The sequence below is a fragment of the Heterodontus francisci genome, chromosome 5 (genome assembly GCF_036365525.1).
Source record: "Heterodontus francisci isolate sHetFra1 chromosome 5, sHetFra1.hap1, whole genome shotgun sequence".
NCBI lineage: Eukaryota > Metazoa > Chordata > Chondrichthyes > Heterodontiformes > Heterodontidae > Heterodontus > Heterodontus francisci.
In genome coordinates, this window is record NC_090375.1 from 49,757,516 (window position 1) to 49,829,604 (window position 72,089).

Genomic DNA, 72,089 nt, shown 5'->3' on the forward strand with positions numbered 1-72,089 from the left:
TCACCATTTAATACGATCATGGCTGATCTTAGGCTTCAATTCCACTTTCCTGCCCGCTCCCCAATCCCTTGATTCCGAAAATTCAGACACAATGGGCTATTTCTGTGCTGTATAACTCTTTGACTCTATGACTGTATTCCCTGCGAGACCAAAAATCTATCTATCCCAGCCTTAAATGTATTCAATGATGGAGCATCCACAACCCTCTGGGGTAGAGAATTCCAAAGATTCACAACCATTTGAGTGAAGTAATTTCTCCTCATCTCAGTCCTGAATGATTGGCCCCTTATCCAGAGACTGTATCCCCGTGTTCTAGATTCCCTGACCAGTGGGAACAATCTCTCAGCTTCTACCCTATCAAGCCCTTTCAGAATCTTGTATGTCTCAATTAGATCGCCTCTCATTCTTCCAAACTCCAGAGAATATAGGCCCAATTTACTCAGCCTAAATGTGGAGACCAAAACTGCACACAGTATTCCAGGTGCGGTCTCACCAAAGCCCTGTACAATTTTAGTAAGACTTTGTTATTCCTATACTCCAATTCCCTTGCAATAAAGGCCAAAATGCCACGTGCCTTTCTAATAGCCTGCTGCACCTGCATGTTAACTTTATGTGTTCCTTGTACGAATATCACCAAGTCTCTCTGAACGTCAACACTTATCAGTTTCACACTTTTTAATAAATATTCTGCTTTTCAATTTTTATGACCAACATGATACACCATTTGCTATCTTATTGCCCACACATTTAACCTGTCTATATCTCTTTATAGCCTCTCTACATCCTGATGTTAGGCTAACTGGTCTGTAGTTTCTTGTTTTCTCTCTACATCCTTTCTTGTAAAGCAACATAACATTTGCCAACTTCCAATTTGATGGGACCATTTCTGAATCTAAGAAAATCTGCTGTTTTAAACCTACAAGGAAACCTATCACTAGCTGTTTATTTGGCAAGTAAAAAACCCAGGGTCTAACTCATCATTTTAAACAAAACACAATTGCAGTCAGTTGGGAGGTGAAAAGTGGAAACCACCCACACCCCTTACCACCTGTTTGTAACAAAGGTCTCATTGATTGCACGCATTTGGCCATCAAGGCTCCCATGGACCAACCAGCTACCTTCATCAACAGGAAGGGCTTCCATTCAATCAATGTTCAACTGGTCTGTGACCACCGAAAGCATTTCCTACAAATGAGTGCCTGCTTCCCTACATACTTCAACAATCACAGGTGCCACAGCTTTGCACTCCTGCCACTCAACTTTGGGGTGGATTCTTGGGGACAAGGGCTACCTATTGGAGGCATGAGGCTTGATTTTAAAGCCCCTCCGCCGTCAGGAACGTTGGCTGTGGGGGCAGTGGGGGGGTGCAATGAAGATCAGTGTGGTCGAGGTCTGCCATCGACCCTGAAGGCAACAGACCCATGCCGATCTCAATGGCGGTGGCGAGGCCTCGTGGCAGCTGCCTCGCTGCTCGGCGACAGGACCCCCATTTAAATATGTAAACTAATTTACATAGCTGATTTAGTGAGGGTCTCGTCGCCTTCTTAATCGCTGCACCAATCTTCATTCAGGTGACTGACAATGCCATACCTTCGAGTCCCCGTTCGGGGAAACATAGTGCGACACCTGTGGGGAGGGAGTGGAGGATTTTTTTATCTGTGAGGGAGGGGGGGATGGGGGTGACATTGCTGCGGATTGGTGGGGGGGGGGGGGTGGTGATGGGAAGGGGTAAACGGAAAAGGTGTGGAACTTGGTGGGGGGAATGGGTAGCGGGAAAGGTCAAAATCTTAATAAATAAATTCCAGGGGGGAAAAGGGCAGGAAAGTTTTGAAATGCCATTTGGGGAGAGGGGGGTGGGGGTGGTGGGAAAATGAATTTAATGGTAATTTAATTCTGTTTTTTGGTAACTGAGCTGACCTGGCCCTTTAATTTTTAAATCTCCATTGAAGGCTAACATATGAACATTGGAACTTATGAACAATGAATTTGGAGCAGGAGTAGGTCAGTCGGCCCCTCAAGCCTGCTCCACCATTCTATAAATTCATGGCTGAACTTATTAATCCACATTTCCACCTACCCCAATAACCTTTCACTCCTTTGCTTATCAAGAATCTATCTACCTCTGCCTTAAAAATATTCAAAGTCTTTGTTTCCACCGCCATTTGAGGAAGAGAATTCCAAAGGCTCACGACCCTCCGAGAGAAACAATTTCTCCTGATCTCTGTCTTAAATGGGCGACCCCTTATTTTTAAACAGTGACCCCTAGTTCTAGATTCTCCCACAAGGGGAAACATCCTTTCCACATCCACATTGTCAAGACCCCTCAGGATTTTATATGTTTCAATCAAGTCGCCTCTTATTCTTCTAAATTCCAACGGATAAAAGCCTACCCTGTCCAATCATTGCTCATAAGACAGCCCACCCATTCCAGGTATTAGTCTGGTAAACTTTCTCTGTACTGCATCCAATGCATTTACATCCTTCATATTGAAGAACCTCTCCTTCAACTCCACTCACTTCCTTCAAGTAAACGGTGTTGCTATGGGTACCCGCATGGGTCCTAGTTATGCCTGTTTTTTTATGGGATATGTCGAACATTCCTTGTTCCAGTCCTACTCAGGCCCCCTCCCCCAACTTTTTTTACGGTACATTGATGACTGTAATGGTGCCGTTTCCTGCTCCCGCAACGAACTGGAAAACTTTATCAACTTTGCTTCAAATTTCCACCCTTCTCTCACCATTACATGGCCCATCTCCGACACTTCCCTTCCCTTCCTCGACTTCTCTATCTCTGGGGATAGGCTGTCTACTAATATCCATTATAAGCCCACCAACTCCCACAGCTACCTCGACTACACTTCTTCACACCCTGCCTCCTGTAAGGACTCCATTCCATTCTCCCAGTTTCTCCGTCTCTGACACATCTGCTCTGATGATGCTACCTTCCATGACGGTGCTTCTGATATGTCTTCCTTTTTCCTCAACTGAGGATTCCCCCCCACTGTGGTTGACAGGGCCCTCAACCGTATCCGGCCCATTTCCCGCACCTCTACCCTCACCCCTTCCCCTCCCTCCCAGAACGGTGACAGGGTTCCCTTTGTCCTCACTTTCCACCCCATCAGCCTCCATATCCAAAGGATCATACTCCACCATTTCCACCACCTCCAGCGTGATGCCACTACCAAATGCATCTTCCCCTCCCTTCCCTTGTCAGCATTACGAAGGGATCGTTCCCTCCGTGACACCCTGGTCCACAACTCCATTACCCCACCACCTCGTCCCCTTCCCGAGGCGCCTTCCCCTGCAATCGCAGGAGGTGTAATACCTGGCCATTTACCTCCTCTCTCCTCACTATCCCAGGCCCCAAACACTCCTTTCAGGTGAAGCAGCGATTTACTTGTACTTCTTTCAATGTAGTATACTGTATTTGCTGCTCACAATATGGTCTCCTCTACATTGGGGAGACCAGACGCAGACTGGGTTATCACTTTGTGGAACACCTCCGCTCAGTCCGCAAGCATGACCCCGAACTTCCATTTGCTGGCCATTTCAGCACTCCCCCCTGCTCTCACGCTCACATCTCTGTCCTGGGATTTCTGCAGTGTTCCAGTGAACATCAACGCAAGCTCGAGGAACAGCATCTCATTTACCGATTAGGCACACTACAGCCTGCCAGACTGAACATTGAGTTCAATAATTTCAGAGCATGACGGGCCCCCCATTTTACTTGTATTTTTAGTTGTTTTTTTCTTTTTCCTTTTTTTAATATATTTTTTGTGTTTGTTTTATTTTATTTCATCTTAGTTTGTTCAGTTTGCTTACCCACTTTTCTTTCATGTTTGTACTTGCGGCTGTTCAATTTTCAGTCCGTTAACACCCTATCTGTACTAATGCTTTGTCTTTCAACACACCATTAACATATTGTTTGCCTTTGCTCCACGACCTGCTGGTCAGCTATTCTGTGACCTTGTCCTATCTACACCTTCTCCTTTGTTGTCTCTTGCCCCACCCCCACTTTACCTGCTTATAACCTTTTGCATTTCTAATATTTGCCAGTTCTGAAGAAGGGTCACTGACCTGAAACATTAACTCTGCTTCTCTCTCCACAGATGCTGCCAGACCTGGTGAGTATTTCCAGCATTTCTTGTTTTTATTGTACTGTATGCTTTATTGACCACACTTTCAACCTGTTCTGCCACCATCAATGACTTATGCACATATACACCCAGATCCCTCTGCTCCTGCACTCCCTTTAGAGTTGTACCCTTTGTTTTATATTGACTTTCCATGTTCTTCCTAACAAAATGAATCACTTCTCATTTCCTCCCATTGAACTTCATCTGCCACTTGTCCGCCCATTCCACCAGCTTGCCTATGCCCTTTTGCAGTTCGACACTATCCTCCCCAAAGTTCGCAATGCTTCCAAATTTCGTATCATCTGCGAATTTTGAAATTGTGCCCTGTACACCAAGGCCTAAGTCATCAATATATATTAGGAAGAGCCAAGGTTCCAACACCGACCCCTATGGACCTGAAAAGCGAATATAGGGAGTTAGGTTGGAAGCTGAAAGGCAGGACGAGCAGAGTAGTAATCTCAGGATAGTTACCGGTGCCACGTGCTAGTGAGGCTAGAAACAGGGAGCCAGTGCAGCTGAACACATGGCTACAGAACTGGTGGTGGAGGGAGGGATTCAGATATGTGGATCATTGGGATACCTTCTGGGGAAGGTGGGACCTGTACAAGAAGGACGGGTTGCATCTGAACTGGAGGGGCACCAATATCCTGGGCGGGAGGTTTGCTAGAACTCTTCGGGAGGGTTTAAACTAGTTTGGCAGGGGGATGGGAACCGGAGCCACGGATCAGTGGATGGGGTAGCTGTTGAACAGGCAGATACCGAGTGCAGAGAGCCTGTGAGGAAGGTTAGACAGTTGACAGGGCAAAGTTGCAGCCAGTATGATGGGTTGAAGTGTGTCTATTTTAACGCAAGAAGTGTCAGGAATAAGGGTGATGAACTTAGAGCATGGATCAGTACTTGGAGCTACGATGTTGTGGCCATTACGGAGACGTGGATATCACAGGGGCAGGAATGGATGTTGGATGTTCCGGGGTTTCGATGTTTCAAAAGGAATAGGGAGGGAGGTAAAAGAGGTGGGGGAGTGGCATTGTGAATCAGGGATAGTATCACAGCTGCAGAAAGGGAGGTCGTCGAGGAGGGTTTGTCTACTGAGTCATTATGGGTGGAAATCAGAAACAGGAAAGGAGCAGTCACTTTGTTGGGAGTTTTCTATAGACCCCCCAATAGCAACAGAGACATGGAGGAACAGATTGGGAGGCAGATTTTGGAAAGGTGCAGAAGTAACAGGGTTGTTGTCATGGGGGACTTCAACTTCCCTAATATTGATTGGAACCTCCTTAGTGCAAATAATTTGGATGGAGCAGTTTTTGTCAGGTGTGTCCAGGAAGGTTTCCTGACTCAATATGTAGATAGGCCGACTAGAGGGGAGGCGATGTTGGACTTGGTGCTTGGCAACGAACCAGGCCAGGTGGCAGATCTCTCGGTGGGAGAGCATTTCGGTGATAGTGATCACAACTCCCTGACCTTTACTATAGTCATGGAGAGGGACAGGAGCAGGTGGGATGGGAAAATATTTAATTGGGGGAGGGGGAATTACAATGCTATTAGGCAGGAACTGGGGAGCATAAATTGGGAACAGATGTTCTCCGGGAAATGCACGACAGAAATGTGGAGGTTGTTTAGGGAGCACTTGCTGCGACTGCTGGATAGGTTTGTCCCGATGAGGCAGGGAAGGGATGGTAGGGTGAAGGAACCTTGGATGACAAGAGATGTGGAACAGCTAGTCAAGAGGAAGAAGGAAGCTTACTTAAGGTTGAGGAAGCAAGGATCAGACAGGGCTCTAGAGGGTTACAAGGTAGCCAGGAAGGAACTGAAGAATGGACTTAGGAGAGCTAGAAGGGGACATGAAAAAGTCTTGGCGGGTAGGATTAAGGAAAATCCCAAGGCGTTCTACACTTATGTGAGGAACAAGAGGATGGCCAGAGTGAGGGTAGGGCTGATCAGGGATAGTGGAGGGAACTTGTGCCTGGAGTCGGAGGAGGTAGGGGAGGTCCTAAATGAATACTTTGCTTCAGTATTCACTAGTGAGGGGGACCTGGTCGTTTGTGAGGACAGCGTGGAACAGGCTGATATGCTCGAACAGGTTGAGGTTAAGAGGGAGGATGTGCTGGAAATTTTGAATGATATGAGGACAGATAAGTCCCCGGGGCCAGACGGGATATACCCAAGGATATTACGGGAAGAGAGGGAAGAGATTGCTGCGCCTTTGGCGATGATCTTTGCGTCTTCACTGTCCACTGGAGTGGTACCGGATGATTGGAGGGTGGCAAATGTTGTTCCCTTGTTCAAGAAAGGGAATAGGGATAACCCTGGGAATTATAGACCAGTCAGTCTTACGTCGGTAGTGGACAAATTATTGGAGAGGATTCTGAGAGACAGGATTTATGATTATTTGGAAAAGCATGGTTTGATTAGAGACAGTCAGCATGGCTTTGTGAGGGGCAGGTCATGTCTCACAAGCCTTATTGAATTCTTTGAAGATGTGACAAAACACATTGATGAAGGAAGAGCAGTGGATGTGGTGTATATGAATTTTAGCAAGGCGTTTGATAAGGTACCCCATGGTAGGCTCATTCAGAAAGTAAGGAGGCATGGGATTCAGGGAAAGTTGGCTGTCTGGATACAAAATTGGCTGGCCCATAGAAGTCAGAGGGTGGTAGTAGATGGAAAGTATTCAGCATGAAGCTCGGTGACCAGTGGTGTTCCACAAGGATCTGTTCTGGGACCTCAGCTCTTTGTGATTTTTATAAATGACTTGGATGAGGAAGTGGAAGGCTGGGTTAGCAAGTTTGCCGATGACACGAAGGTTGCTGGAGTTGTGGATAGTGTGGAAGGCTGTTGTAGGTTGCAACGGGACATTGACAGGATGCAGAGCTGGGCTGAGAAGTGGCAGATGGAGTTCAACCTGGAAAAGTGTGAAGTGATTCATTTTGGAAGGTCGAATTTGAATGCGGAATACAGGCTTAAAGACAGGATTCTTGGTAGTGTAGAGGAACAGAGGGATCTTGGGGTCCATGTCCATAGATCGCTCAAAGTTGTCACCCAAGTTGATAGGGTTGTTAAGAAGGCGTATGGTGTGTTGGCTTTCATTAACAGGGGGATTGAGTTTAAGAGCCGCGAGGTTATGCTGCAGTTCTATAAGGCCCTGGTTCGACCACACTTGGAATATTGTGTTCAGTTCTGGTCGCCTCATTATAGGAAGGATGTGTAAGCTTTAGACAGGGTGCAGAGGAGATTTACCAGGATGCTGCCTGGACTGGAGGGCATGTCCTACGAAGAAAGATTGAGGGAGCTAGGGCTTTTCTCATTGGAGCCAAGAAGGATGAGAGGTGACTTGATAGAGGGGTACAAGATGATGAGAGGCATAGATAGAGTGGATAGTCAGAGACTTTTTCCCAGGGTGGAAAGGGCTATCACCAGGGGGCATAATTTTAAGGTGATTGGAGGAAGGTTTTGGGAAGATGTCAGAGGTAGGTTCTTTACACAGAGAGTGGTGGGTGCTTGGAATGCGCTGCCAGCGGTGGTAGTAGAAGCAGATACGTTAGGGGCATTTAAGCGACTCTTGGATAGGTACATGGATGATAGTAGAATGAAGGGTAGGTAGTTAGTTTGATCTTAGAGTAGGTTAACGGTTCGGCACAACATCGTGGGCCGAAGGGCCTGTACTGTGCTGTACTATTCTATGTTCTATGTTATATGTTAAACCTTCCTCTAGCCTGAAAATTATCCATTTAGCATTACTCTCTGTTTCCTGTCACTCAGCCAATTCCATATCCATGTTGCTTCTGTCCCTTTTATTCCATGAGCTATAACTTTGCTCACAAGTCTGTTGTGTGGCTCTATCAAATGTTTTTTGGAAGTCCACGTACACCACATCAACTGCATCACCCTCATCAACCCTCTTGGTTACCCCTTCAAAATATTCCAGCAGGTTAGTTAAATTAGGTTGGCAGGGGTTTCTCTGGGGCTGCAGTCACCTGCCATTGCCGACCTGCAAGATACAATGAAACAACAAGTGTGGGTTAGGCTACACATATCCCATTAAAGACAGCATGCCAGAGCTAGTTCTCCATTATTATTGAATTTTTAGCTGATAGGCAATAATCACTCTCTTGCACAGGGACCCCAATCTCCCCATCTGTGAGCAAAGCTATAGCTCATGGAATAAAAGGGACAGTAGCAACATGGATGTGAAATTGGCTGAGTGACAGGAAACAGAGAGTAGTGGTTAATGGATGCTTTTTGGGCTGGAGGAAGGTTTGTAGTGGAGTTCCACAGCGGTCAGCGTTGGGACCTTTGCTCTTCCTGATTTATACCAATGACTTAGACCTTGGTGTTCACGGCACAATTTCAAAATTCGCAGATGATACGAAACTTGAAAGTATTAGAAGCATAGTGTGTCCACCTTGGAAACCCAATAGTTCTAGGGTTTCTTCTTTGGTTTGCCTGAGAGGACGCATTTCTGGCACCCAGCCCCCGGTCCTGGCGCCTCCCTCCTGTTATGGGCCCTCTTCTCCTGCAACAGCAAGGATGTAATAATTATAAATTACCATAATAAGTTATTGATGATGGCAGAACAGGTTGAAAGTGCGGTCAATAAAACATACAGTTTCACCATGACTGTTCAACATGGGCCCCTCGTTAACAACTGGAGGATGTAATGTTTCTCATACTGACTCACCTTGTCATGAGATTTACTTGGGCTGAGGTATAAACGAGGTATACTTGGTCCATGGATACAGTCATACATCTGTCATGAATCTGTTATGACATCCCTTTGGAATGGCAGTGGCACACACATGTATGCCATGTGACACACAGTGTAGTGACACCCAAAGCAATTTTGGAGTGTGGCACTTAGAATCATAGAATGTTTAAGGTGCAGAAAGAGGCCACTTGGCCTATTGTGTCTGTGCCGGCCGAAAAACGATCCACCCACACTAATCCCACCTTCCAGAATTTGGTCCATAGCCCTGCGGATTACGGCACTTGAGGTGGATATCCAGATTCCTGTGAATGAGTCGATGGTTTCTGCCTCAACTACCCTTTCAAGCAGTGAGTTCCAGACCCCCACCACCCTCTGGGTGAAAAAGCTTTTCCTCATCTCCCCTCTAATTTTTCTACCAATCACTTTAAATCTATACCCCCTCGTCACTGACCTCTCCGCTAAGGTGAATAGACCCTTCACCTCCACTCTATCCAGGCCCCCTCAAAATTTTGTACATTTCCATCAGATCTCCCCTCAGCCTTCCATGTTCCAAGGAGAGCAACCCCAGCCTATCCAATCTTTCCTCATAGCTGCATTGTTCCAGTCCTGGCAACATCCTCATAAATCTCCTCTGTACCCTCTCTAGTGCAATTACATCCTTTCTGTAATAAGACAACCAGAACTGCACACAGTACTTAAGTTGTGGCCTAACCAATGATTTATACAGTTTCAGCATAACCTCCCTGCTCTTATATTCTATACCTCGGCTAATAAAGGAAATGATTCCATATACCTTCTTAACCACCTTATCAACCTGTCCTGCTACCTTCAGGCGTCTGTGGACATTCACTCCAAGGTCCCTCACTTCCTCTACACTTCTCAGTATTTTCCCATTACCTTACCTTGGCTGAATGCAGGAGGTCATTGACCCTCTTCCTACACTGTACCCAGTTCAGTCAGATGACCCCACAGCTGCTGACATCTGCAATCTTCATCCAGGCTTGCTTGGTCAGGCGGGAGGACCTCTTCTTTCCATTTCTGGGGAAGAGGACTTTCTGCCTTTTCCTTGCAGCCTGGAGGAGAATCAGCAGGGAGGCATCACTGAAGCATGGGGCCACCCTTGCTCTGAACTCTGACATTCTCAGCAGTCTTCCCAAGGGGGCTGCTTGCTGAGGTTGCAATTGATGTTAATGTACAGACGTTTCTGAAGATTGAACTGCTGTAGAATTCAATGAGTGAATGGAGGGCTGGTAGGCTTTTATAGACAGCGCCAGCACCTGCTCCGAGATCAGTTGATGCCGTGAATGGCATCTCGTTTGCTGTCCCCGTCATGTGTTTGGGGAGACGGGTGCCTCCATTATGTTAAATGGCCGCCTGCTGCATAAATTGTGGCAGCTCAGCCGCTCACATGAGAAGCGGAGCCTTCACCACTTTGGAGCACAGAGATACCCAGTGGGAAAAGTGAAGAAAAGTAAAACTGAAAGGAAATTATAAGCATTAATTATAGCGAGAGAAAAATGGAAATAGTATTGTTAAAATCATAAAAATCAAACTGCTTCTTTCATACAAATGCAATAAGCAAAAAAAAGCAAGAACATTAATCAAGTGTAGAACATTGTTAGAGAGCCATGAAACCATACTGGAGAGGCCTGGTTAATATATTCACTTGCAGTCCATTTCCAACATCAATATACTGCTGTTTGACAGTTCGTGACAAGAGTCTGCATTATTTAAAAAGGCAACATCTGTCCATTACTCATATTAATGAGCACTTTGACATTTAAATGTATAATATTAATGTTTTGATGTTTTCCAGCTTTTTAGAGATAAATATCTTAAAATATACTGCATACAGGTTTACCATATATTATTTACACATTTATCTATTATATCTCTATCTCCATATTCCTTTTTGTCTAATATTCTAACTATCCTCTCATTTCTCCATCTATCACCTAATGAGATATTCATCTATTTATATACTGATTTGTTTATCCATCCCTCTATATATTCAGCTCGCTGTCTATCCATCCCTCTGTCAATATTTCTCTTAATATCTGTCTGTCTCTCTCTTTTTCTCTGTTCATCTAAAATCTATCTATGTATCCACCTTCCAGTTCTGTCACAAATATTTGTTTAGCTATGCCACTTGATATTTTTGCTAGATAAATAGATGGATACGAGGAGATGGATATCGCATTAGAAAGATGAGTTAGATCAATTGACATGGGATTGGAAAGATTTAAACCTAGATGAGTGAAATATCTATGCAGATTAACAAATGAATAAAGGTACATTTACTAATTCATAGATCTAAGTTGATTTATTTCAAATGAGCTTTGCTTAAACATATGGAAATATAGGATGCAGATTATATTAATAAACAAGACACTGAATCCAAAAGATAGAGCCAGAGTTGTTATGTTGTACCAGAGGTCCTGGTGGATCATAGATCTGATGAATTTATGGCCGCCTGTAGTTTTGACACTCTGATTGCCTATCTCTCTTGCCCTCTCTCTCTCCAAATGCCACTGCATGTTCTGGGTATCTTGGTGCACTTTTTGAATACCTCCCTATGCCTGATCTTTTTCTAAATAAATTCTGATTACAGTATTTTTTTTAAATGAAGCCCCAATAGGAAACATGAGGACAAAAATAGGAGCATGAATAGACCATAAAGCCCTCCGAGCTTGATCCGCCATTCATTACGATCATGGCTGATCTGCCTCAATTCCACTTTCCCGCCCACTCCCCATATCCCTTGATTCCCTAAGAGATCAAAAATCTATCTATCCCAGCCTTGAATATATTCAATGATGGAGCATACACAACTGTCTGGTGTAGAGAATTCCAAAGAGTGAAGAAATTTCTCCTTTTTTTTATTCATTCAGGGGATGTGGGCATTGTTGGCCAGGCCAGCATTTACTGCCCATCCTTAATTGACCTTGAAAAGGTGGTGGTGAGCTGCCTTCTTAAATTGCTGCAGTCCTTGGGGTGTAGGTACATCAACAGATGTACTGTTAGGAAGGGAATTCCAGCATTTTAAACCAGTGACAGTGAAGGATCGGCGATATATTTCCAAGTCAGGATGGTGTGTGGCTTGGAGGGGAACTTGCTGGTGCTGGTGTTCCCATGCATCTGCTGCTCTTGTCCTTCTAGTTGGTAGAGGTCGTGGGTTTGGCAGGTCCTGTCAAAGGAGCCTTGGTGAGTTGCTCCAGTGCATCCTGTATATGGTACACTCTGCTACCACTGTGTCGGTGGTGGAGGGAGTGAATGTTGAAGATGGTGGATGGGATGCTAATCAAGCAGGCTGCTTTGTTCTGGATTGTCGAGCTTCTTGAGTGTTGTTGGATCTGTACCCATCCAGGCAAGTGGAGAGTATTCCCTCACACTCCTATCGTGTGCCTTGTAGACAATGGACAGGCATTGGGGAGACAGGAGGTGAATTACTCTCCACAGAATTCCCAGCCTCTGACCTGCTCTTGTAGCCACAGCATTTATATGGCTGGTCCAGTTCAGTTTCTGGTCAATGGTGACCTCCCCAGGATGTTGATAGTGGGGGATTCTGCGATGGTAATGCCATTGAACGTCAAGTGGAGATGGTTAGATTCTCTCTTGTTTGAGATGGTCATTGCCTGACACTTGTGTGGCATGAACGTAACTTGCCACTTATCAGCCCAAGCCTGGATGTTGTCCAGGTCTTGCTGCAAATGGTCATGGACTGCTTCAGTATCTGAGTAGTCACGAATGGTGCCGAACATTGTGTAATCATTAGCGAACTTCCCCACTTCTGACCTTATGATGGAGGGAAGGTCATTGATGAAGCAGTGAAGATGGTTGGGCCTAGGACACTACCCTGAGGAACACCTGCACTGATGTCCTGGGACTGAGATGATTGACCTCCAACAACCACAACCATCTATCTTTGTGCTAGATATGACTCCAACCAATGTAGAGTTTTCCCCCTGATTCCCATTGACACCAGTTTTGCTAGGGCTCCTTGATGCCATACTCAGTCAAATGCTGTCTCGATGTCATGGACAGTCACTCTCACCTCACCTCTGTAGTTCAGCTCTTTTGTCCATGCTTGGACAAAGGCTGTAATGAGGTCAGGAGCTGAGTGACCCTGGTGGAACCCAAACTGAGCATCAGTCAGCAGGTTATTGCTCAGCAAGTGTCGCTTGATAGCACTGTTAATGACACCTTCCATCACTTTGCTGATGAACAGGAGTAGACTGATTGGGGCAGTCATTGGCGGTTGGATATGTCCTGTTTTTTGTGCACAGGACATAGCTGGGCCATTTTGCACATTGCTGGGTAGATGCCAGTGTTGTAGCTGTACTGGAGCAGCTTGGCTAGGAGCACGACTACTTCTGGAGCACACATCTTCAGTACTATTGCCGGAATGTTGTCAGGGCCCATAGCCTTTGCAGTATCCAGTGCCTTCAGTCGTTTCTTGATATCACGTGGAGTGAATCAAATTGGCTGAAGACTGGCATCTGTGATGCTGTGGACCTCAGAAAAAGGCCGAGATAGATCATCCACTTGACACTTCTGGCTGAAGATGGATGCAAATGTTTCAGCCTTGTCTTTTGCACTGATGTGTTGGGCTCCCCCATTGTTGAGGGTGGGGATATTTGTGGAGCCTCCTCCTCCTCCTGTCAGTTGTTTAATTGCCCACCACCATTCACAACTGGGTGTGGCAGGACTGCAGAGCCTAAATCTGATCCATTGGTTGTGGGATCGCTTAGCTCTGTCTATTGCATGCTGCTTCTGCTATTTGGCATGCAAGTAGTGTTGTGCTGTAGCTTCACCAGGCTGACACCTCATTTTTAGGTGTGCCTGGTGCTGCTCCTGGCATGCCCTCCTGCACTCTTCATTGAACCAGGGTTGGTCCCCTGGCTAGATGGAATGGTAGAGTGGGGGATATGCCGGGCCATGAGGTTACACATTGTGGTTGAATACAATTCTGCTGCTGATGATGATTCACAGCACCTCATGGATGAGTTTTGAGTTGCTAGATCTGCTCAAAATCTATCCCATTTAGCACAATGATAATGCCTCACAACACTGGGTCCCTCAGTGTGAAGACGGGACATCATCTCCACAAGGACTCTGCGGTGGTGACTCCTACCAATACTGTCATGGACAGATGCATCTGTGACAGGTAAATTGGTGAGAATGCGGTCAAGTAGGTTTTTCCCTCTTGTTGGTTCCCTCACCACCTGCCGCAGACACAGTCTAGCAGCTATGTCCTTTAGGACTCAGCCAGCTCGGTCAGTAGTGGTATTACCGAGCCACTCAATGTGATGGACATTGAAGTCCCCCACCCAGAGTACATTTTGTGCCCTTGCTACCTCAGTGCTTCTTCCAAGTGGTGTTCAATATGGAGAGGCGCTGATTCATCAGCTGAGGGGGTGCGGTAAGTGGTAATCAGCAGGAGGTTTCCTTGCCCATGTTTGATTTGATGCCATGAGACTTCATGAGTTCTTGAGTCAATGTTGAGGACTCCCAGGGCATCTCCCTCCTGTCTGTATACCACTGTGCCGGTGGGACAGGACATACCCAGGGATGTTGATGGTGGTGTCTGGGACATTCTGTGTAACCTATGATTCCATGAGTATGATTATGTCAGGCTGTTGCGTGACTAATCTGTGGGACAACTCTCCCAATTTTTTCAGAAGCCCCCAAATGATAGTAAGGACGACTTTGCAGGGTCGACAGGGCTGGGTTTGCCATTATCGTTTCCGGTGCCTGGGTTGACGCTGGCGGTCTGTCCGGTTTCACTCCCCTTCTTAGGCTTTATAGCAGTTTGATACAACTGAGTGGCTTGCTAGGCCATTTCAGAGGGCAGTTAAGAGTCAACCAGATTGCTGTGGGTCTGGAGTCATATGTAGGCCAGACCAGATAAGGACAGCAGAATTCCTTCCCTACAGGACATTAGTGAACCAGGTGGGTTTTTACAACAATCAACAATGGTTTCATGGTGACCACTAGACTAGCTTTTAATTCCAGATTCATTAATTAATTCAAATTTCACCATCTGCCATGGTAGGATTCGAACCCATGTCCCCAGAGCATTAGCTGGGGCTCTGGGTTAAGCGTCAAGTGACATTATCAGTACGTCACCTCCTCCCGCCTCCTCATCTCAAGCCTAAATAACCCGACACCCTCATCCAGTCAAGGGTAAAAATACCTTAGTGTACACCCTATCAAGCTGCTTCAGAATCTTTTTTCAATGAGATCACCTCTCATTATTCTCAACCCCAGATAGTATAAGCACAATTTACAGCCTTTCATCATAGGACAACCCTCTAATCTCAGGAAGCAATTTAGTGAACCTTTGCTGTACTGGCTCCAAGGCAAGTATATTCTTCCTTAGATATGGAGACTAAAACTGCATACAGTACTCCAGGTATGGTCTCACCAAAGCCTTTACAAATGCAACAAGACTTCCTTATTCTTGTACTCCAATTCCATTGCAATAAATGACAACATGCCAAGTGCTGTACCTGCAGGCTAAATTTCTGTGTTCCTGGATGAGTTCATCCAAGTCTCTCTGAACATTAACATTTAAATGTTTCGCACCTTTTAAAACATATTCTGTTTTTCTATTCTTATCACCAAATGAATAACCTCACACTTCCCCACATTATACTCCATCTGCCACCTTCTTGCCCACTCAGTTAACCTGTTTATATCTCTTTGCAAGCTCTTTGTGTCCTCTTCTCAGCTTACATTCCACCTAGCTTTGTGCCATCAGTAAGGTTGGATACGTTACTCTTGGCCTCTTTATCTAAATCATTAATATAGATTGTAAATAGCTGTGGCCCCAGCACTGATCTTTGCAGCACTCCACTAGTTACAGCCTGTCAACTTGAAAATATCCCGTTTATCCCTACTCTCTGCTTCCTGTCCATTAACCAATTCTCCAGCCATGCTAATATAATAGACACAAGTCCTTATCTTGTGTATTAATGTTTTGTGTGGCACCTTATCAAATGCCTTTCAGTAATCCAAGTATACTACATCTACTTTCGTAACACCATGTTGACTGTCTGAAGATACTATGATTTTCTAAGTGCTTTGTTAAGATTTCCATAATAATATATTCTGGCATTCACCTGATGACTGATGTCAGGCTAATGCTATTTTCCCTCTCCATCCTTTCTTGAAGAGTGATGCTAAATCTGCTAACTTTCAATCTGTTGTAACCATTCTAGAATCTAGGGAATCATAACCACCAACCCTGCAGCTGCCTCTTTTAGAATGCTAGGATGCAGGCCATCAGGTCCTGGGCTTTGTCATCTTTTAGTCTCTTAAGTTTCTCCTATACTTTTTCTCTGCTAATACTAATTAAAGTTCTTTACTGTTATTAGCCCCTTGGTTACCCTCTATTTCTGATATGTAATATGTGTCTTCTATTGTGAAGACAGACCCAAAATATTTGTTTAACATCTCTACCAATTCCTCATTTCTCATTATCATTTCTTTTGTCTCTGACTCTAAGTGACCAACATTTACTTTCGCTACTCTCCTTTTTATATACTTGTAAAAGCTCTTCCAATCCATTTTTATATTGCTGGCTAGTTTACTCATTCCATTTTTCCCTTTTTATCAATGTTTTAGTCACCTTTTGCTTGTTTCTAAAACTCTTCCCATCCTCAGGCATATTACTATTCTTCGCAATATTATAAGATTCTTCTTTAATCTAATACTATCCTTAACTTTCCTAGTAAGATGGATCTTTCTTGCTGAGCTTTTGTTTTTTAATGGGATGTATTTTTCTTGAAAATGTTGAATAATTTCTTTAAATGTTTCCCACTATTTATTTAGAGTCAGACCTTTTAGTCTATTTATCCAATCAACCTTGGCTAGCTCTCCCTTCATACCTACGTAACTTGCTTTTTTAAGTTTGAGATTCTTGTTTTGGAATTGAGTATGTCACTCTCAAACATTATGGCTGGGATTTTACGCTGAAGAAACAGACAGTAATGGAGGTGGTGGGGGTGGGGGTGGGGGTGGGGGTGTAAAATTGCACGGGGTGGCATCGGCTCAGCCCCCCCAATGTCATCACACCAGGCCCAGATTTTATGTGCGGTGGACGGGCAGCCACTTGGGGATGCCGTTCGCATTTTCAAAGTGAGCACTTGACAGCTATTTAAGATAGCTACCAAGGCAATAGACCATGATTTTACAGGCTCCTCCAGAATTAAGGTAAGCACACAGGTGACGCAGGATGTTGGAACCTTGGCAGGTTTTAAATGGTAGCAATGGGGTGGCAGCTATTGTCACTGCTGCATTTGGCAGCCATGGAGTGAGGGCTTTTTCATTCATTGGTAGGAAGGAATTGAGAAGCCATAGATCTGGGCTTGAGCTCCCTGGATTCCATTATTGTCCTGGCAGGGGGACTCACTTAAGAGAGGCATGAGATGATGGTGGGATAGGTGGTGTTGCCCAGACCGGCAGTACCCAAGTGTCATGGGGATTGTTTATTCAGGAGGAGGGTCCTCCACTGAGGAGGTGAACCAGAGAGGGTGAGAGGTGTAAATTTCTTCTGAGGATGCTGAAGGGTTTAATATTCAAAGAATGCTGGAGGGTTCAATGTTCAGAGGATGATGGAGGGTTCAATGTTCAGATGATGCTGAAGGGTTTAAGATTCTAAGAATGCTGCAGGGTTTAGTGTTCAGAGGATGATGGAGGGTTCAATGTTCAATGGATGATGGAGGGTTCAATGTTCAATGGATGATGGAGGGTTCAATGTTCAGAGGATGATGGAGGGTTCAATGTTCAGAGGATAATGGAGGGTTCAATGTTCAGAGGATGACGGAAGGTTCAATGTTCAGAGGATGATGGAGGGTTCAATGTTCAGTGGATGATGGAGGGTTCAATGTTCAGTGGATGATGGAAGGTTCAATGCTTGGAGGATGATGGTGGGTATAATGTTCAGAGTATGATGGAGGGTTCAATGTTCAGAGGATGATGGAGGGTTCAATGTTCAGTGGATGATGGAGGGTTCAATGTTCAATGGATGATGGAAGGTTCAATGCTTGGAGGATGATGGAGGGTTTAATGTTCAATGGATGATGGAGGGTTCAATGTTCAGTGGATGATGGAAGGTTCAATGCTTGGAGGATGATGGAGGGTTCAATGTTCAGTGGATGATGGAAGGTTCAATGCTCAGAGGATGTTGGAGGATTCAATGTTCAGAGGATGATGGAAGGTTCAATATTCAGAGGAAGCTGGAGGGTTTAGTGTTCAGAGGATGATGGAAGGTTCAATGCTCAGAGGATGATGGAGGATTCAATGTTCAGAGGATGATGGAAGGTTCAATGTTCAGTGGATGATGGAGGGTTCAATGTTCAATGGATGATGGAAGGTTCAATGCTTGGAGGATGATGGTGGGTATAATGTTCAGAGTATGATGGAAGGTTCAATGTTCAGAGGATGATGGAGGGTTCAATGTTCAGTGGATGATGGAGGGTTCAATGTTCAATGGATGATGGAAGGTTCAATGCTTGGAGGATGATGGAGGGTTTAATGTTCAGAGGATATGGAGGGTTCAATGTTCAGTGGATGATGGAGGGTTCAATGTTCAATGGATGATGGAGGGTTCAATGTTCAGTGGGTGATGGAAGGTTCAATGCTCAGAGGATGTTGAAGGATTCAATGTTCAGAGGATGATGGAAGGTTCAATGTTCAGAAGATGATGGAGGATTCAATGTTCAGAGGATGATGGAAGGTTCAATGTTCAGAAGATGATGGAGGATTCAATGTTCAGAGGATGATGGAAGGTTCAATGTTCAGAAGATGTTGGAGGATTCAATGTTCAGAGGATGATGGAAGGTTCAATGTTCAGAGGAAGCTGGAGGGTTTAGTGTTCAGAGGATGATGGAAGGTTCAATGTTCAGAGGATGATGGAGGGTTCAATGTTCAGTGGATGATGGAGGGTTCAATGTTCAATGGATGATGGAAGGTTCAATGCTTGGAGGATGATGGTGGGTATAATGTTCAGAGTATGATGGAGGGTTCAATGTTCAGAGGATGATGGAGGGTTCAATGTTCAGAGCATGATGGAGGGTTCAATGTTCAGTGGATGATGGAGGGTTCAATGTTCAATGGATGATGGAAGGTTCAATGCTTGGAGGATGATGGAGGGTTTAATGTTCAGAGGATATGGAGGGTTCAATGTTCAGTGGATGATGGAGGGTTCAATGTTCAATGGATGATGGAGGGTGCAATGTTCAGTGGATGATGGAAGGTTCAATGCTCAGAGGATGTTGGAGGATTCAATGTTCAGAGGATGATGGAAGGTTCAATGTTCAGAGGATGTTGGAGGATTCAATGTTCAGAGGATGATGGAAGGTTCAATATTCAGAGGAAGCTGGAGGGTTTAGTGTTCAGAGGATGATGGAAGGTTCAATGCTCAGAGGATGATGGAGGATTCAATGTTCAGAGGATGATGGAAGGTTCAATGTTCAGAAGATGTTGGAGGATTCAATGTTCAGAGGATGATGGAAGGTTCAATGTTCAGAGGAAGCTGGAGGGTTTAGTGTTCAGAGGATGATGGAAGGTTCAATGCTCAGAGGATGTTGGAGGATTCAATGTTCAGAGGATGATGGAAGGTTCAATGTTCAGAGGATGATGGAGGGTTCAATGTTCAGTGGATGATGGAGGGTTCAATGTTCAATGGATGATGGAAGGTTCAATGCTTGGAGGATGATGGTGGGTATAGTGTTCAGAGTATGATGGAGGGTTCAATGTTCAGAGGATGATGGAGGGTTCAATGTTCAGAGCATGATGGAGGGTTCAATGTTCAGTGGATGATGGAGGGTTCAATGTTCAATGGATGATGGAAGGTTCAATGCTTGGAGGATGATGGAGGGTTTAATGTTCAGAGGATATGGAGGGTTCAATGTTCAGTGGATGATGGAGGGTTCAATGTTCAATGGATGATGGAGGGTTCAATGTTCAGTGGATGATGGAAGGTTCAATGCTCAGAGGATGTTGGAGGATTCAATGTTCAGAGGATGATGGAAGGTTCAATGTTCAGAGGATGTTGGAGGATTCAATGTTCAGAGGATGATGGAAGGTTCAATATTCAGAGGAAGCTGGAGGGTTTAGTGTTCAGAGGATGATGGAAGGTTCAATGCTCAGAGGATGATGGAGGATTCAATGTTCAGAGGATGATGGAAGGTTCAATGTTCAGAAGATGTTGGAGGATTCAATGTTCAGAGGATGATGGAAGGTTCAATGTTCAGAGGAAACTGGAGGGTTTAGTGTTCAGAGGATGATGGAAGGTTCAATGCTCAGAGGATGATGGAGGGTTCAATGTTCAGTGGATGATGGAGGGTTCAATGATCAATGGATGATGGAAGGTTCAATGCTTGGAGGATGATGGAGGGTTTAATGTTCAGAGGATACGGAAGGTTCAATGTTCGGTGGATGATGGAGGGTTCAATGTTCAATGGATGATGGAGGGTTCAATGTTCAGTGGATGATGGAAGGTTCAATGCTCAGAGGATGTTGGAGGATTCAATGTTCAGAGGATGATGGAAGGTTCAATGTTCAGAGGATGTTGGAGGATTCAATGTTCAGAGGATGATGGAAGGTTCAATATTCAGAGGAAGCTGGAGGGTTTAGTGTTCAGAGGATGATGGAAGGTTCAATGCTCAGAGGATGATGGAGGATTCAATGTTCAGACGATGATGTAAGGTTCAATGTTCAGAGGATGATGGAGGGTTCAATGTTCAGAGGAAGCTGGAGGGTTTAGTGTTCAGAGGATGATGGAAGGTTCAATGCTCAGAGGATGTTGGAGGATTCAATGTTCAGAGGATGATGGAAGGTTCAATGTTCAGAGGATGATGGAGGGTTCAATGTTCAGTGGATGATGGAAGGTTCAATGTTCAATGGATGATGGAAGGTTCAATGCTTGGAGGATGATGGAGGGTTTAATGTTCAGAGGATACGGAAGGTTCAATGTTCGGTAGATGATGGAGGGTTCAATGTTCAATGGATGATGGAGGGTTCAATGTTCAGTGGATGATGGAAGGTTCAATGCTCAGAGGATGTTGGAGGATTCAATGTTCAGAGGATGATGGAAGGTTCAATGTTCAGAGGATGTTGGAGGATTCAATGTTCAGAGGATGATGGAAGGTTCAATATTCAGAGGAAGCAGGAGGGTTTAGTGTTCAGAGGATGATGGAAGGTTCAATGCTCAGAGGATGTTGGAGGATTCATTGTTCAGAGGATGTTGGAGGATTCAATGTTCAGAGGATGATGGAGGGTTTAGTGTTCAGAGGATCCTTGCAGGCCTGTCTGTTCAGGGGATGGTTGCAGTGATGAGTGCTGCAGCAGAGGGTGCTAACACTTCCTTCTATGTCAGGTGACAACACGGCCACCACCTCAATGACATACTCTGGCTGCTGAGTGGTCAGCCATCTCACCTGCCAGCTGGTGAGATTTCTATGGAAAAGAGGGTTTGACATACTCTTGTGGTTCCACCTTCCCTTTCCTATCAGGTCCCATAACATCCTGGTTCGTATGCGGGATTCTATTATATTATGATCATTTTTTTCCCAAGAATCATTTACTGAAGTTGTTAATTAACTAAGCCCCATCACACAATACTAATTCTAAAATAGCTTTATCCCTAGTTGGTTAGAACAAAGAACAAAGAAAATTACAGCACAGGAACAGGCCCTTCGGCCCTCCAAGCCTACGCCGCTCCAAATCCTCTCTCTAAACCTGTCGCCTATTTTCTAAGGGTCTGTATCTCTTTACTTTCTGCCCATTCATGTATCTGTCTAGATACATCTTAAAAGATGCTATCGTGCCCGCGTCTACCACCTCTGGTGGCAATGCGTTCCATGCACCCACCACCCTCTGCGTAAAGAACTTTCCACGCATATCCCCCCTAAACTTTTCCCCTTTCACTTTGAACTCGTGTCCCCTTGTAATTGAATCCCCCACTCTGGGAAAAAGCTTCTTGCTATCCACCCTGTCTATACCTCTCATGATTTTGTACACCTCAATCAGGTCCCCCCTCAACCTCCGTCTTTCTAATGAAAATAATCCTAATCTACTCAACCTCTCTTCATAGCTAGCGCCCTCCATACCAGGCAACATCCTGGTGAACCTCCTCTGCACCCTCTCCAAAGCATCCACATCCTTTTGGTAATGTGGCGACCAGAACTGCACGCAGTATTCCAAATGTGGCCGAACCAAAGTCCTATACAACTGTAACATGACCTGCCAACTCTTGTACTCAATACCCCGTCCGATGAAGGAAAGCATGCCGTATGCCTTCTTGACCACTCTATTGACCTGCGTTGCCACCTTCAGGGAACAATGGACCTGAACACCCAAATCTCTCTGTACATCAATTTTCCCCAGGACTTTTCCATTTACTGTATAGTTCACTCTTGAATTGGATCTTCCAAAATGCATCACCTCGCATTTGCCCTGATTGAACTCCATCTGCCATTTCTCTGCTCAACTCTCCAATCTATCTATATTCTGCTGTATTCTCTGACAGTCCCCTTCACTATCTGCTACTCCACCAATCTTAGTGTCGTCTGCAAACTTGCTAATCAGACCACCTATACTTTCCTCCAAATCATTTATGTATATCACAAACAACAGTGGTCCCAGCACGGATCCCTGTGGAACACCACTGGTCACACGTCTCCCTTTTGAGAACCTCCCTTCCACTGCTACTCTCTGTCTCCTGTTGCCCAGCCAGTTCTTTATCCATCTAGCTAGTACACCTTGGACCCCATGCGCCTTCACTTTCTCCATCAGCCTACCATGGGGAACCTTATCAAACGTCTTATTGAAGTCCATGTATACGACATCTACAGCCCTTCCCTCATCAATCAACGTTGTCACTTCTTCAAAAAATTCTATTAAGTTGGTAAGACATGACCTTCCCTACACAAAACCATGTTGCCTATCACTGATAAGCCCATTTTCTTCCAGATGGGAATAGATCCTATCCCTCAGTATCTTCTCCAGCAGCTTCCCTACCACTGACGTCAGGCTCACCGGTCTATAATTACCTGGATTATCCCTGCTACCCTTCTTAAACAAGGGGACAACATTAGCAATTCTCCAGTCCTCCGGGACCTCACCCGTGTTTAAGGATGTTGCACAGATATCTGTTAAGGCCCCAACTATTTCCTCTCTCGCTTCCCACAGTAACCTGGGAGAGATCCCATCCGGACCTGGGGACTTGTCCACCTTAATGCCTTTTAGAATACCCAAGACTTCCTCCCTCCTTATGCCGACTCGACCTCGAGTAATCAAACATCTGTCCCTAACCTCAACATCCATCATGTCCCTCTCCTCGGTGAATACCAATGCAAAGTACTCGTTTAGAATCTCACCCATTTTCTCTGACTCCACGCATAACTTTCCTCCTTTGTCCTTGAGTGAGCTAATCCTTTCTCTGGTTCCCCTCTTGCTCCTTATATATGAATAAAAGGCTTTGGGATTTTCCTTAACCCTGCGTAACCAATACGTTGCACAACGTATTGTTCTGTGAAACTCTCGTGAAATTATTCTAGCGAAAAGTCGAGGCAATACAACAGGGAAAAAAAGACTTGCACTTATGTAAGGCCTTGCATGACCACCAGAAGTCTCAAAGCGTTATACAGCCAATGGAACACTTTTGAAGTGTAGTCGCTGTTATAATGTAGGAAACACAGCAGTCAATTTGCGCACAATTTGGGTAAAGAAAAGCAGAGTGGGACAGAAAGTTTAATGGTATTATTGCATCAGTGTATAAGGTCCATGAAAAGAATAGTGGAAAAAATTGAAAGTTCTTTATCTGAATGCATGAAGCATTCATAACAAGATAGATGGACTAGTGGCACAAATGGAGATAAATCAGTTTGATATTATCATTAAGATGCAGACCTGGTTGCAAGGTGACCAAGATTGGGAAATACATATTCCAGAGTACACAACATCTTGAAAAGACAGTCAGAATAGAAATGGAGGAGGAGGAGCCCTGATAGTAAATGATGACGTAAGGACATTCGTGGGAAAGGATCGTGGCTCAGAAGCTGAGCAAGGGCCAGAAAACACTGGTGGGAGTAGTTTATAGGCACCCAAACTTTAGATTTCTAAATTTCCCTTCACCTAACTCCTTCCCCTGCCTCTTTTAATTTAAATTCCTATGTACAGCCCTAGTTATATGATATGGCAGGACACTAATCACAGCCTGGTTTAAGTGGAATCTATTCCAACGGAACAGCTCCCTCTTTCCCCTGTACTGTTGCCAGTGCCCCATAAATCTTCTTCCCATACCAATTTTTGATCCAGATATTGAACTCTCTAATCTGCTTGACCCTATGCCAATTTGGCCCATGACTCAGTTAACATTCCAGAGATTATTACCTTTGAGGTTCTGCGTTTTAATTTGGACTCCTGAAACTCTCTCAGCAGAACACCATTCCTTGTTCTGTGTTTTTGGTTCCTTCGTGGACCACTACAACAGGATCCTTCCACTCCCACTCCAATTTCATCTCAAGCTGCAAGATGTCTTTCGCACTGGCACTGGGAAGGCATCACAACCTTTGGAACTCCCAATCGTGGCTGCAGAGACAATATCTACTTTCCTGACTACACTGTCCCCTATCACTACCACATTCCTTTTCACGCAATCATTTGAAATAGAGTATCCATGATCAACACAGGTGAGTTGCTACTTTGGAGGTGATTAGATAGAGTCATAGAGTCATAGAGTTATACAGCACAGAAACAGGTCCTTCGGCCCATCGTGTCTGTGCCTGCCATCAAGCACCTATCTATTCTCATCCCATTTTCCAGCACTTGGCCCGTAGCCTTGTATGCTATGGCGTTTCAAGTGCTCATCTAAATACTTCTTAAATGTTGTGAGGGTTCCTGGCTCTACCACCCCTTCAGATAGCATGTTCCAGATTCCAACCACCCTCTGGGTTAAAGTTTTTTCCTCAAATCCCCTCTAAACCTTCTGCCCCTTACCTTAAATGGTTATTGACCCCTCCGCTAAGATAATAAGTTTCTTCCTATCTACCCTATCAATTTCCCTCATAATTTTGTAGGAGGTAAGATCGCTCCTCATATATTTCCAGTCGCTAGATCAGAAAGCCCTGGAATCAGGCTACTCAGCTGCTCTCTGAGCCTGGGATGTTGCATGTGGTCGTCTGACTTAAAAAGAAGGGAAGAAAATAACTTAAGAGTAGAGAGAAATAAAACAGAAAATGCTGAAAATACTCAACAGGTTTGGCAACATCTGTGGAGAGAGAAATAGAGTTTCAGATCTGTGGCATTTCATCATCCATTGAATATGGAGGCAGGTGGGGTGGAAGGTGAGGACAAGGGAACTCTATTGTGGTTCTGGGAGGGAGGGGAAGGGTTCAGAGCAGAAGTACGGGAAATGGGTCGGACATGGTCAAGGGCCCTGTCAACCATGGTGGGGGTGGGGGGCAATTCTAGGTTGAGGAAAAAGGAAGACAAATCAGAAGCACTGGTGTGGAATGTTGTACCATCAAAACAGATGCGATGGATGTGGAGAAACTGGGAATATGGAATGAAGTCCTTACAGGAAGCAGAGTGTGGGGAAGTGTAGTTGAGGTAGTTGTGGGAGTTAGTGGGCTTATAATGAACATTAGTTTGAATGATACAATCATAGAATGGTTACAGCACAGAAGGAGGCCATTCGGTCCATTGTATTCGTGCAGGTTCTCTGCAAGAGCAACTCAACTACATAGGAACATAGGAACAGGAGTAGGCCATTCAGCCCACTGAGCCTGCCCCGCCATGCAATACGATCATTGCTGATCATCCACTTCAATGCCTTTTCCCCACACTATCCCCTTATGTCATTGGTATTTAGAAATCTGTCAATCCCTGCTTTAAACATACTCAATGACTGAGCTTTCACAGCTCTCTGGGGTAGAGGATTCCAAATATTCACAACCCTCTGAGTAAAGAAATTTCTCCTCATCTCTGTCCTAAGTGGCTTCCCCCTTATTTTGAAATTGTGTCCCCTGGTTCTAGACTCCCCAACCAGGGGACACATCTTAGCTGCATCTACCCTGTCTATCCCTTTAAGTTTTGTAGGTTTCAATGAGATCACCTCTCATTCTTCGAACCATAGAACCATAGAAAAATTACGGCACATAGGAGGCCATTCATGACTTGCCAGTAAATTAACAAGCAGAGACAAGACAGTAAGAAGTCAATTTAGACAATTAGTTCAGAGTTTAGTGAGCTACGTAAGAAATTGGCAAGCAGGACCTCAAAAGTAGTAATCTCCGGATTACTCCCAGAACCATGCGCAAGTGAGTATAGAAATACACAAAGAGTTGGAGAGACAGATAACATTAGAGTAGGAAATAGAAAAGTATTAAGTGGGGTCTGAGTTAGAGCGTTAGACAGTACTAGAGAAGGGAATAGTTCCATATTCGATGGGAGTGGACTGAGAAGGACAATGAGGAAAGCAATGACAGGATTACAATGCATGTGTGTAAACACACAAAGTGTGGTGAATAAGGTTGGTGAGCTACAAGCAGCAATAGCAGTATGGGACTATGATGTAGTGGCAGTAACAGAAACATAGCTTAAAAATGATGAGGACTGGGTGCTTAATATACAAGGATATAAAGTGCTTAGAAAAGATAGAGAAGGAAAAAAAGGGAGGTGGGGTAGCAGTCCTGATTAGGGAAGACATTTCAGTACTGGAAAGGGAGGATGTTCTTGAGGGGGCAAGGACAGAATCCATTTGGTTAGAGTTGAGAAGCAAAAAGGGTATGATCACATTACTAGGGGCATTCTATAGGCCTTCAAATATTGGGAAAGAGATAGAGGAGTAAATCTACAGGGAAATCACAGAGATGTGCAAGAACTATAGAGTGGTGATACTGGGGGACTTTAATTACCCAAATATTGATTCAGATAATTTTAGAGTAAAGGTTAAGGAGGGGGAGAAATTTCTGGAATGTGTTCAGGAGAACTTCCTTGATCAGTATGTTCTCAACCCAAGTAGAAAAGAGGTATTGCCGGATCTGGTGCTGGGAAATGAGGTGGGACACGTGGACTGTGTGGGAGCATTTGGGTAAGAGTGATCATCGTATCATAAGGTTTAGACAAGTAATGCAGTAATGTGGAGCCTGCTCCACCATTCAAACAGATCATGGCTGATCATCTACCTCTATGCCATTTTTCCCCACTATCCCCATATCCCTTGATGTCATAGTAACCAGAAATCTATCAATTTCTGTCTTGAACATGCTCAATGCTTTGTATCAGTGTTCACTAAGGAAAATGGAGGCTGACAAAATATCAATAGAAGCTGAGAGAGTAGAGGCAATGGATAGGATAAAATTTGAGACAGGAGGTAGTAGAATGGTTGGCTATGCTTAGGGTAGATAAGTCACCTGGTCCAGATGGCTTGCATCCCAGGTTGCTAAAGGAAGTGGAGATGGAGATAATGGAAGGGCTTGCCATAATCTTCCAATATTCCTTGGATACAGGGGAGCTGCCAGAAGACTGTAGAGTGGCAAATGTGAAAGCCTTATTCAAGAAAGGCTGTAAGGCATTCCTAGCAATGACAGGCCAGTTAGTTTAACATCAGTGGTGGGTAAGGTTCTGGAAACAATAATCAAGGAAAATATCAACAGACACTTCGAGAGGTTTGAGTTAGTTAAGGATCACCAGCAAGGATTTGTGAAAGGCAGATCATGCTTGACAAATCTAATTGAATTTTTTGATGAAGTAACTGAGAAGGTTGATGAAGGGAATGTGGTGGATGTTGTTTGTATGGATTTTAAGAAATCATTTGATAAAGTACCACATAAAAGGCTGGTTAACAAAATTGAAGCTCATGGAATAGGAGGGTCAATGTCCAATTGGATAAAAAAATGGTTTATGGACAGAAAACAGCGAGTTGTGGTAAATGTTAGTTCTTCAGACTGGAGGATGGTAGATAATGGGTGTTCCCCAATGGTCAGCACTGGTACCACTGCTTTTTAAAATATATATAAATGACTTGGATCTTGGAATACAAAGTAGAATCTCAAAATTTTCTGATGACACCAAACTTGGAGGTGCGGCAAACAGTGAGGATGGAATCAATCAGCTGCAAAAGGACATAGATGGGCTAGCAGAATGGGCAGACAGGTGGCAGATGGAATTTAAAACTGACAAATGTGAGGTGATGCAGTTTGGTAGAAGGAATGGGGAGAGGCAATATATACTTAATGGCACAGTTCTGAAAAAGTGTGCAGGAACAGAGGGACCTGGGGGTGCATGTGTAGTGATCTTTGAAGCTGGCAGGATATATTAAGGGAATGGTTCGTAAAGCATATGGGATCTTGTGATTCATAAATAGAGGCAGTGAGTAGCGATGCTATTCTGAACCTTTATAAAGCTCTGGTTAGGCCCCTATTGGAGTATTGTGTCCAGTTCTGGTCAGTACACTTCAGGAAGGATGTGAGGATCCTTGAGATGGTGCAGAGGAGATTTATCATAATGGTTCCAGGGATGAGGGATTTTAGTTGCAAGGTTAGGTCGGAAAAGCTGGGTTTGTTCTCCTTAGAATAAAGGAGATTGAGGGGAGAATGATACAAGGATGAGGGAACACAGATTGAATGTTTTGAGCAAAAGATACAGTGGGAATTTGAGGAAGAACTTTTTTACGCAGCAGGTGGGAATGACCTGGAACTCGCTCCCCACAAGGATGGTGGAAGCGGAGACAATCACTGACTTCAAGAGAAAGTTGGATGGCCACTTCAGAGAAATAGACTTGCAGGGCTACAGGAATCAAGCTGGGGAGTGGGACTGACAGCATAGGTCTGTAGCGAGCCGGCATGAATTTGATGGGCCGAGTGTCCTCCTTCTGTGCCATAAACGATGCGATGAGTCTATAACAGTGGGGCAGGTACAGGCTGAAATGATAGTTCTAACAGGGCAGTCCAGTTTGTGGATTTTGGGAAGGAGGTAGCAGTGGGCTGTTCATGGTTGGGGGACTATGAGGTTGAAGGATATGGAGGGAACATCTCCAGAGGAGATGAGATTAGTGATAGCCCTGGAAACAAAGGCTTAATGTTCAGTGGTGGGATGATGGTCCAGGAAGGTAGGAGGAAGAGTCAGAGAGTTGACGATCAACCTCTATGAGGTAGAGGCCAGTTTGCAAGACACCAACAGCGCCACCCTTGTCAGCAGGCTTGATAACAATGTTAGGGTTGGACCTGAGAGAACAGATTGCAGCAAGTTCAGGGGAAGACAGGTTAGAGTGAATGAAGGGAGCAGAGAAATTGAGACAACTGAAGTCACGCCGGAAGTTCTCGGTGAAAAGATCAAGAGAGGGTAAGAGGCCAAAGGGAAGGATCCAGATGGAGGGAGAATACTGGAGATGGGTAAAAGAGTCCGCTGTGTGGGCGGAGGTCCAATGGTCAAAGAAGTGGGCATGGAGGTGAAAATGGTGGAAGAGGAGCTCAATGTCATGCTGAGCTTGAAATACATCGAAGTAGGGGGTGTAAGGGGATAAAGCTTGGTCTTTTGCTAAGGATAGATTGTTCAGTGTCAGAGAGGAGAATGTCAGAGGGTATTGTGAATATTGTGGATACAGGACAGGAGGCAAGATTGGAAGAACAAACAAAGAACAAAGAACAGTACAGCACAGGAACAGGCCATTCGGCCCTCCAGGCCTGCGCCGATCTTGATGCCTGCCTAAACTAACAACTTCTGCACTTCTGGGGACCATATTCCTCTATTCCCATCCTATTCATGTATTTGTCAAGATGCCTCTTAAACGTCATTATCGTACCTGCTTCCACCATCTCCCCCGGCAGCAAGTTCCAGGCACTCACCACCCTCTGTGTAAAGAACTTGCCTCGCACCTTAAACCTATGTCCCCTAGTAACTGACTCTTTCACCCTGGGAAAAAGCTTCTGACTATCCACTCCGTCCATGCTGCTCATAACTTTGTAAACCTCTAGCATGTCACCCCTCCACCTCCGTCGTTCCAGTGAAAACAATCAGAGTTTATCCAACCTCTCCTCATAGCTAATGCCCTCCAGACCAGGCAACATCCTGGTAAACCTCTTCTGTACCCTCTCCAAAGCCTCCACGTCCTTCTGGTAGTGTGGCGACCAGAATTGCACGCAATATTCTAAGTGTGGCCTAACTAAAGTTCTGTACAGCTGCAGTATGACTTGCCATTTTTTATACTCTATGCCCCGACCGATGTATGGCAAGCATGCCGTATGCCTTCTTGACTACCTTATCCACCTGCGTTGCCACTTTCAGTGACCTGTGGACCTGTACGCCCAGATCTCTCTGCCTGTCAATACTCATAAGGGTTCTGCCATTTACTGTATACTTCCCACCTGCACTAGATCTTCCAAAATGCATTACCTCACATTTGTCCAGATTAAACTCCATCTGCCATTTCTCTGCTCAAGTCTCCAACCGATCTATATCCTGCTGTATCCTCTGACAATCCTCATCACTATCCGCAGCTCCACCAACCTTTGTGTCGTCTGCAAACTTACTAATCAGACCAGCTACATTTTCCTCCAAATCATTTATATATAATACAAACAGCAAAGGTCCCAGCACTGATCCCTGCGGAACACCACTAGTCACATCCCTCCATTCAGAAAAGCACTCTTCCACTGCTACCCTCTGTCTTCTAAGACTGAGCCAGTTCTTTATCCATCTTGCCAGGTCACTTCTGATCCCGTGTGACTTCACCTTTTGTACCAGTCTGCCATGAGGGACCTTGTCAAAGGCTTTACTGAAGTCCATATAGATAACATCCACTGCCCTTCCTTCATCAATCATCTTTGTCACTTCCTCAAAAAATTCAATCAAAGGAAAGCGATCAGAGAGAAGTGAAGGGGAAGAAAGATCTGGAGGGATGTTAGAGTTGAGTTATTGGAGCTTATGATCCTTAACACCTGAAAGGAAGGAAAAAATGTTTTTTCTTAAGGCGGTGGATGAGATGAAGGGTAAACCTGTGGAGAAGGACAGCTTTGAGATAGAGTGGGCTGGATTTTGTACTGGAGGTGGGGCTCCCAGCGCCAGCCTAAAAAGACGAGGGAAAACCAACTCTGCCTTTTCATACCCTTCCCGAAGAGATCCTCCTGTCTTTTTAATCAAAGTTTCAGGAAGTGAGATCCTGGTCTTTAAAGATGGGTTAGCCCACCTCTAAGAGCTACCGGCCAATCAGAGGGCCAGCAGCTCAGCAGTATCGGCAACGCCACCGGGAGAGCTGGGCACTGCCAGTACTGCAGAGGCCTTGGACCTAGGTCCATCACTGGAACCCTGGAGCAGATGTAGGTGCGGGGTTGCCAGGGCAGTCTGGAAGGACCTGACAACGGGGGGATGGGGAGTGGTCGTGCAATCTAGGGGGAGGGATTCCAGGGGGCAAAGTTTTTCCTGGTGCCCACGAAGGAGGGTCCCACCCCCCAAGCCCACAGGAAGGGTGCCTCGTTTTGCAAGGCGTCCTCCCCGCGCTGCAGAGCCACCCTGCCATTGGTAAAATTGCAGTGGCGGCAGAAAGAGCCCCTTAATTGCCCATTAATAAGCCACTCTAGGGCCTCCATTGGCCTCAGGGTGGGAAGGCCATTGCCGGCCTATCCCACCCTTGGGAAAATCACTTGGCAACGGGGAGGTGACAGGCCCTCTCCCCTGCCCCCCACCGCTACCCGTCGTGATACTCTGTGCCCCACCACCGCCTCTGAACCCGCCTCAGGAGACCTCACAAAATCTTGGCCAATGAGTCGATGATGATGAAGAGAGAGGTCGAGAGTGTGATTGGGAAGTGCATGACGCTGTAGATCTCAGGATGCAGTGAGAACAGCAGTTCGAGGAATGATGAATGTCTCAGAGATACCTGTAATCGTGGCTGGATCTGAAACATAAAGGGTGGAATTTTAGTTGGAATCGACGTGGAATAAGTTGGAGCCAGAGACAGTTTCTGAGCAAGGTGATGGGGTTGTGAAATAGAGAGCACTGACTACCATAAATGTACAGCAATCCAAGCTCAAGACCATTGGGTCCTTGAGTATCACACCAGAAACTCACAGACAGGAATTCCCAGATAGAAATAGATATCCAAGAAAAAGTACTCCTGATTGGTGGCCCCAGGTACCAATCATTATGACAACACAGGAAATCTGCAGGTAAAGCATCCCAGAAGTGTACTATTAGTCTTTTAAGAAGAAATAAATGTCAAAACATTTTAAATACTGACTGATAACTTCTTCAAGATTCTGCAGTACCTAGCGTCACAACAGAACATTGAACTGTTATTTTACTTTGAAGAAGTTATGTGACATTTGACAGTTTTACCTGGGATGAACAAAACTTTTAATTAGTTAAATTGTCTGACCTCTGTCCATGATTTGACCTTCCTTTCTGAAAATCTAAATACAATCCATCAGGGCCACTATACATTGACCAAACCAACTTACACTAGCTAAAGTCAGACATCCCCATTGTTTGGTCATGATTGGCTTTCATTCCAGTTTGGGAGTATGATGGCTGTATGCTATAAAATAGTTAATGTTAGCATTGTTTTGATTTTGCTTCTCAGACGTCCTGCTTGGTGTAAACAGACAAGATGCTTCTTCTAAGAGTTGTTTTGATTATGGATTTGAGTATAGATCAAATTTAAGGTATTCCACATTGATTGTGACCGGGAGAATTCAGAGGTCTACTGAGAACAAATGACTGTATTCTGTTTGTCCGATTTTTTTCCTCAAATTTCTTCCTCCTGGCCTTGACAGTTTTCTGCACTACTCTACTACAGACTTCCTGCACTTGTCGACTTTCAAACATAAAGATTGATAATGGTGCTGCTAGGTTATCCAATCGGCGCAGGCTTAGAGGGCCGAAGGGCCTGTTCCTGTGCTGTAATTTTCTTTGTTCTTTGTTCTTTGTTCACAGAGGCATCATATGTGTCCTCATCTGATGTTCACACACACATTTCCTGCAGGAATAATTGGAAAGTGAGCAGGAGCAGGAACACAAAACAATTTTCCTCTCCCTAACCCTAGGATGTTGAGCCCAGTTGTTGAATCCATACTGATGTCCAGTAAACGTAGCACTGACTGAGAATTAAACCCAAGTCTGTCCTGGTCTTTATGAGTTTGGTGCTCATATTATCAGAGGAGAATATTTAGCACTTTCTAAATGAAATTCTCATCATGCCTCAAGTATTTTGGAAATTTACAAAGAGTACTGGGAATTATTTTTACTGCTGCTCTGACAAAAAGCAGTTCTGACCTATGATCTGTGAATATTTTCAGTGTAGAGGTATAGGGGGAACAATAATGGATGTGACATTTGTGACAAGTAAGAAGACACAGGGCTGAATTTCATCAGCCATTGCGATTCTCCGCAGCGGCACCGGATGAAGATGGCATCACCACAAGTCACATGTGTGGTCAGCTGACTACTGTCATCCAGCGGCTGGCCCATTTGTATGCAGGAGGCACGGGGCCCGTCCCATTGGAGGATGGGGGGGTGGGTGACGAGACGTCGATGGCATGATCAGCTGAGATGAACGCAGGTCCTGGCGCCATATTTAAATTGCTGCCAGTGCTGCTTCAACTGTTGTGTCACTTGTTGAGTTTGATGCTGGTTTGTCTTTGTGTTGCTGTGCTGCTGACCCCATGGCTGGAGACCCAGTGCTGTTATGCTGCTGACCCCCTGGTTGGAGGCCCTGTGCTGTTATGCTGTTGACTGTAGACCAGGGTTGTCCAACATAGGGCACATGGGCCAGGATCCGCCAAAGGTTTCCATCCGGCCCGTTGCCGTTCCTCATTCTCGCCAGCCCTCCATGTGTGGAGATGGGAAATTTCCCTTTCTCTTCTTCTTGCAGACCAGCCTTTTTAAAAACATCACGCTGTCAGTTTCACAGCTGACTGCTGAAGTAGGAATGCTCTTCCCAACTTTGACAGATTCAGGGTTTTCCAACTTTTTTTAAAAGCCCGCTGGAAAACCCCGAGTCTGTCCGATTTTGAGAAGCATTTTTCTGCTTCAGCAGCTGTCATCTGTGAAATTCAGCGCAATGTTTTTAAACAAACTGACAAACCACTAAGCTGCTGTGCTGAGCCCTCCTATTCAGTGCAACTGTCGGCGGGTGGGAGGGGATGGGTTGGGGGTTGGGGGAAGGGGTGAAGAGAGAGGGAGAAAACAAAGAGAGGGGGGAATACAGAGAGAGGGGAAGATAGAGAGGGGAAAATAGAGAGGGGGAAACAGAGAGGCGGCGGGGGACAGAGAGAGAGGTAGAACAGAGAGAGAGGGCAGGGGGACAGAGAGAGAGGGGAAAACAGAGAGAGAGAGGGGACAGAGAGGGGGGGAACAGAGGGAGAGGGAAAACAAAGAGAGGGGACAGAGAGAGAGAGTGTGTGGAAAATAGAGAGAGGGTGGAAACAAAAAGGGGGAAAACAAAGAGAGGGGGAAAACAGAGAGAGGGGAAACAGAGAGGGGGGAACAGAGAGAGAGGGGAACACAGGGGAGGGGGGGGGGGCAAAGAGCACGAGGACTACACAGAGAGGGGGGAATACAGGGAGAGACAGAGACAGAGAGAAAGATGTCACTCCTGAAAGATGGACATCCATTCAGAATACTCTGCATCACTCCAGCAAGTGTGTGGGCAGAGACTGACTACTTATGCAACAAAAACAATGCCAGGTATCTCACGAAATCATTTTTCAATATAGTAATGAGAAAGTAATCAATAAATTAGTCTTCTCATTTAAAGCTTCTTTACAAAAGTTCACGTTTTTGTTTTTATTCGGTAAGATACATTTTTAAAGCTTTTATATTTCGAAATTTGCTCACCGGCTCTCATGGGCCAAGCAAAAATCGGAATGCTGCCCTCCGCCTGAAAAGGTTGGACAACCCTGCTGTGGACTCTGTGCTTCTATGCTGCTGACCAAGACCTCATAAGGCCAGGAGCTGACCAGGAACCAAGAGCGACCATGTCAGCCAGAAGACACTGGGTTGCCCCACAGTTTAGTGATGCCTCCCTGCAAATTTTCCTCCAGGCTGTAAAGAAAAAGTGGGAGGTCCTCTTCCCAAGGGATGGCAGGAAGAGACCCTCCCACCTCACAAAGCAAGCCTGGACGCAGATCGCAGAGGAGGTTAGTAGCCATGGGGGTCACCCACCGAACTGCATCCAGTGCCACAAGAGGATCAATGACCTCCTTTGCTTCACCAAGGTGAGTCCTCCATACCTATCTCATCTTTGGGACTTGCATGTTGCCATGTGGGAGGAAGCACAGCATGGTCAGAGAGTGGCTGCAAAAGGGGGTGCCAAGGGGCTGAGGCAACAGCAGATCATGTAAGATGCATGGCTTCATCTCCAAGACAGCGGTCTTCTGTCCTAGCTTGCCCACCACACATCTCTTGAGACCAGTCCTGAGGATGAGACATTCAGAAACTCCCATTAAGGACCAAAGAGCTGCCACCAGAACAAGTCTTCTACTGATCTCCGTGAGAAGACTAACAGGGTCCCTCTTTCTGCTCACAGGAGAAAATGGCCCACAACTTGAGGGAAAGGACAAAGACTGGAGGTGGAATCTCGGATATCCGAGAATCAGCAGAGAGGGAGGCCCTGGAACTAGCAAGCTCCCAGAGAGACTGGAGTGTCCAGCAAAGAGCATGAGGAATTGTGTTCATGTGCCCACCACTGCTCTTCTAGAGAACAACATCACTCATGGGTGGCATGGGCAGACTCATGCAGCAGAACCCATAGAACCATAGAACAGTTACGGCACAGAAAGAGGCCATAAATGTTTGTGTTTTCTCATACAGGTTATGACACCTTGGAGAGAAGATCATCTGCTGGTGCCACTGGAATCCCATCATCCTCTGAGAACGAGGAGGAAGAATCCTCAGAGGTTTCACGATCACATTGTTCCCTGCACCCTGTCATGTCAGTGGATATGTGCTTGGGCTTAGATTCAGGGTCACAAGCCGGTGAGAGCATGACACATGCATCTGAGCAGCTGACAGAGGGCATGACAGGTGTGGCCACTGACAGTGGGAGGTCTGGCCCATGCTGAGACCCCAGCTGATGACGAGCCACTGGCATCAGCAGCACACATGCTGCACTGATAGAGAGATGTCAGGGAACATCTGGCAGAGCTGCCACAGGTGATACGCAGTTGTGCGCGGACTATGGAGGAGTCCTTCCATACCATAAGTGCTGCCATATCTCAGGCCTGTGAACATACGAACATACGAATTACAAGCAGGAGTAGGCCACTTGGCCCCTCGAATCTGCTCTACCGTTCAACAAGATCACGGCTGATCTGATTGTAACCTCAACTCCACATTCCCACCTACCCCCAATAACCTTTCACCCCCTTGCTTATCAAGAATCTATCTACCTCTGCCTTAAAAATATTTAAAGACTCTGCTTCCAGTGCCTTGTGAGGAAGGGATTTCCAAAGACTCACGACCCTCTGAGAGAAAAAAATTCTCTTCATCTCTGTCTTAAATGGGCAACCCCTTATTTTTAAACAGTGACCCCTAGTTCCAAATTCTCCTACAAGAGGAAACATACTTTCCACATCCACCCTGTTAAGACCCCTCAGAATCTTATATATTTCAATCAAGTCACCTCTTACTCTTCTAAACTCCAGCGGATACAAGCCTGACCTGTCCAACTTTTCCTCATAAGACAACCCGCCCATTCAAGGTATTAGTCTAGTAAACCTTCTCTGAACTGCTTCCAACGCATTGACATCCTTCCTCAAATAAGGAGAACAATACAGTACACAGTACTCCAGATGTAGCCTTACCAATGCCCTGTATAACTGAAGCATAACCTCTCTACTTTTGTATTCAATTCCTCTCGCAATAAACAATAACATTCTATTAGCTTTCCTAATTACTTGCTGTATTTGCATACTAAACATTTGCGATTCATTCATTAGGACACCCAGATCCCTCTGCATCTCGGAACTCTGCAATCTCTCACCATTTAGATAAATGCTTCTTTTTTATTCTTCTTGCCAAAATGGACAATTTCACATTTTCCCATATTATTGCCAACATATTTCCCACATTGCCAGATTTTCCAAAGCTGGTTCGGCTGTTTTTCTGAATCTATATGTGGAATATAAGAGTTCAGAAGAGCAAAGCTGAATGTGTGTAACAAAAATTTTGCATTGAGATACTCATTGAGTTCTGGGATGATAAGAACATAGGAAAATACAGGTAAAAGAATCTGCAGTCCACCTCTCTGGTCTCAAAAACAATTACCCCTCAATCATCCACTTCCTCAAATATTTATCCAATTCTACCTTAAATATTTCCACACTCCACTACCTTCCTGGGAGGGATGCAAAGGTACAGAAGAAGGACAAATATAAAGATCAAAAGAACAAAAGAAAAAGGGATTAAAATGGGAGAAAAAAGGACAGAGGCAGGCATACACACACAGCCAAACTGAAGCAGAGATAAGATCAGAGCATGGAAGACACAGGCACACAGAGAGAAAGATGCACACAGAGAAAGAGGCAGAGCCTGAAATATAGAGACATTGTAAGGTAGAAATCACACAGGGAAAGACTGAGTTGGAGACTGTGACATTAATGAGCGAGTGTGAGATCAGCGATAACTACCTACACTAATCAAACAGATGGTTTGTGTCAGCAATTTGCAAATTGTGAATGAACTAAAGAATAACCATTTCCACCCTGTCCATGATGCAGTTGGAGAATGGGATCCTGCTGATAACCGTCAGACGCTGGCTTCCCTCTCAGACAGAACCTATCCATCTTAGTCAGCAGATGTTGCATGTTAGCAGTAATTGTTCAGATTCATCCCACTGCCTCCCGGATTTTACAACTTAATCTCTCATTCTGTGTTGGAACAGCCGCTTCCTCACCCTGGTTTGTCATTTTTTCTTCGCCGTTTCTTCTGTGTGCTCTGTTGATATCTGTATTGGCAGAAAGCATGCACGTGAGTGATGAATGCAGTCCTAATGCCTGAGAAAAGACAAGTGAAAGAAAAAAATCTCCTCAGTTATAGTTGACAGGCACCAGGGGCAGCAACAGAGACCCAGTTAGGCCTGGATACTGTGATGTATGTGAAGGCAAGCTGTTAGCAATTTGTACAAGTGAGTCATTTGTCAAGGCAAAGCAGAGGTGTCATGAAACAATGTTTGCTGAGGAGCCCAGGTGCTTAAAGAGCCTGTACTGACAGCAGTGGCTGACTGCCTCAAGAATACAGTAGATTTTAAATGGGCGGTAAGATTTTTGAATGGTAATCATAAATATTGAAGGTGTAACCTGATAGTGGGGTACATTTTTGTTTTCTTCGCCTAACTGGTTATCTGGAGAAGTGTATTGCCTGCCCGTTATTAACTTGATTTCATTTAAAATTCTGCTGTCTATATCCTAACTCACATCAAGGTCGGTTTGCCCATCACCCCTGTGCTCATAGACCTACATTGGCTCCTGGTCCATGAAAACCTCCATTTTTAAAATTCTCCTACAATCATCTGATAACTCTGCATTTCTCTAATTCTAGTCTCTTATTCATAACCCTCTTCCTTTGACCCATCATTGGTGACCGTGCCATCAGTGATCTAGGCCCTAAGCTCTGGAGTTCCTTCCTTAAATCTCTCCACCTCTCCTCCTTTAAAACTCAACTTAAAACCTACCTCTTTGACCAAGTTTTTAGTCACCTGTCCTAATGTCTCATTCTTTGGCTCTGTGTCAATTTTGTCTGATTATGCTCCTGTGAAGCACCTTGTGATGTTTTACTATATCAAAGGTGCTACACAGATGCAGGTTGTTGGTATTGAACTTGTCCAATGGAATGAAAATGATAATAGAGTGTGACAAAAAGGAACAGAGTGTGCAAAGATAAAAGTACACCAGCAAATAGGGTCAGATTAGGGAAAATTGGTAAAAAGACAGAATTAAAGGCTCTTTATCAGAATGTTTGCAACATTTGTAACAAGATGGATGAATTGATAGCAAAATAGAAATAGGGTATGATATAGCCATTACAGAGACATGGTTGCAAGGTGACCAAGGCTGGGACCTGAATATTCAAGGGTATTTGACATTTTGGAGGGACAGGAGGAAAGGAAATGGAAGTGGGGTAACTCTGTTAATAAAGGATGAGATCAGTACAATAGTGAGAAATTATCTTGGTTCAGAAGATCTAGATGTGGAATCAGTTTGGGTGGAGATAAGAAATAGCAAAGGAAAGAAGTCACTGGTGGCAGTAGTTTATATGCTCCCTAGCAGTAGCTACAAAATAGGACAGAGCAGACATCAAGAAATAATGAGGCTTGCAAGAAAGGTACGGCAATAATCGTGGGTGATTTTAATCTTCACATCGATTGGACAAATCAAATTGGCAAAGGTAGCCTTGAGGCTGAGTTCACAGAGTGTATTCATGACAGCTCTTTGATTACATTCTAGAACCTAACAGGGACCAGGCTATTTTGGACCCCTGGTAATGTGTAATGAGACAGGATTAATTAAAGACCTCATGGTAAAGGATCCTAAAGTGCTCATAACATGATAGGATTTTACATTCAGTTTGAGGTTGAGAAATGTGGGTCCATAGCTAGTGTCTTAAACTTAAATAAAGGCTATTTTTAGGGTATGAAGACAGAGTTGGCTAAAGAGGACTAGGAAATTAGGTTAAAAGATAAGATGGTAGAGAAGCAGTGGCAAACATTTAAGGGGTATTTCATAATTCTCAACAAATATATATTCTATTGAGGAAGAAAGACTCCACCAGAAGGATGCATCATCCTTAGCTCACTAAGGAAGTTAAGGGTAGTATCAAATTGAAAGAAAAGGTGTCCTATGCTGCGAGGATTCGTGGTAGGCCAGAAGATTCAGAAAATTTTAGAAACCAGCAAGGAATGACTTAAGAAAAGGGAGAAAATGGATTATGAGAGAAAACTAGAAAGAAATATGAAAACAGACAGTAAAAGCTTTTATAAAAAGGAAAAGAGTAGCTGAAGTGAGCATTAGTTGCATTAGTCCCTTAGAGGATGAGACTGGTGAATTAATAATGGGAAACAAGGAAAGGGCAGAGGCTTTGAACAAGTATTTTGTATTCACAATAGAAGACAGAAGGCAGGAAAAGCATCCTAAGAATAGTAGAAAATCAGGGGGCAAAAGGGAGGGAGTAACTTAAAAGAATGATCACTGGAGAAAAGTAATGGAAATACAAATGGGACTAAAGGCTGATAATTCCCCTGGACCTGATGGCCTGCATCCGAGGGTCTTAAAGGAATTGGCTGCTGAGATAGTGGATGCATTGGTTGTAATCTTCCAAAATTTCCCAGATTCTGGAAAGGTCCCAGCAGATTGGAAAACCACTTTAATTCATTCTTTGTCAGGACCTCAAAGCTGTGGATCTCCTCACCTCCCTCAATCTCCCCTTTCTTTTAAGATTATTATTTTTAAAAATATGTGCTTGGGATCAAACAATTACTGCTATCTTCATAGGTTTTTACTTTCTCCAACTCTTTACAACCTTGGAGATGCCTTGTGCCGTAAGCCTTGGGTTTATCAATACAATGAAATGAAAAAGTCTAATTTAAAACAAAATGACCCATGAAAATTGAAGTGATTGTTCTTCACTAGGTGCTCAGCTGTACTTTATAGGGGTCAGTTTATGTGATGGTGCTGCTACAGTGGACAGGAAACAGGGGTGCCACACCCACAGTTGGACGGATGAGATTCTCCTTCAGCTGTCCTATATATTTATAAGCTTTTATTAAAATAAATAAGAGAAGATAAGACAAAGTAAATAAAAGGCAAAAAACTGCAAGATGCTTTGGTTCTCAAAAGAAGGAGCTGAGGCCAGACAGGAAAGTAGTAAGCGTGTATTGAACCAACCTGTGGCACCTATGCACCATTCTCATTTGTCACCTGCAGGCTGAGTCAAGAGAAGAGGGGTAGAAGACCAGGAACAAGTTATCTGTAGAGGGTGGGGAGTGGAAGAAAGGTGTAGGTATTCTGGGGGTGGAAGAAGGATAATAATTCACATAGATAGATAAGACAAGTAAAACAATGTTGACTTGTTGTACAATAGCACACAGTCCCGTGGTGTGGTAGGATATAGGATTATGCCTGTGATCACCCACTTTTTGAGGTTCTGATCTCAACAAAGTCTGAGAGGAACCAATGAGCAAAGCTAGCTAATTTTCCCACTGACAAAGGAGGGAAATGGGGGTGAGGGATATTGCTTTTTAAATAAAAAGATGGGGAATACCTGTTTTTTTCCATAGTTAATGAGAGCAAGTGAACTGCTTTGAATGTGTAACCCACATGAATGCAATTGCATTATTGAGTGCCTGATTACAGAGAAACGCAGGTACTCCAGCATTTTTCTTTAAAGAAATGATAGACCGGTATGAAATAGTAGGTTGTACCAATGCATTAGAAGGGGATTCTACAGGAGGATGATTTAAATTGTCACATCACTTTATGTCTGGATGCAGAATTAAAGAAGAGTTACCCCGGCCCCTCTCTTTACAGAATGATCGAAATGAAGCCTCAGAAGAGGCCAATTAGTCCAGTTGAACCTATGCCCGTATTTATTATTCAACTGGAACTTCCTAACTTCTCTGGCTTTTTCTTGGATCCTTAATATTTATTCTTTTCAAATACTTAAGTAGCCTCAATATCCACTCTTGGTAAAGCATATCATGTTCTAATAACCTGCTATGTGAAAAGTTATTTTTGGACAACCTACACCTTGAGGTTTCAAGTGGCACTTGCAGAGATCTGAAGGCAGACTCTCAGCAGGTAATCAATCGTATGTGAAGGAGAAAATTTAATTGAAGGGGAAGGGTAGAAACAGACAACTTTGGCAAAACAAAAACCACTTCTGTAGTAGAGGTAAGCTTCAAATTCATTTTAATGAGGTGAAGTTGATCTCATCTGAGGTTGGATGACAAGTGGTGTCATGTCAGCTGATGGCCATCCTCATATAAAAAACATGCACTAATAGGTGAAAATTGGAGTGAGGAGTGCACTTTGGATGACCCATTGGCACCTAAGGCTTTCAGATGAGCCTGTAAATGGAAACAGGCTTTAAGATGCTTATATATTCAAAAAAATGGGGTCTAACATCAGTTAAAAGACTTTGAGTGCAATCTTCAGGTACAAATGGAGGGAACTCATGCAGCGCATGCTCCAATATATTCTACCAGACATTGAGTGGCTCTAACTGGGGCCTTAAAGGGACCACTTAAGACTGCTCAGGAAATAAACTGGAAATTTTAGTGGGGCCCAGGAAAAAACTGCACCCCACTGGGCTGCCCTATCCATACCCATAAACCCCAGGATTGCCACCCTCCTCGACATGATTTCCCATCCTCCCAGAATCAACCAGCTGCAGTGGGTGCCCATTTGCTGTTCACAGCTTACCAGCAGCATCTAAATGGGGCTTAAACTGAAAATGACGAGGGACTGTCTACGCTGATTTTGTGCAGTCAGTGAGGTTTACCGATTTTATGCCCTGTTCAGGTGGTATTTGGAGATCGGGTCTGTCATGTCTTATTCACCTCCAAATTAACCCAAATAACACTCTCTAATTTCTTCCCTTGCTTCCCTTAGCAGCCTGGGACACATTTCACCTGGGCCTGGTAATTTATCCACTTTTAAGGATGCTAAACAACTTAATATCTCCTCCCTCACTATGTTTATCCCATCCAATATTTCACACTTCAATAAGAGTCAATATTCCACAGTAATTTGAGTGTAGAAATTAGTAATACTACTTTAACAATCTATATCTGTCAATGCATCAATTAGATGATGGTAGGAGACCGAAGGTGGAATTTCTAAACAGAAGATACGATGCTTAATGCTGCTATATTGTTTTAAATCTTGGCTAAGTTCATGAGAATTTGTAATGGATGGGGGTTGGTGTGGGGGAGGGGGGGGGCATTTTTTGAACGGTCTCCTTCAACTTTCCATCACTTTTGATACAAACACTGGTGTGATCCTGGAGTTGTGCCAGTCTACTTTCAATCATCGTTGATGGGGGTTGTATAGAGACCCCCAAACAGCAGTGGTGAGGTAGAGGATGGCATTAAACAGGAAATTAGAGACGCGTGCAATAAGGGTGCAACTGTAATTATGGGTGACTTTAATCTACGTATAGATTGGGCAAACCAAATTAGCAATAATGCTGTAGAGGAGGAATTCCTGGAGTGCGTACGTAATGGTTTTTTTGGACCAATATGTTGAGGAACCAATGAGAGAACAGGCCATCCTAGACTGGGTATTGTGTAATGAGAAACGATTAGTTAACAATCTTGTTGTGCGGGGTCCCTTGGGGAAGAGCGACCATAACATGATAGAATTCTTCATTAAGATGGTGAGTGAGAGGGTTGATTCCGAGACTAGGTTCCTGAATCTAAATAAAGGAAACTATGAAGGTATGAGGCACGAGTTGGCTATGATAGATTGGGGAACGTTACTTAAAGGGTTGACAGTGGATAGGCAATGGCTAGCATTTAAAGAGCGCATGGATAAATTACAACAGTTGTTCATTCCTGTCTGGCGCAAAAATAAAACAGCAAGGGTGGCTCAACCGTGTCTTACAAAAGAAATTAGGAATAGTATTAGATCCAAGGAGGAGAAATATAAAATGGCCAGAAGAAGCAGCAAACCTAAGAATTGGGAGCAGTTTAGAATTCAGCAAAGGAGGACAAAGGGATTGATAAGAAGGGGAAAATAGAGTATGAGAGTAAGCTTGCAGAGAATATAAAAACTGACTGTAAAAGCTTCTATAGACATGTGAAGAGAAAAAGATTAGTGAAGACAAATGTGGGTCCCTTACAGTCAGAAATGGGGGAATTTATAATGGGGAGCAAAGAAATGGCAGACCAATTAAATACATACTTTGGTTTTGTCTTCACAAAGGAGGACACAAATTACCTGCCAGAAACATTGGGGAACATAGGGTGAGAAGGAGGAACATCTCGTGAGAAGGAGGAACTGTATGAAATCATTATTAGTAGGGAAATGGTGTTGGGGAAATTGATGGGATTGAAGGCCGATAAATCTCCAGGGCCTCATAATCTACATCCCAGAGTACTTAAGGAAGTGGCCCTTGAAATAGTAGATGCATTGCTGGTCATTTTTCAAAATTCTATAGACTCTGGAACAGTTCCAATGCATTGGAAGGTAGCTAATGTAACCCCACTATTTAAAAAAGGAGGTGGAGAGAAAACAGGGAATTATAGACCGGTTAGCCTGACATTAGTAGTGGGGAAAATGCTAGAGTCCATTATAAAAGATGAAATAGCAGAGCACTTGGAAAACAATGACAGGATCGGATGAAGTCAACATGGATTTATGAAAGGGAAATCATGCTTCACTAATCTACTGGAAATTTTTGAGGATGTAACTAGTAGAATAGATCAGGGAGAAACAGTGGATGTGGTGTATTTGGACTTTCAGAAGGCTTTCAGTAAGGTCCCACCTAAGAGATTAGCGTGCAAAATTAAAGCACATGGGATTGGGGGTAAGGTACTGCTATGGATAGAGAACTGGTTGGCAGACAGGAAACAAAGATTAGGAATAAATGGGTCTTTTTTTGAGTGGCAGGCAGTGACTAGTGGGGTACCGCTGGGATCAGTGCTAGGACTCCAGCTATTCACAATATATATTACTGATGTAGATGAGGGAATTAAATGTAATATATCCAAGTTTGCAGACGACACAAAGCTGGGTGGGAGTGTGAGCTGTGAGGAGAATAGAGAGAAGCTCCAGTGTGATTGGGACAGGTTGAGTGAGTGGGCAAATACATGGCAGATGCAATATAATGTGGATAAATGTGAGGTTATCCACTTTGGAGGCAAAGCAGGAAGAATGGCGATAGATAGGGAAAGGGGGGAAGGTGCAGCGAGACCTGGATGTCCTTGTGCATCAATCGCTGAAAGTAAGCATGATGGTGCAGCTGGCAGTTAAGAAGGCAAATGGTATAGCCTTCATAGCGAGAGGATTCAAGTACAGGAGCGAGGATGTCTTGCTGCAATTATACAAGGCCTTGGTGAGACAACATTTGGAGTATTGTTTGCAGTTTTGGTCTCCTTATCTGAGGAAGGATGTTCTTGGAGGGAGTGCAGCGAAGGTTCACCAGACTGATTCCTGGGATGGCAGGACTAATGTATGAAGAGAGATTGGGTCGATTAGGCTTGTACTCACTGGAGTTTAGAAGAATCATAGGGGATCTCATAGAAACCTACAAAATTCTAACAGGACTGGACAGACTAGATGCACTAAGGATGTTCCTGATGGCGGGGGAATGCAGGACCAGGCCTCACAGTCTAAGGATAAGGGGTAAGCCATTTAGGACTGAGATGAGGAGACATTTCTTCACCCAGAGAGTGGAGAACCTCTGGAATTCTCTACCAGGGCAAGCAGTTGAGGCCAACTCATGAAATATATTCAAGAAAAAGTTAGATATAGTTCTTAGGGCTAAAGGGATCAAGGGATACAGGAGAAAGCGGGAACAGGGTACTGTTTGGATGATCAGCCATGATCGTATTGAATGGCGGAGCAGGCTCAAAAGGCTGAATGGCCTGCTCCTGCTCCTATTTTTCGATGTTTTTATGTTTCTACAGCAAAGTGATGGAGTGATGGAAGATGTTGTTGCCAGTGCAATCAAGTGGCACTTACTCAGCAAATGGGGAGGCGGTGGGGTAGTGGTAATGTCATTAGACAAGTAATCCAGAGCCCAGGCTATTGCTCTGGGGGCATGGGTTCAAATCCCACCATGGCAGATAGTGAAATTTGAATTCAATCAATTACAGACCAGTGAGTCTAATATCACTGGTAGGGAAACTATTGGAAAAAATTCTGAGGGACAGGTTTAATCTCCACTTGGAGAGGCAGGGCTTACTCAAGGATAGTCAGCATGGCTTTGTCAGGGGGAGATCACGTCTAACAAATTTGATTGAATTTTTCGAGGAGGTGACCAGGTATGTAGATGAGGGTAAAGCACTTGATATTGTCTACATGGACTTCAGTAAGGCTTTTGATAAGATCCCACATGGGAGATTGGTCAAGAAGGTAAGAGCCCATGGGATCCAGGGCAATTTGGCAAATTGGATCCAAACTTGGCTTAGTGGCAGGAGGTAGAGGGTGATCGTCGAGGATTCCTTCAAACGTCAGTTGATTAGAATCCAAGACCGGCATGTTCCTGTGAGGAAGAAGAATAAGTTTGGCAAGTTTTGGGAACCTTGGACAATGAGGGATATTGTGAGCCTAGTCAAAAAGAAAAAGGAAGCATTCATAAGGGCTAGAAGGCTGGGAACAGACGAAGCCCTTGAGGAATATAAAGAAAGTAGGAAGGAACTTAAGCAAGGAGTCAGGAGGGCTAAAACGGGTCATGAAAAGTCATTGGCAAACAGGATTAAGGAGAATCCCAAGGCTTTTTATCGGTATATAAAGCGCAAGAGGGTAGCCAGGGAAAGGGTTGGTCCACTCAAGGACAGAGTGGAATCTATGCGTGGAGCCAGAGGAAATGGGCGAAGTACTAAATGAGTACTGTGCATCAGTATTCACCAAAGAGAAGGACTTGGTGGATGATGAGCCTAGGGAAGGGAGTGTAGATAGTATGGGTCATGTCGCTATCAAAAAGGAGGAGGTGTTGGGCATCTTGCAAAGCGTTAAGGTAGATAAGTCCCGAGGGCCTGATGGAATCTACCCCAGAATACTGAGGGAGGCAAGGGAGGAAATTGCTGGGGCCTTGACAGAAATCTTTGCATCCTCATTGGCTACAGGTGAGGTCCCAGAGGACTGGAGCATAGCCAATGTTGTGCCTTTGTTTAAGAAGGATAGCAAGGATAATCCAAGAAATTATAGGCCGGTGAGCCTTACGTCAGTGGTAGGGAAATTATTAGATAGGATTCTTCGGGACAGATTTTACTCCCATTTGGAAACAAATGAACTTATTAGCGAGAGGCAGCATGGTTTTGTGAAGGGGAGGTCGTGTCTCACTAACTTGATCGAGTTTTTTGAGGAAGTGACGAAGATGATTGATGAAGGAAGGGCAGTGGATGTTGTCTACATGGACTTCAGTAAAGCCTTTGACAAGGTCCTTCATGGCAGACTGGTACAAAAGGTGAAGTCACATGGGATCAGAGGTGAGCTGGCAAGATGGATAAAGAACTGGCTCAGTCATAGAAGACAGAGGGTAGCAGTGGAAGGGTGCTTTTTGAATGGAGGGCTGTGACTAGTGGTGTTCCGCAGGGATCAGTGCTGGGACCTTTGCTGTTTGTCGTATATATAAATGATTTGGAGGAAAATGTAGCTGGTCTGATTAGTAAGTTTGCGGACGACACAAAGATTGGTGGAGTTGCGGATAGTGATGAGGATTGTCAGAGGATACAGCAGGATATAGATCAGTTGGAGACTTGGGTGGAGAAATGGCAGATGGAGTTTAACCTGGACAAATGTGAGGTAATGCATTTTGGAAGATCTAATACAGGTGGGAAGTATACAGTAAATGGCAGAACCCTGAGGCGTATTGACAGGTAGAGAGATCTGGGCGTATCGGTCCACAGGTCACTGAAAGTGGCAATGCATGTGGATAAGGTAGTCAAGAAGGCATACGGCATGCTTGCCTTCATCGGTCGGGGCATAGAGTATAAAAATTGGCAAGTCATGCTGCAGCTGTACAGAACCTTAGTTAGGCCACACTTGGAATATTGTGTGCAATTCTGGTTGCCACACTACCAGAAGGATGTGGAGGCTTTGGAGAGGGTACAGAGGAGTTTTACCAGGATGTTGCCTGGTCTGGAGGGTATTAGCTCTGAGGAGAGGCTGGATAAACTCGGATTGTTTTCACTGGAACGACGGAGGTGGAGGGGCGACATGATAGAGGTTTACAAAGTTATGAGTGGCATAGACAGAATAGATAGTCAGAAGCTTTTTCCCAGGGTGGAAGAGTCAGTTACTAGGGGACATAGGTTTAAGGTGAGAGGGACAAAGTTTAGAGGGGATGTGCGTGGCAAGTTCTTTACACAGAGGGTGGTGAGTGCCTGGAACTTGCTGCCGGGGGAGGTGGTGGAAGCAGGTACGAAAGCGACGTTTAAGAGGCATCTTGACAAATACATGAATAGGATGGGAATAGTGGAATACGGACCCCAGAAGTGAAGAAGGTTTTAGTTTAGACAGACATCAAGATCGGCGCAGGCCTGGAGGGCCGAATGACCTGTTCCTGTGCTGTACTGTTCTTTGTTCTTTGATTGATTTTGTGATTGGAAGCCTGTAACGCGTGGTGTACCACAGGGATCGGTGCTGAGACCCCTGCTGTTTGTGGTGTACATTAATGATTTAGACGTGAATCTAGGTGGTATGATCAGTAAGTTCGCAGATGATACGAAAATTGGTGGTGTTGTAAATAGTGAGGAGGAATTCCTTAGATTACAGGACGATATAGATGGGCTGGTAAGATAGGCGGAGCAATGGCAAATGGAATTTAATCCTGAGAAGTGTGAGGTGATGCATTTTGGGAGGACTAACAAGGCAAGGGAATATATAATGGATGGTAGGACCCGAGGAAGTACAAAGAGTCAGATGGACCTTGGTGTACTTGTCCATAGGTCACTGAAGGCAGCAGCACAGGTAGATAAGGTGGTTAGGAAGGCATATGGGATACTTGCCTTTATTAGCCAAGGCACAGAACATAAGAGCAGGGAGGTTATGATGGAGCTGTATAAAATGCTAGTTAGGCCACATTGTACTGTGTACAATTCTGTTCACCACAGTGTAGGAAGGATGTGATGCACTGGAGAGGTTGCAGAGGAAATTCAGCAGATGTTACCTGGGCTGGAGCATTTCAGCTTTGAAGAGAGACTGGATAGGCTCGGGTTGTTTTCCTTAGAACAGAGAAGGCTGAGGGGGATCTGATTGAGGTATACAAAATTATGAGGGGCATAGATAGGGTAGATAGGAAGAAACTTTTTCCCTTAGTGGAGGTGTCAATAACCAGGGGGCATAGATTTACGGTAAGGGGCAGGAGGTTTAGAGGGGATTTGAGGAAAAAAATTTTCACCCAGAGGGTGGTTGGAATCTGGAACCGACTACCTGAAGGGGTGATAGAGGCAAGAACCCTCACAACATTTAAGAAGTATTTATATGAGCACTTGAAACACCATACCATACAAGGCTATCGGCCAAGTGCTGGGAAATGGGATTAGAATAGATGGGCTTGATGGCCTGCGCAGACACGGTTTCTTGGGCCTGTTTCTGTGCTGTATTACTCTGTCACTCTATGACTCTAATAAATCTGGAATTAAAAGCTGTTCTAATGGTGATCATTGAAACCCTTGTCTGTTGTAAAAACCCATCCAGTTAACTAATGTCCTTTAGGGAATGAAATCTGCTGTTCTTACCTCGTCTGGCCTACATGTGATTCAAGACCCACAGCAATGCGGTTGACTCTTTAAAAAATGCTCTCTGAAATAGCAAGGCACTCTGTTCAAGAGTAATTGGGGATGGGAAATAAATGCTGGCCGAGTCAACGATACCCACATCAAACAAACAAATAAAAAAAAAACCCTGCACACTGATTCTTAGTCTGGGTTCCACCAGGGCCACTCAGTTCCAAACCTGATTACAACTTTGGTCTAAAGATGGAGAAAACTGGGGAATTGCAGAGGTGAGGTGAGAGTGACTGTCCTTGACATCAAGGCAACATTTGAGCAAGTGTGGCATCAATGAGCCCCAGCAAAACTGAAGTCATTAGGAATCAAGGTGAAACCCTACACTGGTTGGTCTCATATCTAGCACAAAGGAAGATGGTTATGCTTATAAAAACAGAAAGTGCTGGGAATACTCAGCAGGTCTGGCAGCATCTGTGGCGAGAGAAACAGTTAACATTTCAGGTCTGTAACCTTACATCAGCACAAGTCAGGAGTGTGATGGAATACTCTCCACTTGCCTGGATGAGTGCAGCTCCAACAACACTCGAGAAGCACAACACCATCCAAGACCATGCAGCCCACTTTATTGGCACCCCATCCATCACCATGCACATTGACTCCCTCCACAACCAGCGCACAGTGGCAGCAGTGTGTGCCATCTACAAGACGCATTGCAGCAACTCGCCAAGTCTCTTCAACAGCAAGTTCCAGGGCAAAAGATGCATGGGAACACTGCCACTTACAAATCCCCTTCCAAGCCACACGTCACCCTGACTTGGAACTATATTGCTGTTCCTTCACTGCCACTGGGTCAACTCCCTTCTTCACAGCACTGTGAGTGTACCTACAACACATTAACTGCAGGCGTTCAAGAAAGTGGTTTACCAACACCTTCTCAAGGGCAATTAGAACCTTAGAAAACCATAGAAAAGTTACAGCACAGAAAGAGGTCATTCAGCCCATCATGGCTGTGCCAGCTGAAAAAAATTCTAACCACTCATTCTAATTCCACATTCCAGCACCTGGTCTGTAGGCTCGCAGGTTACAGCACTTCAGGTGCAGGTTCAGGTACCTTTTAAATGAGTTGAGGGTTTCTGCTTCCAACAGCAATCTGGGCAGTGAATTCCAGACACCCATCACCCTCTGGGTGAAAAAGTTTTTCCTCATGTCCCCTTTAATCTTTTTTACTAATCACCTTACAATCTGTGCCCTCTGGTAATTGACCTCTCCACTAGGGGAAACAGGTCCTTCCTGTCTTCTCTATCTGGGCCCCTCATCATTTTGTTCACCGCAATTAAGTCACCTCTCAGCCTCCTCTTTTGCAAGGAAAACAACCCTAGCCCTATCCAATCTTTCCTCATAGCTGCAATTATCAAGCCCTGGCAACATTCTTGTAAATCTCCTCTGTACTCTCTGCAGAATAATTATGTCCTTCCTGTAATGTGGTGACCAGAACTGTACGCAATACTCCAGCTGTGGCCTAATACAGTTCCAGCATTACATCCCTGCTTTTGTATTTTATACTTCGGCCAATAAAGGAAAGCATTCATTAAGTTTTCTTCACCAATCTATCTACCTGTCCTGCCACCTTCAGGGACCTATGGACATGCACTCCAAGGTGTCTCACTTTTTCTACCCCTCTCAATATCCTCACGTTTATTGTGCATTCCTTTGCTTTATTTGCCCTCCCCAAATGCATTACCTCACACTTCTCTGGATTGAATTCCATTTGCCACTTTTCCGCCCACTCAACCAAACCATTGATATCATTCTGGAGTCTACAGCTATCCTCTTCATTATCAACTACATGGCCAATTTTTGTGTCATCTGCAAATTTCCCAATCATGCCTCCCACATTTAAGTCCAAATCATTAATATATACCACAAACAGCAAGGGACCCAACACTAAGCCCTGTGGAATGCCACTGGAAACTGCCTTCCATTCACAAAAAAACCATCCGTCGACCATAATGATTTGTTTTCTGTCACTGAGCCAATTTTGGATCCTACCTGCCACATTCCCCTGTATCCTATGGGCTTTTACTTTTCTGACCAATCTACAATGTGGAACCTTGTCAAATGCCTTACTAAAATCCATGTAGACAAAATCGACTGCACTACCCTCATCAATCCTCCTTGTTACTTCCTCAAAAAATTCAATTAAGTTAGTAAGATATGACCTTACTTAACAAATCCATGCTGACTGTTCCTGATTAATCCGTGCCTTTCTAAGTGACAGTTTATCCTATCTCTCAGAATTGATTCTCATAATTTGCCCATCACTGAGGTCAGACTGACAGGCCTATAGTTATTTGGCCTATCCCTCACACCCTTTTTAAACAATGGTACAACGTCTGGTACCTCGTATGTATCTATTGCCAATTTGAAAATGATCCTCAGAGTCATGGAGTTATACAGCAGAGAAACAGGCTCTTCGGCCCATCTTGTCTGTGCCTGCCATCAAGCCTATCTATTCTAATCATATTTTCCAGCACTTGGCTCGTAGCCTTGGATGCTATGGCATTTCAAGTGCTCATCTAAATACTTCTTAAATGTTGTGAGGGTTCCTGCCTCTACCACCCCTTCAGGGATCCGTCATTTCTTCCCTGGCTTCCTTTAACAGCTTGTGGTACAATCCATCCGGCTCTGGTGATTTATCCACTTTCAAGGATGGGATTGAGATTCACAAGGAGGAGGTGTTAGCAATTTTGGAAAGAGTGAAAATAGATAAGTCCCCTGGGCCAGATGGGATTTATCCTAGGATTCTCTGGGAAGCCAGGGAGGAGATTGCAGAGCCGTTGTTGTTGATCTTTATGTCGTCATTGTCGACAGGAGTAGTGCCGGAAGACTGGAGGATAGCAAATGTTGTCCCCTTGTTCAAGAAGGGGAGTAGAGACAGCCCTGGTAATTATAGACCTGTGAGCCTTACTTCGGTTGTGGGTAAAATGTTGGAAAAGGTTATAAGAGATAGGATTTATAATCATCTTGAAAAGAATAAGTTCATTTGCGATAGTCAGCACGGTTTTGTGAAAGGTAGGTCGTGCCTCACAAACCTTATTGAGTTTTTCGAGAAGGTGACCAAACAAGTGGATGAGGGTAAAGCCGTGGATGTGGTGTATATGGATTTCAGTAAGGCGTTTGATAAGGTTCCCCACGGTAGGCTATTGCAGAAAATACGGAAGTATGGGGTTGAAGGTGATTTAGAGCTTTGGATCAGAAATTGGCTAGCTGAAAGAAGACAGAGGGTGGTGGTTGATGGCAAATGTTCATCCTGGAGTTTAGTTACTAGTGGTGTACCACAAGGATCTGTTTTGGGGCCACTGCTGTTTGTCATTTTTATAAATGACCTGGATGAGGGTGTAGAAGGGTGGGTTAGTAAATTTGCGGATGACACGAAGGTTGGTGGAGTTGTGGATAGTGTCGAAGGGTGTTGTAGGGTACAGAGGGACATAGATAGGCTGCAGAGCTGGGCTGAGAGATGGCAAATGGAGTTTAATGCGGAGAAGTGTGAGGTGATTCACTTTGGAAGGAGTAACAGCAATGCAGAGTACTGGGCTAATGGGAAGATTCTTGGTAGTGTAGATGAGCAGAGAGATCTTGGTGTCCAGGTACATAAATCCCTGAAAGTTGCTACCCAGGTTAATAGGGCTGTTAAGAAGGCATATGGTGTGTTAGCTTTTATTAGTAGGGGGATCGAGTTTAGGAGCCACGAGGTCATGATGCAGCTGTACAAAACTCTGGTGAGGCCGCACCTTGAGTATTGCGTGCAGTTCTGGTCACCGCATTATAGGAAGGATGTGGAGGCTTTGGAAAGGGTGCAGAGGAGATTTACTAGGATGTTGCCTGGTATGGAGGGAAGGTCTTACGAGGAAAGGCTGAGGGACTTGGGGTTGTTTTCGTTAGAGAGAAGGAGGAGGAGAGGTGACTTAATAGAGACATACAAGATAATCAGAGGGTTAGATAGGGTGGATAGTGAGAGTCTTTTTCCTCGGATGATGATGGCAAACACGAGGGGACATAGCTTTAAGTTGAAGGGTGAAAGATATAGGACAGATGTCAGAGGTAGTTTCTTTACGCAGAGAGTAGTAGGGGCATGGAACGCCCTGCCTGCAACAGTAGTAGACTCGCCAACTTTAAGGGCATTTAAGTGGTCATTGGATAGACATATGGATGAAAATGGAATAGTGTAGGTCAGATGGTCGGCGCAACATCGAGGGCCGAAGGGCCTGTACTGCGCTGTAATGTTCTAATTCTAAAAAAAAAGGATGTCAGACGATGTGTCGAGATGTGACAAAATAGGGAAGCAGGTAGGTGATTGGCTGGTTGAGACTTCAGAACTACAAACAGCACGACAGGGGCGAGAGAGCGGCGAGGCACAGGGTGCTTGTTGGTGAGTATCTGGTGGATATTTTCTTACTTTCTTATTTTCTTTTTTCTGCTGATTTTTATCTTTCTCGAACATTTAAGTCCATCTACTAAGTAGAAGCTAAAATACCAGTAGTCAGTAGGTGGTTACTCATTTGATTGTTCCATTTATGACCATTTTATTGTGTTTATTTAAACTTCCAATTTTAGTGCAGTAAATAAATAAGTTGCGGCATGGCAGGGCTGCTCAGACCCGTCAAATGCACATGTGGGGAGTCCAGGACCCTACCCATGTCCTGGATAACAACATATGCAGAAAGTGCCACCAAATGCAAAATCCTGAGCACCGAATCTTGGAACTCGAGGAGCAGCTGATGTCACTGATGTGCATTCGCAAGGATAAAAGATACGTGGATAGCACGTTTCAGGAGGGGTCACCCCGCAGCTTAAGAGAACGTAGGCAGAGAGGGATTGGGTGGCTGCCAGACAGACAAGAAAGGCAGGTAGTACAGGAGTCCCCAGAGGGCATCCCACTTTCTAACCGGTATTGAGTTCTGAGTACCGATGGCAGAGAGGGTTCCTCTGGAGAGAGCAGCAAAAGTCATGATTAGAGCACCATGGGTGACTCAGCTGTGCAGGAGAGGGAGGAAAAAGACAAGAGAGCAATAGTGGTAGGGGATTCTACAGTTAGGGGAACAGATAGACGTTTCTGTGGTCGCAGATGTGATTCCACAATGGAATGTTGCCTCACTGATGCAAGGGTCATGGATATCGCGAAGCAGCTACAAAGAATTCTGGCGGGTGAGGGTGCACAGCCAGAGGTGGTGGTCCACATTGGTACCAACGATATATGTAGAAAAAAGGATGAGGTCCTGCAGGCTGAGTTTAGGGAGTTAGGAAAGAGATTAGCACGCAGGGCCTCAAAGGTAGTAATCTCCAGATTACTCCCAAGGCCACGTGCTAGTGAGTATAGAAAAATAGAAAAATACACTAGATGAATGCATGGTTAGAGAGATGGTGCAGGAGGGAGGTCTTCAGATTTCTGGGGATTTGGGACCTTTATAAGCCAGACGGTCTATACCTGAACAGGATTGGGACAAATATCCCAGCAGGAAGGTTTGCCAGTGCTGTTGGGGATGGTTTAAACTAGATTGGCAGGGGAATGGGAACCTGAGGGCAGTTTCAGGCAGGACAAATTCAGAGCAGGGAATGAGAGGCAGAAAATTAGTGAGTGACGCTGAAAGACAAAAGAAGCAAAGGTTAAAAAGTGTACAGCACAGGAATTTAGTAGTGTTAAAAGGTTTTTATTTAAATGCAAGGAGCATAGCAAATAAAGCCGATGAGCTGAGGTACTTGGCAGCATGATATCATTGCTACAACGGAAATTTGGCTTAAAGAGGGGCAAAAATGGCAGCTCAACACCCCTGGATATAGAGTTTTGAGGCGGGATAGAGAGGGGGATAAAAAGGAGGGGGTGTAGCATTATTGGTTAAAGAATCAATTACAGCTATGGGAAAGGATGGTATGCTAAATTAATCATCAAATGAGGCCATATGGGTTGAGCTCAGAAGGAAAAAAGTAGCAGCCACACTACTATGAGTGTACTATAGACCCCCAAATAGTGAGAGGGAGATAGAAGACGAATAGGGGGAGGCGGTGGTGGTGGCATAGTGGTGATATCACTGGACTAGTAACCCAGAGACATAGGGTATTGATCTGGAGACATGGGTTCGAATCCCACCACAGCAGAAGGTGGAATTTGAATTCAATTAATAAATCTGGAATTAAAAGCTAGTCTAATGATGGTCATGAAACCATTGCGATTGTTGTAAAAACCCATCTGGTTCACTAATGTCCTTTAGGGAAAATCTGCTGTCCTTACCTGGTCTGGCCTACATGTGACTCCAGACCCACAGCAATGTGGTTAACTCTTACATGCCCTCTCAAATGGCCGAGCAAGCCACTCAGTTGTTACTAACCACTACGAAGTGAATGAAACCAGACAGACCACCCGGCATCGACCTAGGCACCGGAAACGACAACGGCAAACCCAGCCCTGCCGACCCTGCAAAGTCCTCCTTACTAACATCTGGGGGTTTGTGCCAAAGTTGGGAGAGCTGTCCCACAGACTAGTCAAGCAACAGCCTGACAAAGTTATACTCACGGAATCATACCCTACAATGTCCCAGACACTACAAACACTATCCCCGTGTATGTCCTATCCCACTGGCAGGACAGACCCAGCAGAGGTAGCGGAACAGTGGTCTACAGTAGGGAGGGAGTTGCCCTGGGAGTCCTCAACATCGACTGCGGACCCCATGAAGTCTCATGGCATCAGGTCAAACATGGGCAAGGTAACCTCCTACTGATTACCACCTACCGACCTCCCTCAGCTGATGAGTCAGTACTCCTCCATGTTGAACACCATTTGGAGGAAGCACTGAGGGTGGCAAAGGCACAAAATGTATTCTGGGTGGGGGACTTCAATGTCCATCACCAAGAGTGGCTCAGTAGCACCACTACTGACCGGGCTGGCCGAGTCCTAAAGGACATAGCTGCTAGGCTGGGTCTGCAGCAGGTAGTGGGGGAAGCAACACAAGGGAGAAACATACTTGACCTTGTCCTCACCAATCCGCCTGCCGCAGATGCTTCTGTCCATGACTGTATTGCAAGGAGTGACCACCGCACAGTCCTTATGGAGACGAAGTCCTGCCTTCGCATTGAGGATACCTTCCATCGTGTTGTGTGGCACTATCACCGTGCTAAATGGGATAGATTTTGAACAGATCTAGCAATGCAAAACTGGGCATCCATGAGGCGCTGTGGGCCATCAGCAGCAGCAGAATTGTACTCAACCACAATCTGTAACCACATGGCCCGGCATATCCCCCACTCTACCATTACTATCAAGTCAGGAGACCAACCCGGGTTCAAAGAAGAGTGCAGGAGGGTATGTCAGGAGCAGCACCAGGCATACCTCAAAATGAGGTGTCAACCTGGTGAAGCTACAACCCAGGACTACTTTCATGCCAAACTGCATAAGCAGCATGCAATAGACAGAGCTAAGCGATCCCATAACCAACGGATCAGATCTAAGCTCTGCAGTCCTGCCACATCCAGTCGTGAATGGTGGTGGACAATTAAACAACTAACTGGAGGAGGTGGCTCCACAAATATCCCCATCCTCAATGATGGGGGAGCCCAGCACATCAGTATGAAAGATAAGGCTGAAGCATTTGCAACAATCTTCAGCAAGAAGTGCCGAGTTGATGATCCATCTCGGCCCCCTCCTGAAGTCCCCAGCATTACAGATGCCAAACTTCAGCCAATTGGACTCACTCCGCGTGATCTCAAGAAACAACTTAAGGCACTGAATACTGCAAAGGCTATCGGCCCTGACAATATTCCGGCTATAGTACTGAAGATCTGTGCTCCAGAACTTGCCGCACCCCTAGCCAAGCTGTTCCAGTTTAGCTACAACACTGGCATCTACCCTGCAATGTGGAAAATTGCCCAGGTATGTCCTGTACACAAAAAACAGGACAAGTCCAACCTGGCCAATTACCGCCCCATCATGTCCACTCTCAATCATCAGTAAAGTGATGAAAGGTGTCATCAATAGTGCCATCAAGCAGCACTTGCTTAGCAATAACCTGCTCAGTGAAGCTGTTCGGGTTCCACCAGGTCCACTCAGCTCCTGACCGCATTACAGCCTTGGTTCAAACATGGACAAAAGAGCTGAACTCAAGTGGTGAGGTGAGAGTGACTGCCCTTGACATCAAGGCAGCATTTGACTGAGTGTGGCATCAAGGAGCCCTAGCAAAACTGGAGTTAATTGACACATCTAATTCACCTTTGTGAAGTTACTATGGGAGCTTTATCCTTATTTTGATGACCAAGCATTTTGATGGCCTAACTTTCATCATGTGTTGTAGGTTGTTGTGTGCACAGGACAGCAATAGCCCCTCTTCAAAGAAAGCATTAAATGATACCCCAAAACTCTGCTGCGGGACAGGTGTTTCAATAGTGCCAGTACTAATGAGGTTGATAACCCCTAATATTTAAATAGCCACTACCCCATGGTTTGGGATTTGATCACAGTGAGACCAGACACACAATAGAAGTTCAGCTTTTCTCAAGGAATTTCTAGGCTGTATTCATTTAATGTTAGTTTGGAATAAGCCCGAAGACAAGTTCACATAAGAATGCCATACTACTCCAATCGTCCTAGGGTAGAATCCCCATCCAACAATTTGCTACAGCCCACTACTTCACACTATTCTATCATTTATATCATAAATCTTACCTAAGCATATATGCAAACATGTATCCAGTGCACACTTACTCAAAACATATAAAGTACAGCATCCTGAACCATGCAAATTTCCTGGGATCAACACCTGCACCTGTCCTGGTTCCACTCCCTTCAAACACTAGGGCAACAGCACTGCATTTATCTAATATAAAAGCAAAATACTGCGGATGCTGGAAATCTGAAACAAAAACAAGAAATGCTGGAATCACTCAGCAGGTCTGGCAGCATCTGTGGAAAGAGAAGCAGAGTTAACGTTTCGGGTCAGTGACCCTTCTTCGGAACACCATTCGGAACACTGCATTTATCTAGTCTGGAGCATTGCAGTCAAGGTTTGCTCGCAATGCTAGCAGCCAGCATCGATGTCCAGGATCCTACCCAGAGACTAGTAAAAGCAAGGCTACCATTATGCAGTATGATGTTTATTTTGAGCATGTGTGATATTGGGCTGAATTTTATGAGGCCTCTGGCATCGGGGGTTGTGGTTGGGGGGGCTGGAAAATTCTCCCGGGAAAGGCCCGCCACGACCCCCAAAGCCAAGAAGACCTCACTGCATTTTACCAGTGACGGCGAGGCCTCTGTACGGTGCACCCCCCACCTGGCGCTCGGTTGCGGGGCCTCCATTTCAATATTAAAATTAAGTTAAAAAGATGCAAAGATCCCGATGGCCATCCCACGCCGGTATTACGGCCACCAGCTGGAATTCCTGCACCTTCGCGGGAGCGGGAAAAACTGCTCCGAAGGGGTTGAGGGTTAAATGTTCTGAAGGTGGGGGGGTTAAAGTTCATTATTTGAAAAATTGGTTTTCTGGGGTTATAGATAAATTATATTTATTAAGAACCCATTGGGTGGGGGGTGGGGGTGGGAGAGGGGATGCAAAGTTTGAATAAAATTGTATTTCAAATATTTGTGTGGCAGGACCTTTAAACATTTAAATTGCATTAGCATTGTCAGGGACGGAGCGACTGCCCCCTCTATGTCACCGAGAGCAGCCGCTCTGCCACCTCCATTTAAATGAGCCCCTGCCCAAAATATCTAGGGGGCTCAGCGACGGTGCATCCGTGCCTGAAGACTGTCGACATCAGAGCACACCGCTGTGATTTGCGGCATGTGCTAAATTTCTCCACCTCTCTCCTCCTTTAAGTCCCTCCTTAAAACTGACCTCTGACCAAGCTAATGTCTCCTTTGACTTGGCATCAAATTTTGTCTGATTACATTTCTGTGACATGCCTTGGGATGTTTTCCTATCTTACAGATGCAAGTTGCTAATTTTGCAAAGCTTGGATTTTAAAAATACAATATTTTACAGGAAAAATAACATATCTTGCACTTCTGCCTGTTCTATCGTCAGTAGGATCAAACAAAGAGGGAGCAGGTGCATCCAATTCTATACTGAGAGCATGTGAATTGCAGCTGATCGGTAGGACAATGTTCTGACTATTTTTCCTATCTTGGTGAAATTATGGCCTTGTGCTCTTGGCGCAATATCTAATCATACAATAGTGTAACCTTGGACCGTAACAATAATGTCCCCAGGTGAACTGAAATTGAAATTTAATCTTTCACACATGCTCTGATATACATAAGAAATAGAAGCAGGAGTAGACAACACGGCCCCCCAAGCTTACTCCACCATTCAATATGATCATGGCTAATCAATTACCTAAGCTCCATTTATCCACCTGCTCCCCAAATCCCTTGATTCCTTGAGAAACCAAAAATCTACCAATCTCAGCCTTGAATATGTTCAATGAAGAACCATCCACAACCCTCTGGAGCAGAGAATTTCAAAGATTCGCCACTCTCTGAGTGAAGAAATTCTTCCTCACCTCGGTCTTATTCTGAGACTTTGTCCCCTGGTTCTAGACTGACCAGCCAGGGGAAACATACTATCTACATCCACCCTGTCACGTCCTGTAAGAATTTTGTTTCAATGAGATCACCTCTCATTCTACGAAACTCTAGAGAATACAGCCCCAGTATCCTCAATCTCTCCTCATAAGACAATCCCACCATCCCAGGGATTAGTCTGGTGAACCTCCATTGCACTTCTTCTATTGCAAGTATATCCTTCCTTAGATGAGGAGACCAAAACTCTACACAATGCTCCAGGTGCTGTCTTACCAAGGCTTTATACAATTGCAGCAAGACTTCTTTACTCCTGTACTCAAAATTCCTTGTGATGAACGCCAACATACCATTAGCCTTCCTAATTGCTTGCTGCACTTGCATGATAGCTTTTAGTGACTCATGAACAAGGACACCCAGGTCTCTTTGGACATCAACACTTCCCAACCTCTCACCATTTAAGAAATACTCTGTCTTCCTGTTTTTTCTACCGAAGTGGATAACTTCACACTTATTCACATTAATTTCCATCTGTTATATTCTTGCCCATTCACTTAGCCTGTCCAAATCCCCTTGACGCCTCTTCACGACTTACATTCCCACCTAGTTTTGTGTCATCAGCAAATTTGGAAATATTACATTTGGTCTGCACATCCAAATCATTTATATAGATTGTGAACAGTTGTTGCCCCAGTACTGATCCTTGTGGTACCCCACGAGTAATATAAAAGCAAAATACTGCAGATGCTGGAAATCTGAAATAAAAACAAGAAATGCTGGAAATACTCAACAAATCTGAGTGGCGCAGTGGTTAGCACCGCAGCCTCACAACTCCAGGGACCCGGGTTCGATTCTGGGTACTACCTGCATGGATTTTGCAAGTTCTCCCTGTGACTGTGTGGGTTTTTGCCGGGTGCTCCGGTTTCCTCTCACAGCCAAAGACTTGCAGGTTGATAGGTAAATTGGCCATTGTAAATTGCCCCTAGTGTAGGTAGGTATATGGGATTACTGCAGGGTTAGTATAAATGGGTGGTTGTTGGTCAGCACAGACTTGGTGGGCCGAAGGGCCTGTTTTAGTGCTGTATCTCTAAATTAAAATAAATCTGGTAGCATCTGTGGAGAGAGAAGCAGAGTTAATGTTTCAGGTCAGTGATATCAGAAAGGATGGTGGCCACTGCTGGGACTGCAGCCCAGCTGGTGCCATGGAGCCAGGAATTCAGGTAAGTTGGGCTTGCCTCGCTGTGGGGTGGTAATCAGTTGTGGTGGTGAGGCAAGGGTAGTTGTTTGGGGAGAGGAGGGGGGTGGTGTCTTGGGTCCTGTTTGTTGGGAGGCAAGGGCAGCCCTCAATCGGACACCCTGTGCCTGACTGTCATGGCAACCCACTGGTTCACAGAAAGGCTGGCAGCTATCGCTAGGTGGCCTTTCACGTCCCCAGCACACCCATTTGCCATGGGTAAAATACTCGTGGAGGTGGGCGAGGGCCCTTAAGTGACCACTTAAGGGCCTCGGGCAGGCTGTTCTCGACCGCGGTAAAGTTGGCCGGAGCAGGGCGGAAGGGCTCCCAGAGGCTCGCTCAATTTTACGCTGCCTCCACACCACCAGCCGACCCACTAGGGCGACGTTAAATTCATCCCAAAAACTCTCCTTTTTCCCATCAGTTATAACATATGGCAGCAACAATAATTTAGAACACATCACTTATTTACCAAGATTTTCTGTGGAAAGATTATCAAAAAGCTCCTGAAACATAACAGTGAACAAAGGCAAGATCAAAGAGATGAGTTTTGAATGGGCTTTTAAAGGAGAGTTCAGAAGAAACAAGGTGAACATGGTCTAGGGAATGCCTTCCAGATTGTGGTACCGCACTGGCTGAAAGCCCTTGGCTGTCTGCAAGGAGCAACTTGCGCAATATCAGCCATCCTGTGACATCTGAGTGAAATTGTCAATTACAGCCAAGTTCAAGATATTTTTCATTGTGGGCATATATGCCCATTAGGAATCATTATATTAACACTGGCCAAAGTAATTTCATGAGCACCCTTATAAATAACAGACAGAGGAGACTTTCTTCCAATCAGTCTGGACTCGTTTTGAAACCAAATCCCAGTGCTGAAAGACCAGCGTTGAACCCATTGCACCACCCAGTCCCCATCTCAAATCAATCTTGGTTCAAATCAATGCAGAGCAGCCAGGCATTTATCATCCACCAGGCTAAGACCAGTGGTTGTCATCGTGAATGCCTGTTAATCATTCATGTAGGGCAGACAGCAAGCCATCGCTGCTCTCAGCCAAACCAACACTCAGATCTGAATGCATTCCAACATCTGTGTCAGCAAAACCCAGGCATAGTGTAGCTTGCATTTCAGCACTTGGGGCCACTAAAACTAATAGAGAGACCAAACTGTATCCTAACCCTCAGGCCAATTACATTAACCTACAACAAAAACAGAAAATGCTGGAAATGCACAGCAAGTTGATCAGCATCTGTAAGAGATTACATAGGTTAATGTTTTGTGTGGGGCCATTCATCAAGCCCTTGTTCCTGTCTGCTCCAACTTCCCTGCTGACACAGCCACTCCGCTCAAATCTTATAATGGTAATGGACAAACTTTTCTCAATGCCAGCAGCCAGCAGAGTCTGCAAAGAGATATAGATAGGTTAAGTGAGTGGGCAAAAATTTGACTGATGGAGAATAATGTGGGAAAATGCGAGATTGTACACTCTGGTGGAAAGAATAGTAAAGCAGAATATTATTCAAATGGAGAAAGACTACAGAATGCTGCAGTACAGAGGGATCTGGGTGTCCTTGTACATGAATCACAAAAAAAAGTTAGCATGCAAGTGCAGCAAGTAATTAGGAAAGCAAATGGAATGTTGATCTTTATTGAAAGGTGGATGAAGTACAAAAGTAGAGAAGTCTTGATACAACTGTGCAGGGCGTTGGTGAGACCACACCTAGAGTATTGTATACCATTTTGGTCTCCTTATTTAGGGAGGGGTATACTTCATTTGGAGACAGTTCATGGAAGGTTCACTAGGTTGATTCATGGGATGAGAGGGTTGCCTTATGAGGAAAGGTTAAGCAGGTTGGGATTATGCTCATTAGAGATTAGAAGAATGAGAAGTGATGTTATTGAAACATGTAAGATTCTGAGGCAGCTTGATGGGGTAGATGCTGAGAGGATGGGGGAATCTAGAAATAGGGGGCACAGATGCAAAAGAAGGGGTCTTCCATTTAAGACAGAGATGTGGGAGAATTTCTTACCTCAGAGGGTCATTAATCTTTGGAACTCTCTACCCCAGAGTGCAGTGGAGGCTAGGTCATTGAATATATTCAAGTCTGAACTGGACAGATTTTTGATCTACTAGGGGGTCAAGAGTTATGGGGGCAGGCAGAAGAGTGGAGTTAAGATACAATCAGATCAACCATGATCTTATTGAAATGGTGCAGCAGGCTTAAGGGGCCAAATAGGAACATAGGAACATAGGAGCAGGAGTAGGCCATTCAGCCCATTGAGCCTGCCCTGCTATTCAGTACAATCATAGCTGATTTTCCACTTCAATGCCATTTCCCATACTATCCTCATATTACCTTTGTGTCATTGGTATTTAGAAATTTGTCAATCTCTATTTTAAACATACTCAATGACTGAGCTTCCACAGCTCTTTGGGGTAGAGAATTCCAAAGATTCACAACCCTGTGAGTAAAGAAATTTCTCCTCATCTCTGACCTAAGTGGCTTCTCCTTATTTTGAAATTGTGTCCCCTGGTTCTAGACTCTTCAAGCAGGGGAAACATCTTAGCTGCATCTACCCTGGGCATCCATGAGGTGCCGTGGGCTATCAGCAGCAGCAGAATTGTACTCAACCACAATCTGTAACCTCATGGCCTGGCATATCCTCCACTCTATCATTACCATCAAGCCGGGGGACCAACCCTGGTTCAATGAAGAGTGCAGGGCATGCCAGGAGCAGCACCAGGCATATCTCAAAATGAGGTATTAACCTGGTGAAGCTACAACCTGGGACTACTTGCATTCCAAACAGTGGAAGCAGCATTCAATAGAGCTAAGCGATCACATAACAAATGGAATAGATCTAAGCTCTGCAGTCCTGCCACATCCAATCGTGAATGGTAGTGGACAATTAAACAACTAACTGGAGGAGGTGGCTCCACATATATCTCCATCCTCAATGATGGGGGAGCCCAGCACATCAGTTCAAAAGATAAGGCTGAAGCGCTTGCAACAATCTTCAGCCAGAAGTGCCGAGTTGATGATCCATCTCGGCCCCCTCCTGAAGTCCCCAGCATCACAGATGCCAGTCTTCAGCCACTTCAATTCTCTTCGCGTGATATCAAGAATCGACTGAAGGCACTGGATACTGCAAAGGCAATGGGTCCTGACAATAGTCTGACAATAGTACTGAAGACCTGTGCTCCAGACCTTGCCGTGTCCCTAGTCAAGCTGTTTCAGTATAGCTACAACACTGGCATCTACCCAGCAATGAGGAAAATTGCCCAGGTATGTCCTGTACACAAAAAGCAGAACAAATCCAACCCGGCCAATTACCACCCCATCAGTCTACTCTCAATCATCAATAAAGTGATGAAAGGTGTCATTGAAAATGCTATCAAGTGACACTTGCTTAGCAATAACCTGCTAGGTGATGCTCAGTTTGGGTTCTGTCAGGGCCACCCAGCTCCAGACCTCATTACAGCCTTGGTTCAAACATGGACAAAAGAGCTGAACTCAAGAGGTGAGGTGAGAGTGACTGCCCTTGACATCAAGGCAGCATTTGACTGAGTATGACATCAAGGAGCCCTAGCAAAACTGGAGTCAATGGGAATCAGGGGAAAACTCTCTGCTGGTTAGAGTCATACCTAGAACACAGGAAAATGGTTGTGGTTGTGGGAGGCCAATCATCTGAGCTCCAGGACATCAGAGCAGGAGTTCCTTAGGGTGGTGTCCTAGGCCCAACCATCTTTAGCTGCTTCATTAATGATCTTTCTTCAATCATAAGGTCAGAAGTGGGGAAGTTCGCTGATGACTGCACAATGCTCAGCACCATTCGCGACTCCTCAGATAGCAGGAGGTGTAATACCTGCCCATTTACCTCCTCTCTCCTCACTATCCCAGGCCCCAAACACTCCTTTCAGGTGAAGCAGCGATTTACTTGTACTTCTTTCAATGTAGTATACTGTAGAAGTACTGCACAAAGAACAGCTAGGCGTTGCGCAAACGACTACTGGCAACACCTATGCAGTCATATTCAGCTGGCCTCAGACACCGGAAACATCAGAGGAATGTATGATGGCATGAAGAGAGCTCTTGGGCCAACCATCAAGAAGATCACCCCCCTCAAATCTAAATCGGGGGACATAATCACTGACCAACGCAAACAAGTGGACCGCTGGGTTGAGCACTACCTAGAACTGTACTCCAGGGAGAATGCTGTCACTGAGACTGCCCTCAATGCAGCCCAGCCTCTACCAGTCATGGATGAGCTGGACATACAGCCAACCAAATCAGAACTCAGTGATGCCATTGATTCCCTAGCCAGCGGAAAAGCCCCTGGGAAGGACAGCATTACCCCTGAAATAATCAAGAGTGCCAAGCCTGCTATACTCTCAGCATTACATGAACTGCTATGCCTGTGCTGGGACGAGGGAGCAGTACCCCAGGACATGCGCGATGCCAACATCATCACCCTCTATAAAAACAAAGGTGACCGCGGTGACTGCAACAACTACCGTGGAATCTCCCTGCTCAGCATAGTGGGGAAAGTCTTTGCTCGAGTCGCTCTGAACAGGCTCCAGAAGCTGGCCGAGCGCGTCTACCCTGAGGCACAGTGTGGCTTTCGTGCAGAGAGATCGACTATTGACATGCTGTTCTCCCTTCGTCAGATACAGGAGAAATGCCGTGAACAACAGATGCCCCTCTACATTGCTTTCATTGATCTCACCAAAGCCTTTGACCTCGTCAGCAGACGTGGTCTCTTCAGACTATTAGAAAAGATCGGATGTCCACCAAAGCTACTAAGTATCATCACCTCATTCCATGACAATATGAAAGGCACAATTCAACATGGTGGCTCCTCATCAGAGCCCTTTCCTATCCTGAGTGGTGTGAAACAGGGCTGTGTTCTCGCACCCACACTTTTTGGGATTTTCTTCTCCCTGCTGCTTTCACATGCGTTCAAATCTTCTGAAGAAGGAATTTTCCTCCACACAAGATCAGGGGGCAGGTTGTTCAACCTTGCCCGTCTAAGAGCGAAGTCCAAAGTACGGAAAGTCCTCATCAGAGAACTCCTCTTTGCTGACGATGCTGCTTTAACATCTCACACTGAAGAATGCCTGCAGAGTCTCATCGACAGGTTTGCGTCTGCCTGCAATGAATTTGGCCTAACCATCAGCCTCAAGAAAACGAACATCATGGGGCAGGATGTCAGAACTGCTCCATCCATCAATATTGGCGACCACGCTCTGGAAGTGGTTCAAGAGTTCACCTACCTAGGCTCAACTATCACCAGTAACCTGTCTCTAGATGCAGAAATCAACAAGCGCATGGGTAAGGCTTCCACTGCTATGTCCAGACTGGCCAAGAGAGTGTGGGAAAATGGCGCACTGACACGGAACACAAAAGTCCGAGTGTATCAGGCCTGTGTCCTCAGTACCTTGCTCTACGGCAGCGAGGCCTGGACAACGTATGCCAGCCAAGAGCGACGTCTCAATTCATTCCATCTTCGCTGCCTTCGGAGAATACTTGGCATCAGGTGGCAGGACTATATCTCCAACACAGAAGTCCTTGAAGCGGCCAACACCCCCAGCTTATACACACTACTGAGTCAGCGGCGCTTGAGATGGCTTGGCCATGTGAGCCGCATGGAAGATGGCAGGATCCCCAAAGACACATTGTACAGCGAGCTCGCCACTGGTATCAGACCCACCGGCCGTCCATGTCTCCGTTATAAAGACGTCTGCAAACGCGACATGAAATCGTGTGACATTGATCACAAGTCGTGGGAGTCAGTTGCCAGCATTCGCCAGAGCTGGCGGGCAGCCATAAAGACAGGGCTAAATTGTGGCGAGTCGAAGAGACTTAGTAGTTGGCAGGAAAAAAGACAGAGGCGCAAGGGGAGAGCCAACTGTGCAACAGCCCCAACAAACAAATTTCTCTGCAGCACCTGTGGAAGAGCCTGTCACTCCAAAATTGGCCTTTATAGCCACTCCAGGCGCTGCTTCACAAACCACTGACCACCTCCAGGCGCGTATCCATTGTCTCTCGAGATAAGGAGGCCCAAAAGAAAGAAAGAAGAAAATACTGTATTCGCTGCTCACAATGTGGTCTCCTCTACATTGGGGAGACCAAGCGCAGACTGGGTGACCGCTTTGCGGAACACCTCCGCTCAGTCCGCAAGCAAGTCCCTGAGCTTCCGGTTGCTTGCCATTTCAACACTCCCCCCTGCTCTCATGCTCACGTCTCTGTCCTGGGATTGCTGCAGTGTTCCAGTGAACATCAACGCAAGCTCGAGGAACAGCATCTCATCTACTGATTAGGCACACTACAGCCTGCCGGACTGAACATTGAGTTCAATAATTTCAGAGCATGACAGCCCCCCATTGTACTTTCATTTCTGGTTGTTTTTTCTTTTTTCTTTTTTTTTACTTTTTTTACAACCTTTTTTTGCACTTATTTCATTTCATCTTAATTTGTTCAATTGGCTTACCCACTGTTTTTTTTCATGATTGCACTTGCTGCTGTTCCATATTCAGTATATTAACACCTTTTCTGTACTAATGCTTTGTCTTTCAACACACCATTAACATATTGTTTGCCTTCGCTCCATGACCTTTTGGTCAGCTATGTGGCCTTGTCCAATCTACACTTTCTCCTTTGTTATCTCTTGCCCCACCCCCACCTCACTTGCTTATAACCTGTGTCATTTTTAATATTTGTCAGTTCCGAAGAAGGGTCACTGACCCGAAACGTTAACTCTGCTTCTCTTTCCACAGATGCTGCCAGACCTGCTGAGTGGTTCCAGCATTCCTTGTTTTTATTATCCTCAGATACTGAAGCAGTCTGTGTAGAAATGTAGCAAAACCTGGACAATATCCAAGCTTGGGCTGATAATTGGCAAGTAACATTCACGGCACGCAAGTGCCAGGCAAAGACCATCTTCAACAAGAGAGAATCTAACCATCTCCCCTTGACATTCAATGGCATTACGATCACTGAATCCCCCAACATCAACATCCTGAGGGTTGCCATTGACCAGAAACTGAACTGGAGTAGCCATATAAATACCGTGGATACAAGAGCAGGTCAGAGCCAAGGAGCCCTGTGGCGAGAAACTCACCTCCTGACTCCCCGAAGCCTGTCCACCATCTACAAGGCACAAGTCAGGAGTGTGATGGAATACTCTCCACTTGCCTGGATGGGTACAACTCCAACAACACTCAAGTAGCTCGACACCATCCAGGACAAAGCAGCCCACTTGATTGGCACACCATTCACAAACATTCACTCCCTCCATCTCCAATGCACATTGGCAGCAGTATGTACCATCTACAAGTTGCACTGCAACAATGCACCAAGGCTCCTTCGACAGCACCTTCCAGACCCGCGACTTCTACCAATTAGAAGACAAGGGCTGCAAACAAGGTGCACAAAGAAAGATTCTAGGGAATGAGGTGGGACAAGTGAATCAAGTGTCAGTAGGGCAATATTTTGGGGACAGTGCTCTAGTATCATAAGGTTTAGGTTAGTTAAAGAGCAATCCAGAAGAAAAATAATTAACTGGGGAGGATCAATTTCAATGGGGTGAGAATGGATCTGGCCCAGGTAAATTGGAATCAAAGTTTGGCAGGCAAAACTGTAATTGAACAATAGTCTGCCTTTAAAGAGGAGATAGTCTGGCTACTGTTGGAGAAGAAAAGGTAAGACAAACAAAGCCAGAGCTCCCTGGATGACAAGAAAGATTGATTGATAGTAAGATGAAGCAGAAAAATGGTGACAGATATCAGGTTGAGAATACAAGTGAGAACCAGTCTAAATATAGAAAATATAGAAGCAGCAAGGACAGAGTCTGAGAAGAGACTGGCAGTAAGCATAAAAAAGGATCCAAAAGTCTTCTATAGGCATAGTAAAAGGGGGGTAAAAGCAGGAGCAGGGCTGATTAAAGGTCGTTTACGTATGGAGGCAGAGGGCATGGGGAAGGTACTAAATGAATACTTTGCATCTGTCTTTACCAAGGAAGAAGATGCTGCCAAAGTTGTAGTGCAAGAGGAGATAGTTGATATACTGGATGGTCTAAAAATTGATAAAGAGGAAATATTAGAAAGGGTTGCTGTACTTAAAGTTGATAAGTCACCAGAACTGGATCAGATGCACCTGAGGATGATGGAAGTCAGGGTGGAAATTATGGAGGCACTGGCCATAATCTTCCAATTCACCTTTGATATATGGGTGGTGCCATGGGACTGCAGAATTGCAAATGTTACACCATTGTCCAAAAAAGGTGTAAGGATAAGCTCAGCAACTGCAGGCCACTCAGTTTAACCGAGGTGGTGGGAAAGCTTTTAGAAAAAAAGTTTAAAAAGGGAGCGAAGGATGGACCAAATAATTACAGACCAGTCAGTCTAACCTCAGTAGTGGACAAATTATTGGAATCTATTCTGAGAGATAGGATAAACTGTCATTTAGAAAGGCAAAGGTTAATTAAAGATCATCAGCATGGATTTGTTAAGGGAATAATATGGTTGACCAACTTGATAGAAATTTTGAAGAAGTCTTAAAAGCTAGTCTATTGATGACCATGAAACCACTGTTGATTGCTGTTCACTAATGTTCTTTAAGGAAGGAAATCTGTCATCCTTACTTGGTCTGGCCTACATGTAACTCCAGACCAATGCACAACCATCACTCTTTTTGCAGATGACACCAAAATTGGTGGTATAGTGGACAGTGAAGAAGGTTGTCTAAGGTTACAACAGGATATAGATCAACTGGAAGGGAGTGGCAAATGGAATTTAACGCAGGCAAGTATGAAGTGATGCATTTTGGGAAGTTAAACCAGGGCAGGACATATACAGTGAATGGCAGGGCCCTGGGGAGTGTTGTTGAGCAGAGAAACCTTGGGTGCAAGTACATAGTTCCCTGAAAGTGGCAACACAGGTAGACAGGGTGGTGAAGAAGGCATATGGCATGCTTGCCTTCATTGGCCAAGGCATTGAGTACAAGAGTTGGGACGTCATGTTACAGTTGTACATGACGTTGGTTGGGCAGCATTTGGAGTACTGTGTGCGGTTCTGGTCGCCGCACTCCAGGAAAGATGTGATTAAGCTAGAGAGGGTGCAGAAAAGATTCACAAGGATGTTGCCTGGTTTGGAGGGCTTGAGTTATAAAGAAAGATTGGATAGGCTGGGTCTGTTTTCCTTGGAGTGGAGGAGGCTGAGAGGGGACATGATAGAGGTATATAAAATTATGAGAGGCATAGATAGGGTAGAAAGCCAGAGTCTGTTTCCCATGGTAGGGGTGACTAAAACTAAAGGGCATAAATTTAAGGTGAGAGGGAGGAGGTTTAAAGGCGATCAAAGGGGTAAATTTTTCACACAAAAAATATGGGTATCTGGAATGAGCTGCCTGAGGAGGTGGTGGAGGCAGGAACAGTAGCAACATTTAAGAGGCATCTGGACAGATACTTGAATGAGCAAGGCATTGAGGGATATGGAATTAATGCAGGCAGGTGGAATTAGTATAGATAGGCATTATGGACGGCATGGACGCGGTGGGCCGAAGGGCCTGTTTCTATGCTGTACAACTCTATGACTCTGAGTAACAAGGAAGATAAATGAAGGTAGTGCAGTTGATGTGGTGTGCATGGATTTTAGCAAGGCTTTTACATAGAAACATAGAAATATTGAAAATAGGAGCAGGAGTAGGCTATTCGGCCCTTCGATCCTGCTCTGCCATTCATTATGATCACGGCTGATCATCAAACTCAGTAACCTATTCCGCTTTCACCCCATATCCTTTGATCCCTTTAAACCCAAGAGCTATATCTAACTCCTTCTTGAAAACATGCAACATTTTGGCCTCAACTGCTTTCTGTGGTAGCGAATTCCACGGGTTCACCACTCTCTGGGTGAAGAAATGTCTCCTCATCTCAGTCCTGAATGGTTTACCCCATATCCTTAGACTATGATCCCTGGTTCTGAACTCCCCCACCATCGGGAACATCCTTCCTGCATCTACCATGTCAAATCCTGTTAGAATTTTATAGGTTTCTAAGAAAACCCCCTCACTCTTCTTAACTCCAGCGAATATAATCCAAACCGACTCAATCTCTCCTCATACGTCAGTCCCGCCACCCCAGGAATCAGTCTGGTAAACCTTCGCTGCACTCCCTCGATAGCAAGAACATCCTTCCTCAGATAAGGAGATAAAAACTGCACACAATATTCCAAGTATGGCCTCACCAAGGCCCTGTATAATTGCAGCAAGCCATCCCTGCTCCTGTACTCGAATCCTCTCGCTATGAAGGCCAACATACCATTTGCCTTTTTTACTGTCTGTTGGACCTGCAGGCTTATCTTCAGCAACTGGTGTACGAGAACACCCAGGTCTCATTGCATATTCCCCTCTCTCAGTGTATAGCCGTTCAGATAATAATCTGCCTTCCTGTTTTTGCTACTAAAGTGGATAACCTCACATTTATCCACATTATACTGCATCTGCCATGCATTTGCCCACTCACTCAACTTGCCCAAATCACCCTGAAGCCTCTATGCATCCTCCTCACAACTCACCCTCCCACCCAGTTTTGTGTCATCTGCAAATTTGGAGATATTACATTTAGTTCCCTCATCTAAATCATTAACGTATATTGTGAATAGCTGGGGTCGTAGCACTACTCCTGCGGTACCCCACTAGTCACTGCCTGCCATCCGGAAAAAGACCCATTTATCCCTACTCGTTGTTTCCTGTCTGCCAACTAATTTTCTATCCATCACAATACACTGCCCTCAATCCCATGCGCTTTAATCTTACACGCTATTCTCTTATGTGGGACTTTGTCGAAGGCCTTCTGCAAGTCCAAATAAACCACATCCACTGGCTCCCCCTCATCAACTCTATTCGTCACATCCTCGAAGAATTCTAATAGGTTTGTCAAGCATGAATTCCCTTTCAGAAATCCATGCTGACTCTGTTCTCCAAGTGCTCTGCCATAAAATCTTTGATAATGGACTCTAGAATTTTCCCCACTACCGACATCAGGC